This window comes from Streptopelia decaocto, assembly GCF_964273445.1.
Source record: "Streptopelia decaocto genome assembly, chromosome: 12".
Taxonomy (NCBI): Eukaryota; Metazoa; Chordata; class Aves; order Columbiformes; family Columbidae; genus Streptopelia; species Streptopelia decaocto.
Genome location: NC_138667.1, coordinates 17,404,795 through 17,475,402, shown reverse-complemented (window position 1 = coordinate 17,475,402; position 70,608 = coordinate 17,404,795). Strand labels below are relative to the sequence as shown.

At 53.0% G+C, this 70,608-nt stretch overlaps 6 protein-coding genes across 6 annotated transcripts in view; all 6 read right to left on the bottom strand.

Moving 5' to 3' along the window:
* Positions 1–6,828, bottom strand: part of LOC309445302 (uncharacterized protein) — a gene marked incomplete at its 3' end in the record, with an annotated part of 11,469 nt that extends 4,641 nt beyond the window's left edge. The window contains exon 1 of the mRNA XM_082063932.1: positions 2,582–6,828. Coding sequence (XP_081920058.1) covers positions 2,582–5,078 — 2,497 coding nt within the window. The 5' untranslated portion in view covers positions 5,079–6,828. The remainder of the gene's footprint in view (positions 1–2,581) is intronic.
* A 4,927-nt stretch (positions 6,829–11,755) lies between these two features.
* On the bottom strand, positions 11,756–24,366 carry LOC309445301 (uncharacterized protein; the record flags this gene model as incomplete). The annotated part of the gene is made up of 3 exons (XM_082063931.1): positions 11,756–14,665; positions 16,372–16,409; positions 21,906–24,366. The coding sequence occupies 3 exons, from the start codon at positions 24,364–24,366 to the stop codon at positions 11,756–11,758; spliced, it is 5,409 nt and encodes a 1,802-aa protein (XP_081920057.1).
* Positions 24,367–29,406: 5,040 nt separating this feature from the next.
* LOC309445300 (protocadherin alpha-6-like) lies at positions 29,407–32,358 on the bottom strand (the record flags this gene model as incomplete). Its single annotated transcript, XM_082063930.1, has 1 exon — positions 29,407–32,358. The coding sequence occupies exon 1, from the start codon at positions 32,038–32,040 to the stop codon at positions 29,407–29,409; it is 2,634 nt and encodes an 877-aa protein (XP_081920056.1). The 5' UTR covers positions 32,041–32,358.
* Positions 32,359–37,130: 4,772 nt separating this feature from the next.
* Positions 37,131–42,142, bottom strand: LOC309445299 (protocadherin alpha-8-like; the record flags this gene model as incomplete). The annotated part of the gene is made up of 1 exon (XM_082063929.1): positions 37,131–42,142. The coding sequence occupies exon 1, from the start codon at positions 39,834–39,836 to the stop codon at positions 37,131–37,133; it is 2,706 nt and encodes a 901-aa protein (XP_081920055.1). The 5' UTR covers positions 39,837–42,142.
* A 3,234-nt stretch (positions 42,143–45,376) lies between these two features.
* On the bottom strand, positions 45,377–48,082 carry LOC309445298 (protocadherin alpha-6-like; the record flags this gene model as incomplete). Its single annotated transcript, XM_082063928.1, has 2 exons — positions 45,377–45,409; positions 45,602–48,082. 2 exons carry the CDS (start codon positions 48,080–48,082, stop codon positions 45,377–45,379), a joined length of 2,514 nt encoding a protein of 837 aa, XP_081920054.1.
* A 17,587-nt stretch (positions 48,083–65,669) lies between these two features.
* LOC309445053 (protocadherin-10-like) lies at positions 65,670–70,012 on the bottom strand (the record flags this gene model as incomplete). The annotated part of the gene is made up of 4 exons (XM_082063497.1): positions 65,670–65,989; positions 66,217–66,305; positions 66,402–66,460; positions 67,526–70,012. 4 exons carry the CDS (start codon positions 70,010–70,012, stop codon positions 65,730–65,732), a joined length of 2,895 nt encoding a protein of 964 aa, XP_081919623.1. The 3' UTR covers positions 65,670–65,729.
* Between the last annotated feature and the right edge of the window lie 596 nt (positions 70,013–70,608).

The following is a 70,608-nucleotide window of genomic DNA, read 5'->3' as shown; positions in this document are numbered from 1 at the left end:
GCATGCAATGCAGGAACAACACACCAAGAGCCTCAGTATCCAGGAGCAGTAGTCCCCACGGAATACCTCTCCATCAGCATGAGCCATCTGTCACACAGCCAAATGCCACCAAGGTAACACGTTTTCACTGAGAACCCCTTGACACCCAACACATCCACTCTGAAAACTCACTGGGGTCCCTCCTCTATCCATAATTGCTGCCACCAGCTCACACTGCGCCTGTAAGCAACAGGAAGGGAACGAGAGCAGGCAGTGGTGCTTTGCTGCTCCAAAGCTACAGGTATTACCATCCAGGCAACATTCCAATGATAAAAAATAACGATTCCATGACTGAATAAGAGCAAAACACATCTGTTTCTCAAACACACCTTCCTTAAATACCATAGTCTTACCTGTAGCAGCACTGGTTGCTTCTTCAGAAAAAGAAACATTTTCAGGACAGAAGAATTGCTTCTAAGGGACATTTTCGCTTAACATTTATGTAGAACCTCAACAGAAAGAACTCAAACACCCTGCAAAAGCCTCAAAATTACTGGACAGTGTGCAGTGCTCTCTTATGCGCTTATATCACAGGGCAAGCAGAAGGGAGACCTGAAAGCTAAGGATATTCTCTCAACTTCAACCTCAGTTCAGGAGAGTGGAAAAGCCATCCCCCACACTGATGCCAGTTGGTCCAAAACTCTGCAACCAGACAGCTGTGAAAATTCTGACATCTGCATCTCACACACTGTTGCAAACACAATGCCACTGTGAGATAAGAAAAACCATAAGGGTGGGAGATTTTGCTGAGAGAAGAAAACTGAAAGAACCCATTCCATGCATATCAAAGTGCAAGGTTTGCCAACCTCTTAAATGTGGAGAGCACTTCTTCCCTTGCCTAGCAGGGGAAATGAGAAGAGACGTGACCAAGTTTAGAGAAGTCAAAGTGATCCGCATTACAAGAAACTTCTGTTTGACCAACAGCATACCATGTTCAGGAGAAAATTATGAAAGGAGCCTATGGCAGATGAATTCACATCACAGAGGAACACTGTGGAAGATAAAAGGATGCAAGGATTTGCAGAACTTGTGGAAGTCTGAGTGGTGTGTCGGAAAGCAGCACCGTGTGCTGGGAATCTTCTCAAGGTTCTCTACTAGCATCCTCTAACTGACGCAATGGGAAATATTTCCATCTAAGCAGAAATTATCCAGTACTTCTGCAGTGACGCAGACTGTGTTCTACCCAGCATCTCCATTTCCCGCAGGCAACACCCTTCCCCACTCAGGCAACACTCTTCCCCACTCTTCCCCATTCATAGTGACACATGCCCAGGCCCTACCTGGTGTCACTCAGAGCATCACTGCCACAATACCCAGACCTTGCTCTACCACAAGAACATGTCCCAACCCCAATCCCCACTCTGAGCATGACCTAGGCCTCTGCTCATCCTCACCTTCCCTCGTGATCAGCACAAAGAACATACAAATGGATGCAAAGATATTCACTGTCTGGCAGACTCTTCCCAGGTGACTGAGCTTCACCCTGAGAATACTTTGTGTCTTCTCAACAGTCTCAGATGGAAACACCATAGCACTGCATGTTAGAGTTCTTCTTACAGATTCTGTGAGTAAAGTTGTGACAGCTCAAATCCCAGTCTGCACAGATTTTATTATTTAAAAAGAACACACCAAATGTCAAGATGCAAGTGCATACACAGTATCAACTGGGTGGGGAAATTTGTACTACAGAGAACCAGAGCCAGGCTGCTCTGCAGGGCTTGGCACGTACATGCACACATCAGAACAAGCCATGTGTAACAGGACACAGTATTTCTACTGAGGACAGCTGTACAAGTGCACAAGTAGGGGAAGTCAGGAGCACAAAGATCACACCTTAAAAATCCCTTAAATGCCCTTAAAAATCCTGCCTGAAGAGGAGGAAGAAACCATCATGGCGCGATAAATGGCTCTGGAACCTCCTGTACATGATCACCATTATGCAAGGACAGCAGACTGAAGCACTATCCTCCCACGATGCCTCTCCCAAAACCAGATGGAAAAGGTCCATCAGACAGTATTCATCTCTCTGCATCTCATCCCCCTTAATAACACATTGGCTACGGCAAGCAGGCAGCAGCACAAGGGACTGTCTCTGGTAGGAGATATTCATAACTTCAAAGAAAATTGAAAGCATTTCAATAGCACACACTATCTCATGATCAGAAAGACCTTCAACACTAGATCCATAGAGTCTAGTAATGGATCCTGGGCAAGAAGACCTTGTACAAACTTGCCTCATGCTTTCCTCCATTCACCACGCAGAAATTTGTGTTCTTAAGACAAGCAGATTATCTCCTCTTCTCATCGTATGACACGGCCTATGGTGTTCCCAAGGATTTCCAGCTACCTTAAACAAGTATCCCGTTCACATCCTTAAGCACCTGCCGACCACCCACTACCCACGAGCAACGGGGCTCACCCCGGCTCCCATCACCGCTTGCCCAGGGAATGAGAGAGAAGGGACACGGAGGGAAGAAGAACGAGAGAGTCGAGAAAGGCTAGAGAGGAAACAGGGAGTCAAGGAAGGGGCGAGAGGCGAGACAGGGAGGGCCACTGACCGTGTCCAGGAGAGCGGGCGGCTCCGGCTGCGTCTCCTTCGCCGCGGGGCCGGGCGGCGGCGGGAAGTTGGGGCTGAAAACCATCAGGTCGCTCTTGCCCGCGCCGTCCGCCACGCACAGGCTCCGGCTCTGGCGCTGCGAGTACGACCAGCTCCCCACTTCGCTGGCGCACACCAGCGTCGCCGGCCCGGGCCCCGCCAGCACGCCCGCCCGCGGCGCCCAGCGCGACGCCCCGTACAGCACCACCGCCAGCAGGAACAGGCTCGACACCGCGCAGATGGCCACCACCAGCCACACGTTCGTCGTCGCCGCCGCTCCTGGCGCTGCCGCGCCGCCCTCCGCGCCCGCCCCCGCACGCAGCCCCGACCCCGCCCCGGATGACAACGACGAGCCCGCGGCCGCCAGCGCCGCCTCGGTGCCCTCCACCAGCGACACGCTGAGCGTGGCCGTGGCCGAGCGCGCCGGCTCCCCGTGGTCCCGCACCACGATCACCAGCCTCTGCCGCGGACCGTCCGCCTCCTCCAGCGCCCGCGCCGTGCTCACCTCGCCGCTGTACAGCCCCACGCGGAACGGGCCCTTCCCCCGCGGCTCCCACAGTTCGTAGCGCAGCCACGCGTTGTAGCCCGAGTCCGCGTCCACCGCGCGGATCTTCGCCACCACCTGCCCCGCCGGCGCCCCCCACGCCGCCCACGCCCACAGCGCCCCCGAGACCGAACCCGGCCCCGACGCCGCCTCGCCCGACACCCCGGGCCCTGGCCCGCCGCTTCCAGCCGGCAGCAGCGTCGGCGCGTTGTCGTTCTCGTCCACCACGAACAGCTGCACCGTGGCGTTGCCGCACAGCGGCGGCTCCCCCGCGTCCACCGCCCGCACCTCGAACTGCAGCACCTGCACCTCCTCGTAGTCCAACGGCTGCAGCGCCCACACACGCCCGCTCTCCGCGTCCACCGACACGTAGCTCGACGCCGGACGCCACCCCCCGCCCGCCGACGCGCCCCCGCCCACGCCGCCCTCCCACACCGAGTACCGCACGCGCCCGTTGGCCGCCTCGTCCGGGTCCCGCGCCCACACACGCGCCAGCTCCGCGCCCGCCGCGTTGTTCTCCCGCGCCAGCACCGTGTACACGGCCTGCGCGAACGCCGGCGCGTTGTCGTTCACGTCCGACACCGGCACCCGCAGCCCGCGACGCCCGCGCAGCGACGGCGACCCGCCGTCCTCCGCCCGCACCTCCACCTCGTACTCCGACACCCGCTCCCGGTCCAGCGCCTCCCGCAGCACCAGCGAGTACGACCCCGCGAACGTCGACACCAGCCCGAACGGCGCCGCCGGCCACACCGCGCAGCGCACACGACCGTTCGCCCCCGAGTCCCGGTCCGACACGCTCAGCAGCGCCACCACCGTCCCCACCGACGCGTCCTCCGGCACCGGCACCGACAGCGACGTCACCCACACCTCCGGCGCATTGTCGTTCACGTCCAGCACTTCCACCAACACCTTGCAGTGACCAGACAGCGGGAGCGTCCCCTTATCTGTCGCCTTAAGTTGTAGGTCGTAGAAAGCGACCGTTTCAAAATCCAGGGCGCCCGTTAGTCTGATCTCCCCGCTTTCTGGATCAATGCTGAATATATCTGAGGCAGAAGAAGGTACAACAGTAACGACTTCATAAGTAATTTCTCCATTTGCTCCTTCGTCCAGATCGGTTGCATTTACCTGGATCACCAGTTTCCCCTTTAAGGCATCTTCGGGTAAGAGCACGTTGTACACGGTCTGGTTGAACTCGGGCGCGTTGTCGTTCGCATCCAGCACCGAGATCACCAGCTCCATCATGCCCGTCAGAGACGGCCGGCCCCCGTCACTCGCCGTCAGCACCAACCGGTGCACAGGCAGCATCTCACGGTCCAGCGCTTTCGTGAGCACAAGAAAGAGGGATTTACTACGTGAGTTAGTGTTTTCTTCCTCTACTTTGAAATGTTCGCTGGGGCTGAGTGTATAGAAGAGCTGCGCGTTGGCTCCGATATCTGCATCCGATGCGCCCTCAAGCGGGAACCGAGACCCCGGCAGTGTCGTGAATTCCGCGATGCTAAGGTTTCTCCGGGCGGCTGGGAAGAGCGGGGCGTTGTCGTTGATGTCGGTGACCTCCAGCTCCACGTGGAACACGCGCAGCGGCCGCTCCACCAGCACCTCCAGGCGCAGGGCGCACGGCGCGCTCTTCCCGCACAGCTCCTCCCGGTCCAGCCGCGAGCTCACCACCAGCGCCCCGCTCGCCCCGCTCACCTCCACGCTCGCCCGCCGGCCCTGCGACACCAGCCGCAGCCGCCGCGCCTCCGCCTCGCCCGCCTCCAGGCCCAGGTCCTGCGCCAGACGCCCCACCACCGTCCCGGCCTTGGCTTCCTCCGGCACCGAGTACCGCACCTGCCCGCCGACCAGCGCCCAGGCCGCCTGCAGCACCAGCACCCGCACCACGGGCCCCCACCACACGCACATCGCTGCTGCCGCCGCCACTGCCCGGGCCCCGCACGGCTCCCCGCCGCCGCCCGAATGCACCGGCTCTCCTGCCCGCCCCGCGCCGCCCCCCCGCGCTCACAGCCGGGCTCTCCGCCGCACCGGGGCGGAGCCGCCGAGCCGCTCGGCCGCCGTTTCTGAGCCTGCAGCGACACCGTGTGTTACGCCGCTGCCCCCGCACACTCTCCCATCGACGCTTATCTCTTTTTTCGTTTCTCTCGTTTTCCTTTTCTTATGACTTTTTCTCCTGTTCGCTCTTTGTTGTCTTCCTTTTTTCTCTTTCTTCCTTTTCTCTCTTCATTCTTCTGAGCCTTCTCTTTCTTCTTGTCCTTCTTTTTCGTTGTCCGTTTCCCTCCTTTGCTCTTTACCCCCGCCTCCGGCGCCGGGGCGCAGACCGTTAAAGAACGACCCATCAGCGCTAATTACGGGACATTAGCTCCGGATGGCGGTACTCTAACCGAGGCGGAGGCTGTCAGTGACCAGCTTCCTTCGGCACCTAGAGGTAAGGTCGCTGCGTTCTGATAATCTCGTGTATTTTTCTTTCCCTCCTGCCTTCTCTGCTTTCTCCTCTCTTCCTTATCCTCCCCTCCTTTTCTTTTCTTCCTTCTTTGCCTCTTTTCTCCTTTACCAAGATGTTTTATATATGACTACATCACTCTCGCTGGGAAGAACAGACATGCCCTCGTTACTCTTCCTCAACATGCCTCATGAAGCCTTGCACAATGTCTCTGAGTACCAAGGGTGCCGAGGTCCTCAAATCTATTCAGCATGGAGAGATATTGTCCGTGCATGCTGGTAATCGCCTGTATCATTCGTTTCTTCATTCGTTTGTTGGTCCTTTCTTTCTTTGATTACCCTTTCTCATTTCTTGTTTCATTTTTCCTTACATAGATTCCTTCCTTTCCTGCTTCATTTCTCCTCCGTTCCATCTTTTTTTCGCTTTGGTTCTCCCTTCATTTTATCTTTCCTCTTTCCTCCTTCTGTTCCTTTTCTTCCTTTTTCTTTCCTGGTCTGGCCTTCCATATCCTCTCTCTCTTTCTCTTCTGCTTATATGCTTGTTTCTTCTTTCCCGTATTTACCAAAGGATTTTCCACATGTCTAATACCATACTTACCATAAAGCATGAACACGCCCTTCAGCAAGAGCTCTCATTCCCATTCCCTTACTCCTCCCATGCCTCCAGCTGGGCGACAACCTTCTTCCATTCATCCAGTCCAATCAAGACAGACAGACTGCCCCTCCACCTTGCCTACTGGAAGAAGACCACCTCCACCCACCCGAGGACCCAGCAAATAACAGAGAAAGGCAATCATGTGGCAGAGGACAGCTCTGCTACATCAGAACAGGATCCACCACCCTCAGAAACACAAGCCCAGGACCCAGGTACTTGGACATCTGTGCAAAAAGTCTCCAATTAGTCCAAACAATGCAGGGGAGTCTCTCATTCAAGAAATCAAACCCATCACAATGCAGCCAAACAACACTCCATGAAGGATGCAAATGCACAGGGCAACCACAGCTCCCAAGCACCGTTCACGTGTCTCGATGGATGGCTGTTCTTCTGGTCTCATATTCCACATGCACAATGAAAAGCCAAGTTCTTCCTTTCATTTTAAGGCAAACATGCATTGCATAAACACAGCAAGAACCTCGGCATCAAAATAACACCACATTTTCACTAAGAACATCCCCTCGACACCAAAGACATGTACTCCACAAACACACTGGGGTCCCTTCACCATCCGTGCTTGCTGCCACCAGCTCATGCTGTGCCTGGAAGTAGCAGGAAAGGAAGAAGAGCAGGCAGTGGTGCTTTGCTGCTCCAAACCTACAGGCATCACAATTCAGGCAACATTCTGTCGATCCATCATGAAGATACCAGAACTGAATGGGAACAAAAATACACCTGTCTCTCAAACACACCTTTTTAAATTATCATTGACTTACCTGTAGCATCACTGGTTGCTTTTTCAGAATTAGAAACATTCTCAGGACAGAAGAATTGTTTGTAAGAGACTTTTTCCCTTAACAATTTTGAGGAACCTCAATGGAAAAAAATTACTCATGTTCTGCAAATGTCTCAGGATCACCGGACAGTGCGCAGTGCTCCCTTCTGCACTTCCACCACAGGGGAAGGAGAAGGGAGACCTGAATGCCAAGGATATCCTCTCGGTGTCAACCTCACCTCAGGAGAGCCAAAAAGCCATCCCCCACACTAATGTCAAATGGCTCAAAGCTCTGCAAGCAGACAGCTGTGAAAATTCTGCCATCCACAACTCATACACTGTTACCAAGGCATTGCCAATGTGAGGGAAAAAACAAAAGGGTGGGAGTTTTTGCCAAGAAAAGAAAACTAAAGAACCCCGTTCCACTGTACTGAAACAAAAGGCTTGCCACCATCTTCAATGTGGAGAGCACTTCTTCCCCTGCCTCGCATGAAAGATGAGGGTCAAGACCACTGACAAGGAGGGCTTTAGAGAACTCAAAGTGATCCACATTTCAAAAACCTTCTGTTTCACCAAAAACATACCAGATTAAGGAGCAAATTATGAATAGAGCCTGTGGCAGATGTCTTCACATCACACAGGAATACCATGGAGGACAAAAGGGTGCAAGGATGTGCAGAACTTCTGGAGGTCCTGAAAGGACCCCAAGCAAGAAGCTCTGCATCAGGCCTCTTCTCAGTGTTTTCTACTGGCATCCTCTATGACATGCCATGGGAAATGAGATCTCCAGCTAAGCAGACACTATTCAGTGCCTTCCCAGTGAGAAAGACTATCTTCTACCCAGAATCTCCATTTCCTTTGAGCAACACTCTTCCCCACTCACAGTGACACATGACCAGACCCTTCTTGTTGCCACTCGGAGCATCACGGCCATACTACCCAGACCTTGCTCCACCACAGGAACATGCCCCAGCTCTAAACCCCACTCTGACCATGGCCCAGGCCTTTGCATATCCTCACCTTCCCTTGTGATCGGCACAAAGAACATATGGATGGATGAAAAAACACTCATGGTCTGACAGACTCATCCAAGATGCCTGAACTTTGCCCTAAATACTTTGTGCCTTCTCATCAATTTCAGCACATTAAAGTTTTTAAAGGTTCTGTGATTTGAGCTCTGAGAGGTCTGATACCAGACCACATGGATTTATTATTTAAAAGAACCACACCAAATAACGAAATGCAAGTGCACTCACAATTCCAACTGTGTGGGAAAATGTGTGCCATAGAAAACCAGAGCTGGGCTGCTCTGCAGGGTTTGGCATATGCCTGTGCATATCAGAGTGAGTTAATACTGACAAATGGACACACCATCTCTCCAGAGCCACCTGCACAAGTGTATTAGTAAGGGAAGTTGAGTGCACAAAGGTCACACACTCCTCCTTACTTATCCTTACAAAATCTACCTTTAAAGGATGAAGGAACCATCATGGCAACATCAACGCCTGCAGAAGCTTCTCTAGATGCCAACCATGACACAAGTACAACAAGTTGAAGCACTACCTGTGCACAACACCTTTCCCAAAACAGCACTGAAAATGTTCATCACACAGAATCCACCAGCGTCTCAAAAACCAAAGCCCCAGGTACTTGGGCTTTTGTGCAAACAGGCTCCCAAGAGTTCAAACAATGCAGGGCAGTCTTTCATTCTTGGACTCAAACTCATCACAGTCCAGCACAATAATCCTCCAGGAAAGTTGAAAAGGCATGGGGCAGTCCCAGCCCCCCAGCACTCCTATACCTTGATGAAGAGCTGTTCTCCCTGCATCATTTTCCACCCTTACATGGAATGTCAAGCTATTGCTTTTCCTTCCATGCAGGCATGTACTGCCAGAACAACACAGCAAGAACCTTAGTAATCAGGGGCACTAGTCCTCAAGGAATAGGTCTCCTCTTCAGCATGGGCCATGTATCACACAACCTAAAAGAAAGCCACGAAGGAAACAACACAGCATTTTCACTGAGAACATTCCCTGGAGGCCCAACACATGCAATCTGAGAAAACCATCAAGGTCCCTGCTCCACCCGTGCACGCTGTCACACATTCACTCTGTGCGTGGAAGCAGCAGGAAAGGAACATGAGCAGGCAGTGCTGATTTGCAGGCCCCAACCTACAGGATGGAAGATTTGGTTTTAAGGGACGTTTACTACTACAATTTTGGGAAAGCTGCACAAAAGAAAATGACTCATATTCTGCAAAAGCTTTGAAATCATTATTAGAGTGCCCTGTGCTCCCTTCTGCACTTCTATCACAGGGGAAGCAGGAGGGACACCTGCAAGCAAATGACACTCTCTCAACATGAACCTCAGCTTGGTACAGTGGAAAAGCCATCCCTCAGACTGATGTCCAAACACACAAAATTCTGCCACCTGAGAGCTGCCAAAATTCTGCAGTCTGCATCTCATCCAGTATTACCAAGACATTGCCAACGTGACGGAAGAAAATACAAAAGGTGGCCAGTTTTGGTAAGAGGAGAGAAGAAAATGAAAGGATCCCATCACACTCTATTGAAATTCATCCCAGTGCAATCCCATCACCTTGAACATGGAGAGAACTTCTTCCCCTCCTTAGGAAGACTAAGAACAGAAGGTGACCAAGGAGAGGTTCAGAGAAGACTAGCAGCATGATCCACATTGGGAAAGTGTTAGGCATTAGATGACAAGGTGCCATCTCTACTGAGGTTACCTGTGCAAGTGCACAAGTAGGGGAAGTCGAATGTACAGAGGTCACAAACACCACCATATGTCTCCTTAAAAATCCCTTCTGAGGAGGAGGGATAATCCGTCAAGGCAACATCAACAGCTGTGGAAGCTGCTATACATGCCCACCACTGCACAAGGACAGCAGATTGGACATATATGCTCTCACAATACCTTCCTCAAAACAGGAGTGAAAATGATCATCAGACACTATTCAGCAGTCTGCATCTCACCCCCTCTTACAAACACAGTTCCTACAGCAGGCAGCAGCACAAAGGACTGTCTCTGCTAGGAGATATTCATAGCCTCTAAGAACATTGTGGGCATTTGAACAGCAAATACTATCTCATGATCAGAAAGGCCTTCAACACCAGATCCATAGAGTCTGGTAGTGGATCTTGGGCAAGAAGACCCTGTGCCTATCCTGCCTAAATGCTTTCTTTTAGGCATCCTCCATTCCCCACTCTGGAACTTGTGTTCTCAAGACAAGCAGTTCATCTCCCATTCTTGTCATCTTATGATACAGCCCATGGTCTTCCCAAGGACTTGCTGTTCCCACACACAAGTTCTTCCCACTGCTCAGGGCCACCATTCACATTAGCATGATCACACCCTACAGAGCCATTCCCACATTAATCTGTGTGACATGCCACAGCTTCATTTTCCATCTCCGTCTTTAGCAGACCCTTCCCATCTACAGCAGCATTATAAACACCCATAGAGATGCTATCATACACACAATGTCTGGCAGACACTCTGTAGCTAATCCTCCATATTTAGCAATGCTTTTATCTCACATAGAACTGTTTCAGACCTGGGACCAGTACTCCTTTAAAGGTGATATTGGGACAGCTCTAAGAGCAAGGAGTTTGAATTCATAATGTGAAAGAACAACCCAAGTGCTGCTGAGCACACCAATGCAGCAAATGGTATCTACTGTGTAGGAGAATTTGGTTGGGTTGGGGTTTTTTTGTTGCTGAAATCAGAACTTTCAGTGGTCTATAAAAGTATGACTGCCAATACAAATATTGGAAGAAGATCATAATAGACCAGTGTCCACCACACCACCATCAGGCCAGAAATGCAAAGCTCACAACGAAGGAATGAAAAAATACAGAAGAAGAAAATGCTAGTTTTTAACACCTACCTTGAGTTCTATTTCTTATACACGAGCAGTTCAAGCTACTAACTACTTTCACAACGAACTACGAGAAGAAAATAGGAAGAGTCCTTCTTGCCTACCTAATAAGCAACACTAAAAGAGCAGTTACTAGTGCCTGGAAGATTGTCACCATCACAGTCAGGAATGCAAGGTCTCAACATGGGGAGAGGAATGGAAGAAGAAAAAGAAAATTCCCGTTTCTCACACCTACTTTGGGTCACAATTCTCGCCCTGAACGTGTTTTATTACTGACCATAGCAACAACATACTTGGAAAAAGAATACAAAAAAATGTCCTCAATACTTTCTCAACTTCCACGATTATTCCATTGGGCCAAACAAAATGAAGAAATTACCCATGGGGAGAGAAAATCCCCGAGAAGTTCCAATTATCATTACAATCTCTTACAGAGAAAAATGGAAGAAGAGCAGAACATGGAAGAAACAACATTTGATAACAACACGGCCAGCACTCAGCAAAGGTGATAACTACTGAATAACGTCTGGCACTTAGCAAGCTGGGGTGTAATGCTGCACACCGGCAAGCAAGAGCATCTCGAAAGCCCATGGCATAGCACCTCATCACAATCCGCAGTAATTTTATTCGACAGGAGAACAACTCACACCTTCGACAACGTGCAGCTGACAACCGCAACTGTTTTAGGTGCGGCAAAACCTTTCTTTAGTTCTCTCCCACGGCAAGAACCGAGAAGCCTCCAACAAGGACGCCAAGGAAGATGCAAAGGTCTCGTTTACATCCTTAAGCACCCAGCGCACACGGGCCGCGGGGGCTCAGTCCGCCACCCCAAACCGCATGCCCACGGAGTGAGAGAGAAGGACGAGAGAAGGAATAAGGGTGACAGGGGGGAGAAGGGGGAAAGGGGAGCCGGGGAAGTGGCGAGAGGCGAGGCAGGGAGGGCCACTGACCGTGTCCAGGAGAGCGGGCGGCTCCGGCTGCGTCTCCTTCGCCGCGGGGCCGGGCGGCGGCGGGAAGTTGGGGCTGAAAACCATCAGGTCGCTCTTGCCTGCGCCGTCCGCCACGCACAGGCTCCGGCTCTGGCGCTGCGAGTACGACCAGCTCCCCACTTCGCTGGCGCACACCAGCGTCGCCGGCCCGGGCCCCGCCAGCACGCCCGCCCGCGGCGCCCAGCGCGACGCCCCGTACAGCACCACCGCCAGCAGGAACAGGCTCGACACCGCGCAGATGGCCACCACCAGCCACACGTTCGTCGTCGCCGCCGCTCCTGTCGCGGCCGCACCGCCCTCCGCACCCGCCCCCGCTTTCGACGACGATGAACCCGCGGCCGCCAGCGCCGCCTCGGTGCCCTCCACCAGCGACACGCTCAGCGTGGCCGTGGCCGAGCACGCCGGCTCCCCGTGGTCCCGCACCACGATCACCAGCCTCTGCCGCGGGCCGTCCGCCTCGTCCAGCGCCCGCACCGTGCTCACCTCGCCGCTGTACAGCCCCACGCGGAACGGGCCCTTCCCCCGCGGCTCCCACAGCTCGTAGCGCAGCCACGCGTTGTAGCCCGAGTCCGCGTCCACCGCGCGGATCTTCGCCACCACCTGCCCCGCCGGCGCCCCCCACGCCGCCCACGCCCACAGCGCCCCCGAGACCGAACCCGGCCCCGACGCCGCCTCGCCCACCACCCCGGGCCCCGGCCCGCCGCTTCCAGCCGGCAGCAGCGCCGGCGCGTTGTCGTTCTCGTCCACCACGAACAGCTGCACCGTGGCGTTGCCGCACAGCGGCGGCTCCCCCGCGTCCACCGCCCGCACCTCGAACTGCAGCACCTGCACCTCCTCGTAGTCCAACGGCTGCAGCGCCCACACACGCCCGCTCTCCGCGTCCACCGACACGTAGCTCGACGCCGGACGCCACCCCCCGCCCGCCGACGCGCCCCCGCCCACGCCGCCCTCCCACACCGAGTACCGCACGCGCCCGTTGGCCGCCTCGTCCGGGTCCCGCGCCCACACACGCGCCAGCTCCGCGCCCGCCGCGTTGTTCTCCCGCGCCAGCACCGTGTACACGGCCTGCGCGAACGCCGGCGCGTTGTCGTTCACGTCCGACACCGGCACCCGCAGCCCGCGACGCCCGCGCAGCGACGGCGACCCGCCGTCCTCCGCCCGCACCTCCACCTCGTACTCCGACACCCGCTCCCGGTCCAGCGCCTCCCGCAGCACCAGCGAGTACGACCCCGCGAACGTCGACACCAGCCCGAACGGCGCCGCCGGCCACACCGCGCAGCGCACACGACCGTTCGCCCCCGAGTCCCGGTCCGACACGCTCAGCAGCGCCACCACCGTCCCCACCGACGCGTCCTCCGGCACCGGCACCGACAGCGACGTCACCCACACCTCGGGCGCGTTGTCGTTCACGTCCAGCACCTCCAGCTCCACGCTGCAGTGTCCCGACAGCGGAGGCGTCCCCTCATCTGTCGCTTCGATTTGTATCTCGTGTAAACGGACATCTTCAAAGTCCAGACCGCCCGTCAGTCTGATCTCGCCCCTCTTGGGATCAATTCTGAATAGATCGCTGTTACTAGCAGGAACTGAATTGACGATGCTGTAAGAAAACTCTTTATTGAGACCTTCATCCGGATCCGTGGCATTCAGTCGCGCCACCACCGTCCCCTCTGCAGCGCTCTCCGGTAGCTGCACTTTATAGACCGACTGATTGAACTGGGGCGCGTTGTCGTTCGCGTCCAGAACCGAGATCACCAGCTCCATGGTGCCCGTCAGAGACGGCCGGCCCCCGTCACTCGCCGTCAGCACCAACCGGTGCACAGGCAGCGTCTCGCGGTCGAGTGATTTCTCAAGCACCAGGAACAGGGACTTTCTATTATCATCAGAAGATTTAACATCGAGAGTGAAGTGTTCGCTGGGGCTAAGTGTATAAGAGAGTTGCGCGTTATCTCCGATATCTGGATCCGATGCACCATCCAGACGGAACCGAGACCGGGAAGGAATATTTTCCGATAAACTGAGGTTTTTCTGGGCGGCGGGGAAGAGCGGGGCGTTGTCGTTGATGTCGGTGACCTCCAGCTCCACATGAAACACGCGCAGCGGCCGCTCCACCAGCACCTCCAGGCGCAGGGCGCACGGCGCGCTCTTCCCGCACAGCTCCTCCCGGTCCAGCCGCGAGCTCACCACCAGCGCCCCGCTCGCCCCGCTCACCTCCACGCTCGCCCGCCGGCCCTGCGACACCAGCCGCAGCCGCCGCGCCTCCGCCTCGCCCGCCTCCAGGCCCAGGTCCTGCGCCAGACGCCCCACCACCGTCCCGGCCTTGGCTTCCTCCGGCACCGAGTACCGCACCTGCCCGCCGACCAGCGCCCAGGCCGCCTGCAGCACCAGCACCCGCACCACGGGCCCCCACCACACGCCCATCGCTGTTGCTGCCGCCGCCGCCACCCGCCCGGGCCCTGCACGGCTCCCCGCCGCCGCCCGGACGCACCGGCTCTCCTGCCCGCCCCGCGCCGCGCCCCCGCGCTCACAGCCGGGCTCTCCGCCGCACCGGGGCGGAGCCGCCGAGCCGCTCGGCCGCCGTTTCTGAGCCTGCAGCGACACCGTGTGCTGCTCCGCCGCCGCACACGCTCTCACCATCGCCTCTGCGCTGCTCAGCTCCTCTCTCACCCCTTCCTTCCCTTCTTCAATTTTTTCTTTCGTCTTTATTATTTCCCTCTTTTCTTCCTCCTCATTATTTTCTTTCTTGTTTTCTGGCTCTTTTTTTTCTCATACAGTTCTTTCTTTCTTTCTTTCTTTCTTTCTTTCTTTCTTTCTTTCTCTCTTTCTCTCTTTCTCTCTTTCTCTCTTTCTCTCTTTCTCTCTTTCTCTCTTTCTCTCTTTCTCTCTTTCTTCCTTTATCTTGCCCCCCTTTTTTTTTTTTTTTTTTTTTTTACTATCTTCTCTTTCCTCCTTTTCTTTCTTGTTTCATTTATTCTCCTTCTTATCTTCCTTCTCCTTTTGTTTTCTTGGTCTGCATTGCCTGATGCTTTACTCCCTTCTCTTTCCATCTTTCTCTCTTCTTTACCTCTCCTCATAGCTCATCAATTACCTCTGGAGCCTCGGCAGAGACCACTGAAGAACTGATACCAAAACATCAACTCCCTAGCATGGTACTCCAACCAAAAGTGAGACTGGTACAGCCCAGCTTCATTCCACTACTAGAGGTAATGTCGGCTTGTCCTGATCATCTCCTTCATTGTCTTTTCTTTTTCTTTCTCCTTCTCTCTCCCTTTCTTATTCCTTCCTTCCCATTCTCTTTTCTTTTCCTTTTATTTTTTTTTATTTTCTTCTTTTATTTCTTCTTCTTGTCTTGCTTTTCACTTGAGTACTTCATTTCATTTTCTTTTCCTTCTTCATTTCCTTCTGCTATTCTCTTTCTCTCTCTTTCTTTTCTCTTTCCTTGTTCCATTTCCTTCTGTCTTCTTTATTCTTCTCTTCCATATCCTCTGTTTGCCTCCCTTCTTCTTCTGTTTCCACCTCTGTTTATTCTGTTGTTTTTTTTTTTTTCTTTCACAAAACGTTTTCCATTTTTATAGGCTATGCTCACAACGAAAGACAGACATGTCCTTTGACAAGAGCTCTCATTCCCCTTCCCTTCCACCAATCATGCCTCTGGACAGGGAACATACTTCCCCATTTCCCGCAGTCCATACACCTCCAGTCCTCTCAGGCATCCAGCAATCAACAAAGCAAAGACATTATATGACAAAGAACAGCTGTAAGGAAACTGCCCAAAACTATGTAAGGCAGTATTTCATTCAGGAAACTCAAGCCCATCACAACCCAGCACAACAACCCTCCAGGAAGGCTGAAACAGCACAGGGCAACCACAGCTCCCAAGCGCTCTGCAGATACCTTGATGAAGAGCTGTCCTTATTTTCCACCTGCACTATGAAAGTCAAGTTCTTCTGTCTCCTTTCCGGCAGGCATGCACCGCCAGCACAACACAGGAAGAACCTTGGTATTGAGGGGCAGTAGTCCCCATGGAATAGCTCTCCTTCATCAGCATGAAGCATGTGTCGCACTGCCAAACAATAGCCACCAAGGGAATACTATAGCATTTTCACTGAGAACATCCTCTGGACACTCAACACATGTACTTTAGGAAAAGCATTCAGGTCCCTCCTCCATCTCTCCTTGCTTCCACCAGCTCACACTGTGCCTGGAAGCAGCAGGAAAGGAACAAGAGCAGGCAGTGGTGCTTTACTGCTCCAGACCTATAGGCATTTCAATCCAGGCAACATTCCGTCAATCCAGCACAAAGATACCAGGGCTGAACAGGAACAAAAGTACATCTGTCTCTCAAACTCATCTGCTTTAGCTATGAGCAACTTACCTGTAGCACCACTGGTTGCTTCTTCAGAAAAGGAAACATTTTCACAACAGGAGAATTGGTTTTAGCTTACCTGTAGCAGCACCGGTTGCTTCTTCAGAAAAAGGAACACTTTCACAACAGGAGAATTGGTTTTAAGCTACATTACCACTTAATGTTATCAGCAACTTCAGGGCATACTGGACAGAAAAAAATTACTCATTTTCTCCAAACACTTTGAAAAACACTGATCAGTGCTCCCTTATGCACTTGGATCACAGGGGAAGCCAGTGGGACACCTGAGGGCTACACATATTTTGCCCAATGTCAGCTTCAGCTTGGTATAGTGGAAAAAACATCCCTCATACTCACAGAATACTGCCCCTCAAAAAATCTACAACCTGACAGCTACCGAAATTCCACCATCTGCATGTCATCTACTGTTACCAACACTTTGCCAGTATAAGAGAAGAAACAAATGTGTGGGTGTTTTTGCTAAGACAAAAGATGAAAACCAAAGGAACCCATTCCACTGTACTGAAACTCCAGGTTTGCCACTGTCTTGCATACAGAGACCACTTTGTCATCTCCCTAGCAAGACTAAGACCAGAGACATGACTGAGGAGACGTTCAGAGAAGGTTGGCAGAATGATACAAATATCAAAAAGCTTCTGTTTGGCCAACAACATTCCACATCAAAAAGAAGTCATTTAAAGCACATCTGGCAGTTACCTTCAAAAGCAGTAGTACATGGGAGAACATCAGGAAAGGAGAATATATCAAATGTCTGGACATCCTGAGAGGATCCCAGGAATACAGCCCTTTGTGCTGCAACTCTATCAGCTAAGGAGACATTCTCCAGTTCTTCCCCAATGGCACAGACCATGTTCTACCCAGCGTCTCCATTTCCCTCAGGCAACACTCTTTGCCACTCAACATCACTCTCCCCATGACACAGGGCCAGGCCCAACATGGTGCCACTCACAGGATCACTGACAAAATACTCAGAAATTTCTCAAGCCCAACATGCCCAGCGCTAAAACCCTCTCCATGTGTGCTCCAGGCCTTCGCACATCCTCACCTGCCCTCACAGTTGGTACGAAGAGCGTATGGAAAGCTGAAAAGCCACATAGAATCTGGCAGGTTCTTCCCAGCTGTGTGAACTTCACCATGTATGCTTTGCCCGTTTTCAGCAATGTCAGGTGGAAACACCACAGAGCTGCACATTAGAGTTCTATAAGATTCTGTGATTACAGCTGTGACAGCTTTGATCCCAGTCCACACAGCTTTTTTTCTTCAAGAGAACCACACCCAATGCCAAAGTGCAAGCACACTCACAATATTAACTGGGTTGGGGACTTTCTACCACAGAAACCAGAGCTGTGCTGCTGTGTAGGGTTTGGCAGGTAAGTGCATATAGCAGAATGAGCTACATGTGACAACAGGACACACCATCTCTACTGAGGCCATCTGTGCAAGTGCACAAGTAGAGGAAGTTAAGAGTACAAAGATCACAACGCACTTAATTACATCTTTTACAAATCCTGCATGAGGAGGAGCAAGGAATCATCATGGCAACATCAATAGATGTAGAAGACACTATGGATGCCCACCACTACCCAAGTACAGCAAGGTAAAGCACTACCTTCCCACAACACTTTTCCCAAAACAAGTGGTTCATCAGACAACATTCATCAGTCTGCATTCCATCTCCTCTTACCAACACACTTTCTACATCAGGCAGGCAGCAGCACAAGGGACTGTCTCTGGTGGGAGACATTCATAACCTCAAAGGAAATTGTGGGCATTTAAATAACATGCAGTATCTCAAGATCCAGAAGGACTCCAACTCCAGATCCTTGGAGCCTGGGAAAGGATCCTGGGCAAGAACACTCCATGCCCATCCTGCCTCATGCTTTCCTCTAGGCATCCTCCATTGCCCACTCTGAAACATGCATTCTTAAGAATTCTTGTCTTATGACATAGCCTGTGATCTTCCCAAGGATTTTCAGTTCCCGCAGACAAGTCTTCCCACTGCTCAAGGTCATCATTCACATTAGGAGAGGACCAGGTGCAACCCAGTGCCACTGCCACATTCATCTCCATGACATAACACAGTTTCCTTTCTCAACTCAACACTCACACTGGCTTTTGTAGACCCTTCCCATCGCTAAGAGCACTATAGAAAAACGCAGATAGTATCATAGAGACAGTGTCCTCCAGACTCTGCAAAGAGACCCTTCATGGTTTGCAATGCTTCAGCTATCTCAGAGGGAAATTTTATGCACCGGAGAGCGATACTCTTTCTACAGGTGAAGTCAGGACAGCTATAAATGGCAAGGGTACCAATTTAATTGTGTAGGATAACAGCTGAAACGTTATGAGCACAGCACTGGAATGGATTATATGAACTGTGAAGGACAATTTGTTTTGTGGTTGGTTTTCTTCAGGTGTTTAGGATTTTTTTTCTCCATCTGAACATTTCTGTGTCTTCCTATACTTCGAAGAAGAGCCTTTCTTTCTGCCTCATTTTCCACCTGCACACTGAATGGTGAGCTCTTGCTTTTCCTTTCAGGCAAGCATGCACTGCCACAACAACATGGCAAGAACTGCTGTACCCAGGAGCATTAATTCCCATGGAATATCTCTCCTTCTTTAACATGAGCCACCCATCACACAGCCAAACAAATGCCACAAAGGTAACACTACAGCATTTTCACTAAGAATACTCCCATTGTCCTGATGTCCTGGCTGATGTAGGTGCCAAACCCCTCTCCATGCTTTTTCAAGAGTCATGTCTGTCAGGTGAAGTCCATGGTGACTGGAAAAAGGGAAACATTTCACCCATTTTTAAAAAGGGTAGAAAGGAAGATCCTGGAAACTACCAACCTCTCAGCCTCACCTCTGTGCCTGGGAGGACCGTGCAACAGATCCTCCTAGAAGCTGTGCTGAGGCACATGGAAGACAGGGAGGTGATTAAAGGCAGCCAGCAGGGCTTCAAAAGGGCAAGTCCTGCCTGGCCAAACTAGTGGATTTCTATGAAAGAGTGACTACATCAGTGGACAAGGGAAGAGCTATGGATGTCATCAGTCTGGGCTTCTGTAAGGCCTTTGAAACGGTCCCCCTACAACATCCTTCCCTCCCACATCTTTCTACATTGGAGAGATACGGATTTGATGGGTGGAGAAATGGCTGGATCATCGCATCCAGAGGGTAGTGGTCAATGGCTCAACATTCAAATGGAGATCAGTGATGAGTGCTGTCCCTCAGAAGTCCGTCTGGGGACCACTATTGTTTAATGTCTTCATTAATGACATAGACAGTGGGATTGAGTGCACCTTCAGCAAATTCGCAGATAGCACCAAGCTGAGTGGTGCAGGTGACATGCCTGAGGGACAGAATGCCATTCAGAGGGACCTGGACAAGCTCCAGAAGTGGGCCTATGCAGAATTCCTGAGGTTCAACAGGGCCAAGTGCAAGGTCCTGCACCTGGGCTGGGACAAGGGGTGATGGTTCTAAATTAAAAGGAAAGTAAACTAGATATAAGGAAGACATTCCTTATCATGAGGGCGGTGGGACAGTTACCCATGTTGCCCAGAGAGATGGTGGATACCCCATCCCTGGAGACATTCAGGGCCAGGCTGGACAGGGCTCTGAGCAACCTGATCTGATTGAAGACGTCCCTGCTCATGGCAGGGGCTGGACTAGATGGCCTTTAAAGGTCCCTTCCAACCCAAACTGTCCAGTAATTCTATGCTTCCCTGGACACCGAACACGTCCACTCCAGGAAAACCATTAGAGTGCTTTCTCTATGTTTGCTGCCCCATTGCTGTGCCTGGAAGTGGCAGGACAGGAACAGGAGCAGGTAGTGGTGCTTTCCTGGTCCCATATAGTCAACATTTGGTCAATCCAAAATAACAACAACTCAACTAAACAGGAACAAAAGTACACCTGCCTCTCAAACACAGCCTCTTCAGATCTGAGTGACTTACCTGTTGCATTACTGGTTGTTTGTTAAGAAAAGAAACCTTTCAGAACAAGAGTGGCTTCAAGGCACACTTTCCATTAATGTTACCAGCATCTTCTGGGGAAGTCGGACAGAAAAAAAGTACTCATGTTCTCCAAAAGCTTTGAAATGATCCTACAGTGCATCATGCTCTCTTATGTGTTCTGTGACAGGGGAAGCAAGTGGAAAATCTGAGGGTTAATGATATTTTTGCAATGTCAACCTCCACTCAGCATACTGGAAAAAAATCATCCCCCATACTGATGGCCAAACATCCAATTCTCTGCAACCTCAGAGCTGCCAAAATTCTGCTCTCTGCATTTCATCCACTGTTACCAAAGCATTGCCAATTTGAGAGAAGAAAAAACAAGAGAGTGGGAGTTTTTGGTAAGAGGAGAAAATAAAACCAAAGGATCCCATCCCACTATATTGAAACACAAGGTTTGCCACCATATGGAGAGTATGTCTTCCCCTCTCTAACAAGACACGTGAGCAGAGAGATGACCAAGGTGAGCTTCAGAGATTGCTGGCAGCATGATCCAAATATGGAAAGTCCGACCAACACAATTCCAGATTAAAAAAAAGAAAGCAAGCTGATTAGAGGCAAGTGGCAGATGCCGTGACATCTAGTAGGACTGTGACAGAGATGGGGGTGTGAGGATATGTGGAACTTCTGGAGGTCCTCAGAGAATCTCAGGGAAGCTGCATGTGCATGGGGGCACTTCTCGAGGTTTCCTACTGGCATATTTTGTGCCACGGTAAATGAGATCAGCAACACCGATGTTCTCAGCTTCTTCCCCAATGACGCAAACTCTGTTCTACCCAGCATCTTCATTTCCTTCAGGCAACATTCTTCCCTGCTCAAGGTCACACTACCCATGACACATACTCAGGCCCTACTCAGTGCCATGCAGAGCCACCACTGCCAAAATGCCCAGACACTCTTCCAGCACAAGAACATGCCCCAGTTCTAAACACCTCGCTCCATACAGGGGATTGTCACTGGTGGGAGACATTCATAAAGTCAAGAAACATGGAAAAAGAAAATCCATTAGAAGTTCAAACTGCTGTTACAGTCTCTTGCCGAGAACAATGAAAGAAGAAGAGAACAGAGAAAAAACTACATCTGATAACAACACGGTCAGCACTCCGCAAAGGTAAAAAACAGTAAATAGTGCCTGAGAGATTGTCACCACCGCAGCATGTGTGACTTGCAGTCCTTCAGCAAGCTCGACTGGAAATGCTACACACAAGCAAGCGAGTCTTGAAAGCCCATGTCGTGGTACCTCCCACCACATCCTGCAGTGATTTTGACAGGAGAACAACCCGCAACCAGAACAGCTGTGCAGCTGTGAACCGCAACTGATTTGGGTGCGGCAATACTTTTATTTAGTTCTCCCAAGAAAGCAAGAGCCGAGAGGCTCCGGTATGAACGCCAAGGCAGATGAAAACGTCCCATTCACATCCTGCCAAGTGCCCACTGCCCACGAGGCCCAGAGGCTCAGGACGCCCACACCACCGTCTGCCCATGGAGGGGGAGAGAAGGATATGGGTGAGAGAGGGAAAAAGGGATAAAAGGCTAATAAGGAGTCAAGGAAGGGGCGAGAGGCAGGGAGAGCCACTGACCGTGTCCAGGAGAGCGGGCGGCTCCGGCTGCGTCTCCTTCGCCGCGGGGCCGGGCGGCGGCGGGAAGTTGGGGCTGAAAACCATCAGGTCGCTCTTGCCCGCGCCGTCCGCCACGCACAGGCTCCGGCTCTGGCGCTGCGAGTACGACCAGCTCCCCACTTCGCTGGCGCACACCAGCGTCGCCGGCCCGGGCCCCGCCAGCACGCCCGCCCGCGGCGCCCAGCGCGACGCCCCGTACAGCACCACCGCCAGCAGGAACAGGCTCGACACCGCGCAGATGGCCACCACCAGCCACACGTTCGTCGTCGCCGCCGCTCCTGCCGCGGCCGCACCGCCCTCCGCACCCGCCCCCGCTTTCGACGACGATGAACCCGCGGCCGCCAGCGCCGCCTCGGTGCCCTCCACCAGCGACACGCTGAGCGTGGCCGTGGCCGAGCGCGCCGGCTCCCCGTGGTCCCGCACCACGATCACCAGCCTCTGCCGCGGGCCGTCCGCCTCGTCCAGCGCCCGCACCGTGCTCACCTCGCCGCTGTACAGCCCCACGCGGAACGGGCCCTTCCCCCGCGGCTCCCACAGCTCGTAGCGCAGCCACGCGTTGTAGCCCGAGTCCGCGTCCACCGCGCGGATCTTCGCCACCACCTGCCCCGCCGGCGCCCCCCACGCCGCCCACGCCCACAGCGCCCCCGAGACCGAACCCGGCCCCGACGCCGCCTCGCCCACCACCCCGGGCCCCGGCCCGCCGCTTCCAGCCGGCAGCAGCGCCGGCGCGTTGTCGTTCTCGTCCACCACGAACAGCTGCACCGTGGCGTTGCCGCACAGCGGCGGCTCCCCCGCGTCCACCGCCCGCACCTCGAACTGCAGCACCTGCACCTCCTCGTAGTCCAACGGCTGCAGCGCCCACACACGCCCGCTCTCCGCGTCCACCGACACGTAGCTCGACGCCGGACGCCACCCCCCGCCCGCCGACGCGCCCCCGCCCACGCCGCCCTCCCACACCGAGTACCGCACGCGCCCGTTGGCCGCCTCGTCCGGGTCCCGCGCCCACACACGCGCCAGCTCCGCGCCCGCCGCGTTGTTCTCCCGCGCCAGCACCGTGTACACGGCCTGCGCGAACGCCGGCGCGTTGTCGTTCACGTCCGACACCGGCACCCGCAGCCCGCGACGCCCGCGCAGCGACGGCGACCCGCCGTCCTCCGCCCGCACCTCCACCTCGTACTCCGACACCCGCTCCCGGTCCAGCGCCTCCCGCAGCACCAGCGAGTACGACCCCGCGAACGTCGACACCAGCCCGAACGGCGCCGCCGGCCACACCGCGCAGCGCACACGACCGTTCGCCCCCGAGTCCCGGTCCGACACGCTCAGCAGCGCCACCACCGTCCCCACCGACGCGTCCTCCGGCACCGGCACCGACAGCGACGTCACCCACACCTCCGGCGCGTTGTCGTTCACGTCCAGCACCTTCAGCTCCACGCTACAGTGACCCGATAGTGGCGGCGTCCCTTTGTCTCTCGCTTCTATACGAAAATTAAATACAGTGACTTCTTCGAAGTCCAAGGCTGCCGTGAGACCGATCTCGCCCGTCTTTGGATTTACGGCAATTGTATCTCTTCCACTCAGGGGAACGAAGTTCGTTGCCGTGTAGGTCACCTCACTGTTAATTCCCTCGTCCGGATCCGTGGCGTTCACTAGCGCCACAAGTGTCCCCTCTGCAGCGTTCTCTGACAGCTGCACTTTATAGACGGTCTGGTTGAACTGGGGCGCGTTGTCGTTCGCATCCAGTACCGAGATCACCAGCTCCATGGTGCCCGTCAGAGACGGCCGGCCCCCGTCACTCGCCGTCAGCACCAACCGGTGCACAGGCAGCGTCTCGCGGTCCAACGCTTTCGTTAAAACAAGATCGAGCACAGTATTTTGCTCATTCTGTTTTTGTAAATCCAAAGCGAAATGCTCAGTGGGACTGAGTACATAGGAGAGCTGCGCGTTTGCTCCGACATCTGCATCCGACGCGCCCTCCAATGGGAACCGAGACCCCGGCACCGACAATTCCGCGATGCTCAGGTTTCTCCGGGCTGCGGGGAAGAGCGGGGCGTTGTCGTTGATGTCGGTGACCTCCAGCTCCACATGAAACACGCGCAACGGCCGCTCCACCAGCACCTCCAGGCGCAGGGCGCACGGCGCGCTCTTCCCGCACAGCTCCTCCCGGTCCAGCCGCGAGCTCACCACCAGCGCCCCGCTCGCCCCGCTCACCTCCACGCTCGCCCGCCGGCCCTGTGACACCAGCCGCAGCCGCCGCGCCTCCGCCTCGCCCGCCTCCAGGCCCAGGTCCTGCGCCAGACGCCCCACCACCGTCCCGGCCTTGGCTTCCTCCGGCACCGAGTACCGCGCCTGCCCGCCGACCAGCGCCCAGGCCGCCTGCAGCACCAGCACCCGCACCACGGGCCCCCAGCATTCGCCCATCGCTGCTGCCGCCGCCGCCGCCACCCGCCCGGGCCCCGCACGGCTCCCCGCCGCCGCCCGGACGCACCGGCTCTCTTGCCCGCCCCGCACCGCCCCCCGCGCTCACAGCCGGGCTCTCCGCCGCACCGGGGCGGAGCCGCCGAGCCGCTCGGCCGCCGTTTCTGAGCCTGCAGCGACACCGTGTGCTGCTCCGCCGCCGCACACGCTCCCAGCTTCGGTTCTCACTTTTTTCCGTTTTTTCTTTCCTTCGTATTTTTCTTCTCTCTCTTCTTTCATGACTTCCTTTTTTCTCTTTCTTCATTTTCTCTCTTCATTCTTCTGAGCCTTCTCTTGCTTTTTTCTACTTATTTTTCGTATTATTTACACCCCTTTCCCGTCCATTTTCTTCCTGTCCTCTCTACCTACCCTCGCAGCTTGCCAGTCGCCGCCGGCGTCGCGGCAGAGTCCGTGAAAAACGCAGCCATCGGCTCTAATTAAGGGACATCAATTCCGGATAGCTGTACTCTATCCGAGGCGGAGGCTGTTAGGGACCAGCTCCCTTGGGCATCTAGAGGTAAGGACGCTGCATTTTTACAGTGTCGTATATCCTTCCTCCCTTCCTTCCCACCTTTCTCCTCTTTCTCCTTCTCCTTTCTTCCATGTCCTTCCCTCCCCTTCTTCCTTCTTTGCCTCTTCCTTGTCTTGTTTACCAACATGTTTTCTATATATGACTACATCACTCTCACAGTGGAGAACAGACCTGCCCTCATTCCTCTTCCTTAACACTCCTCATCAAAGCTTGCACAGAGTCCCTTGAGTACCAAGGGTGCCGAGGTCGTCAAATCCATTCAGCATTAAGAGATAACATCGGTGCATGCTGGTAATCTCCTTCCTTCCTTCCTTAGGTTACCCTTTTTCCTTTCTTTCTTCCTTGATTTCTTTTTCCCTGCATGGATTCCTTCTTCTCCTGCTTCCTTTCTCCTTCTTTCCATCTTTTTTTTTTTTTTTGCTTTCATCCTCTCTTCCTTTTATCTTTTCTCTTTGCTCCTTCTGTTCTTTCTCCTTTCTCTTACTTTGTCTGGCCTTCCATATCCTTCCCTCCCATTCTCTTCTGCTTCCATCCTTGTGTCTTCTTTTCTTTCCCACATTTACCGGAAGAGTTTCCACATGACTATACCATACTTACCATGAAGCATGAAAACGCCCTTTGGCAAGAACTCTCATTCTCATTCCCTTATGCCTTCCTCGCCTCCAGATGGAAAATAACCTGCTTGCTTTCCTCCAGTTTATGCAAGACAGACAGACTGCCCCTTCTCCTCCCCTTACCTTCTCTTCTGAAAGAAAACCACTCTCTTCCACCTCCAGTTCACTCAAGGACCCAGCAAATAACAGAACAAGGCAATTGTGTGGGAGAGGACAGCTCTGCCACATCAGAGCAGGATCCACCAGCCTCAGAAACACAAGCCCAGGACCCAGGTACTTGGACATCTGTGCAAACGGTCTCCATTGAGTCCAAACACTGCAAGGGTGTCTCTCATTCGAGAAATCAAACCCACCACAGTTCAGCAGAACAACATTCCATGAAGGATGGAAAAGCACAGGGCAAACACAGCTCCCAAGCACCGTTCATGTGTCTTGATGGATGGCTGTTCTTTTGGCCTCATTTTCCACATGCACAATGAAAAGTTAAGGTCTCCCTTTTAAGGCAAACATGCATTGCATACACACAGCAAGAACCTCGGCATCAAGATAACATCACAACATTTTCACTAAGAACATCCCCTTGACACCCAACACATCTACTCCGCAAACACATTGGGGTCCCTCCTCCAAACGCTCTTGCTGCCACCAGCTCACGCTGTGCCTGGAAGCATCAGAAAATGAATGAGAGCAGGCAGTGGTGCTTTGCTGCTCCAAACCTACAGGCATTACAATCTTGGCTACATTCTGTTGACTCAACATGAAGGTACCACAACTGAACAGGAACAAAAGTACATATGTCTCTCAAACACAACCTGTTTAAATATCACTGGCTTACCTCCAGCGTCACTGGTTGCTTCTTGAAAATAAGAATAATTTTCAGGACAGAAGAACTGCTTGTAAGGGTCTTTTTTCCCTTAACAGTTCTGAGGAACCTCAGTGAAAAAAAATTACCTTCTGCAAAAGTCTCAGAATCGCTAGAGAGTGCACAGTGGTCCCTTCTGCACTTCCATCACAGAGGAAAGAGAAGGGAGACCTGAATGCCAAGGACATTCTCTCAATGTCAACCTCATCTCAGGAGAGCGGAAAGGCCATCCCCCACATTGATCGCAAATGGCTCAAAGCTCTGCAACCAGACAGCTGCTGAAAATTCTGCCATCCACAACTCATACACTGTTGCCAACACATTGCCAATATGAGAGAAGTAAAAGCAAAACAACGGGAGTTTTTGCCAAGAGAAATAAAAGAACTCGTTCCACCATATTGAAACCAAACGCTTGCCAACATTTTAAATGCACAGAGCACTTCTTCCCCTGCCTCACAGAGAAGATGAGCTGCAAGATCACTGATCAAGGAGGACTTTAGAGAAGTTGACGTGATTCACATTTCAAAAACCTTCTGTTTCACCAATAACATACCAAATTACGGAACAGATTTTGAATAGAGTTTATGGCAGATGTCTTCACATCACACAGGAATACCACGGAGGACAAAAGGGTGTGAGGATGTGCAGAACTTCTGCAGGTCCTAAGAGGATCCCGAGCAAGCAGCTCTGCATGACGCTGCTTCTCGGTGTTTTCTACTGGCATCCTCGATCCCACACCACAGGAATGAGATCTCCAGCTAAGCTGGCATTATCCAGTACTTCCCCAATGACACAGACCATGTCCTACCCAGCATCGCCATTTCCCTCAGGCAACACTCTTTCCCACTCACAGTGACCCCCCAAGCAACACATGCCCAGGCCGTACCTGGTGCCACTCAGAGCTTCAATGCCACAATACCCAGACCTTGCTCTACCACAGGAACATGCCCCAGCACTAAACCCCAACCTTAGCATGGCCCAGGCCTTTGCACATCATCACCTTCCCTCATGATCAGCACAAAGAAAATATGGATGGATGCAAAGGTATTCACTGTCTGGCAGACTCTTCCCAGATGCCTGAACTTCACCCTGAATACTTTGTTACTTCTCAGCAATCTCAGATGGAAACACCACAGAGCTGTAAGTTACAGTTCTTCTTGAAGATTCTATAATTAGAGTTGTGACAACTCTGATCCCAGTCTGAACAGATTTTATTATTTCAAAAGAACACTAGATGTCAAGGTCCAAGTGCATTCACAGTATCAACTGGGTGGGAAAATCTACACCACACAGAACCAGAGCTGGGCTGCTCTGCAAGGCTTGGCACGTGCATGCACATATCAGAATAAGCCATGTGTAATAGGAAACACCATCTCTACCGAGGACAACTGTGCAAGTGCACAAGTAGGGTAAGTCAGGAGGACAAAGATCACACCCACCTCCTCATATCCCCTTAAAATTCCTGCCTGAGGAGGAGAAAGGAACCATCATAGCAAGGGAAATGGCTGCGGAACCTCCTGTACACGATCACCACTGCACAAGGACAGCAGATTGAAGCACTACCCTCCCACAATGCCTTTCTCAAAAATAGATGGAAAAGGTCCAGCAGACACTATTCAGCAGTCTGCATCTTACCCCTCTGCCCTAAGTCAGGCCAGCAGCACAAGGGACTGTCTCTGGTGGGAGATATTCCTAACTTCAAAGAAGATCGCAGGCATTTCTACAGCACAACCTATTTCATGATCAGAAGAGTTTCCAACACCAGATCCTTAGAGTCTGGAAGTGAATCTCAGGCAAGAAGACCTTTTGCCAAAACTGCCTCATGCTTTCCTCTAGGCATCCTCCGTTCACCACTCTGGAACTTGTGTTCTCAAGACAAGCAGATTATCTCTCATTCTTCTCATCCTATGACATAGTCTATGGTCTTCCTGATGATTTCCAGTTACTTTAAACAAGTCTTCCCTCTGCTCTTGTTCACCATTCATATGAGGACATGACCAGGCCCTACTCAGTTCCTGCTGCCATATTCACCTCTGTGACATGCCACAGTTTCATTTCCCAGCTCACTCTGGCATTTGTAGAGCATTCCCATCAATGACAGCACCATAAAAAACATACAGATGTTATCATGTACACAGTGTCTGGCAGATGCTCTGCAACTGACACTTGGTATTTGGGATACACTTCAGCTATCTCAGATGGAAATGTTTTAGACCTGGGATCGATACTCTTTCTAAAGGTGATATTGGGACAGCTCTAATGGCAACGAGATTTGAATTCACAATGTGAGAGAACAACTCAAATGCTGATGAGCACACCAATATACTGAATGATATCTACTGTGTAGAAGAGTTGATCTGGGTTTTGTGGCTGAAATGAGAAATTTCAGGGATTTATAATAGTGTAGCTGCTGATACAAGTATTCAAACAGCATCAAAAATGCCACTGCCCCTCACACCACCTGTCCAGCCAGGCTCGCAAAGCTCACAAGATGGGCAGAGAAGAATGAAAGAAAAACAAACATACAATAAAACCAACCAACCAAACAAACAAACAACAAAAAAAAAAAAAAAAAGGAAGAAAAAGCAAATGCTACTTTCTAACATGTACGTTGGTTTCCACTCTCCTGGCTGAGCACTTTTTGATTCTAACTACTGTAATAACATAGTGGCAAAAAGGAAACAAGAAAAGTCCCTCTTGCTTGCCTAATCAGTATGAATAGTGCCTGGGGGACTGTAACCTTCACAGCCTGCATGATTGCAGTCTTTCAGCAAGCTCAGACAGAAATGCCACACATCGGCAAGCAAGAGCCCCTCGAAAGCCTATAGGATGGTAACCCTCATCACAATCCGCAGTGATTTTGTCTGGCGGGAGAACCCTGCCGACGGTAACTGCTGCCGGGCGTGGCAATACCTTTCTTTAGTTCTCCCCCACAGTAGGAGCCGAGGGGCCCCAGCAAGGATGCCAAGGCTGATGCCAAGGTCCCGCTCACATCCTTAAGCACCCATCAAGCACACGCTGTCCGCGGGCTCAGCTCGGCTCCCACCAAAGGCTGCCCGGTGACCCTGAGAGAAGGACCAGAGCAGGGAGAAGGGCGAGACGGGGGAGAAAGAGGAAGGGGCGTCGGAGAAGGGGCGACAGGCGAGGCAGGAATAGCCACTGACCGTGTCCGGGAGAGCGGGCGCCTCCGGCTGCGTCTCCTTCGCCGCGGGGCCGGGCGGCGGCGGGAAGTTGGGGCTGAAAACCATCAGGTCGCTCTTGCCCGCGCCGTCCGCCACGCACAGGCTCCGGCTCTGGCGCTGCGAGTACGACCAGCTCCCCACTTCGCTGGCGCACACCAGCGTCGCCGGCCCGGGCCCCGCCAGCACGCCCGCCCGCGGCGCCCAGCGCGACGCCCCGTACAGCACCACCGCCAGCAGGAACAGGCTCGACACCGCGCAGATGGCCACCACCAGCCACACGTTCGTCGTCGTCGCCGCCGCTCCTGTCGCTGCCGCGCCGCCCTCCGCCGGACGCAGCCCCGCCCCTGATGACGACGATGAGCCCGCGGCCGCCAGCGCCGCCTCGGCGCCCTCCACCAGCGACACGCTGAGCGTGGCCGTGGCCGAGCGCGCCGGCTCCCCGTGGTCCCGCACCACGATCACCAGCCTCTGCCGCGGGCCGTCCGCCTCCTCCAGCGCCCGCGCCGTGCTCACCTCGCCGCTGTACAGCCCCACGCGGAACGGGCCCTTCCCCCGCGGCTCCCACAGCTCGTAGCGCAGCCACGCGTTGTAGCCCGAGTCCGCGTCCACCGCGCGGATCTTCGCCACCACCTGCCCCGCCGGCGCCCCCCACGCCGCCCACGCCCACAGCGCCCCCGAGACCGAGTCCGGCCCCGACGCCGCCTCGCCCACCACCCCGGGCCCCGGCCCGCCGCTTCCAGACGGCAGCAGCACCGGCGCGTTGTCGTTCTCGTCCACCACGAACAGCTGCACCGTGGCGTTGCCGCACAGCGGCGGCTCCCCCGCGTCCACCGCCCGCACCTCGAACTGCAGCACCTGCACCTCCTCGTAGTCCAACGGCTGCAGCGCCCACACACGCCCGCTCTCCGCGTCCACCGACACGTAGCTCGACGCCGGACGCCACCCCCCGCCCGCAGACGCGACACCGCCCACGCCGCCCTCCCACACCGAGTACCGCACGCGCCCGTTGGCCGCCTCGTCCGGGTCCCGCGCCCACACACGCGCCAGCTCCGCGCCCGCCGCGTTGTTCTCCCGCGCCAGCACCGTGTACACGGCCTGCGCGAACGCCGGCGCGTTGTCGTTCACGTCCGACACCGGCACCCGCAGCCCGCGACGCCCGCGCAGCGACGGCGACCCGCCGTCCTCCGCCCGCACCTCCACCTCGTACTCCGACACCCGCTCCCGGTCCAGCGCCTCCCGCAGCACCAGCGAGTACGACCCCGCGAACGTCGACACCAGCCCGAACGGCGCCGCCGGCCACACCGCGCAGCGCACACGACCGTTCGCCCCCGAGTCCCGGTCCGACACGCTCAGCAGCGCCACCACCGTCCCCACCGACGCGTCCTCCGGCACCGGCACCGACAGCGACGTCACCCACACCTCGGGCGCGTTGTCGTTCACGTCCAGCACCTCCAGCTCCACGCTGCAGTGACCCGACAGCGGGGGCCACCCTTTGTCTCTCGCTTCGATCTCCAGATCATACGACTGAACGTCCTCAAAATCCAGTTTACCAGCAGTCCGTATTTCCCCGGATTTTCTGTCAATTATGAAAAGATCCTGAATTTTGGCAGAAATCGTGTCACTAAACGAATAAGATATCTCCCGATTAATTCCCTCATCATTGTCTGTTGCTGTTAGCTGGAAAAACACTGTTCCAGGGGCAGTGCTCTCTGGCAGTTGCACTTTATACACCGACTGATTGAACTCCGGCGCGTTGTCGTTCGCATCCAGTACCGAGATCACCAGCTCCATTGTGCCCGTCAGAGCCGGCCGGCCCCCATCACTCGCCGTCAGCACCAACCGGTGCACAGGCAGCGTCTCGCGGTCCAGCGGTTTGGTTAATACAAGGACTACGGAGATTTTGTTTTCGTCTTTGGATTTCACTTCTAATCCGAAATTCTCAGAGGGGCTGAGTATGTAAGAGAGCTGTGCATTAGCTCCTATATCTGCATCCGACGCGCCCTCCAAAGGGAACCGAGACCCAGGAGGTGAGTTCTCCGGTAAAGTGAGGTTTTTCCGAGCTGCGGGGAAGAGCGGGACGTTGTCGTTGATGTCGGTGACCTCCAGCTCCACGTGGAACACGCGCAGCGGCCGCTCCACCAGCACCTCCAGGCGCAGGGCGCACGGCGCGCTCTTCCCGCACAGCTCCTCCCGGTCCAGCCGCGAGCTCACCACCAGCGCCCCGCTCGCCCCGCTCACCTCCACGCTCGCCCGCCGGCCCTGCGACACCAGCCGCAGCCGCCGCGCCTCCGCCTCGCCCGCCTCCAGGCCCAGGTCCTGCGCCAGACGCCCCACCACCGTCCCGGCCTTGGCTTCCTCCGGCACCGAGTACCGCACCTGCCCGCCGACCAGCGCCCATGCCGCCTGCAGCACCAGCACCCGCACCACGGCCCCCCACCACACGCACATCGCTGCTGCCGCCGCCGCTACCAGCCGGGGCCCCGCACGGCTCCCCGCCGCCGCCCGGACGCACCGGCTCTCCTGCCCACCCCGCGCCGCCCCCCCGCGCTCACAGCCGGGCTCTCCGCCGCACCGGGGCGGAGCCGCCGAGCCGCTCGGCCGCCGTTTCTGAGCCTGCAGCGACACCGTGTGCTGCTCCGCCGCCGCACATGCTCCCACCTACACTTATCCCTTTTTTGTTTCCTCTCGTTTTCCTTTTCCTCTTACTTTTTCTTCTCTTTGTTCTTTCATGTCTTCTTTTTTTCCCTTTCAATCTCCACTATTCGGTGCCTTCCTTTTCTTCGCGTTCTTCTTTTTCGTTGTGTCATGTGCCATGTGCCATGCCGTATTCTTTACATCTCTTTCCCGTTCATTTCTCTCCTGTCCTCTTTACCCCTGCTAGCAGCCCACCAGTCGCCTCCGGCGCCGCGGTGGAGACCCTCAAAGACAGAGCTATCAGCGCTAATTACGGGACATCAGCTCCGGAAGGCGGTACTCTAACCGAGGCGGAGGCTGTTAGGGACCAGCTCCCTTCGGTACCTAGAGAGAAAGTCGGTGCTTCCTGATAATCTCGTATATTCTTCCTTCCCTCCTGCCTTCCTGCCTTCTCTGCTTTCTCCTCTTTCTCCTTCTACTCTCTTCCCTGTCCTTCCCTCCCCTTCTATTCTTCCTTCTTTGCCTACTCCTTTTCTCTTTTACCAACGTGATTTCTATATGACTACATCACTCTCGCTGTGAAGAACAGAGATGTCCTCATTCCTCTTCGTCAACACTCCTCATCAAGCCTTGCACAGAGTCCCTTGAGTACCAAGGGTGTTGAGGTCCTCAAATCCATTCAGCATAGAGAGATAACATCAGTGCATGCTGGTAATCTGCTCTATTATTCCCTTCCTTCCTTCCTCCCTTCCTTCCTCCCTTCCTTCCTCCCTTCCTTCCTCCCTTCCTTTCTCCCTTTCTTCCTTCCTTTCTTCCTTCCTTTCTTTCTTTCCTTCTTTCCTTCCTTAATTACCCTTCCTTTCCTTCTTCCCTACTTCCTTTTTTCTTGCATAAATTCCTTCTTTTCCTGCTTTCTTTCTCCTTTCAGCCTTCCATTGCCTTTGGCCCTCTCTTCCTTTTCTTTTTCCTCTTTCCTCCTTCTGTTATTTCTCTTCTGCTTTCTTTCCTTATCTGGCATTCCATATTCTTCCCTCCCATTCTCTTCCGCTTCTGTCTGGGTCTCTTGTTTCCTGCATCTACCTAAAGATATTCGACATGACTATACCATACTTACTAAAAAGCAGGAAAAGGCCCATTGGTTAGAGCTCTTATTCCCATTCCTTTACACCTTCCATGCCTCCGGCTGGGGAACGTTTCTGCTTTCTTCAAGTCTATGCAAGACAGACAGACTGCCCCTTCACCTCCCCTTACCTTCTCTTCTGAAAGAAAACCACTCTCTTTCACCTCCAGTCCATTCAATGGCACAGCAAATAACAGAGCAAGTCAATCGTGTGGCAGAGGACAGCTCTGCTACATCAGAGCAGGATCAACCAGCCTCAGAAACACAAGCCCAAGACCCAGGTACTTGGACATCTGTGCAAAAAGTCTCCAATGAGTCCAAACACTACAAGGGTGTCTTTCATTCGAGAAATCAAACCCATCACAGTTCAGCAGAACACCACTCCATGAAGGATGGAAATGTACAGGGCAACCACAGCTCCCAAGCACTGTTCATGTGTCTCGATGGATGGCTGTTCTTCTGGTCTCATATTCCACATGCAAAATGAAAAGTCAAGCTCTTCCTTTCCTTTTAAGGCAAACATCCATTGCATAAACACAGCAAGCACCTCAGCATCAAGATAATACCATTACATTTTCCCTAAGAACACCCCCTTGACACCCAACATATCTACTCCACAAACACATAGGGGTCCCTCCACCATCTCTGCTTGCTGCCACCAGCTCATGCTGTGCCTGGAAGCAGCAGAAATAGAAACAGAGTGAGCAGTGGTGCTTTGCTGCTCCAAACCCACCAGCATTACAATCCTGGCTATATTCTGTTGATCCAACATGAAGATACCACAACTAAACAGGAACAAAAGTCCATCTGTCTCTCTCAAACACACCTTTACTGCTACTTACCTGTAGCATCACTGGTTGCTACTTCAGAATAAGAAACATTTTCAGGACAGGGGAATTGCTTTTAAGTGACTTTTCCCCTTAACTTTTCTGAGGAACCTCCATGGAAAGACGTTAGTCATGTTCTGCAAAAACCTCCAAATCACTGTACAGTGTGCAATCCTCCCTTCTGCACTTCCGTCACAGAGGAAAGAGAAGGGAGACCTGAATGCCAAGTACATTCTCTCAATGTCAACCTCATCTCAGGAGAGTGGAGAACCCATCCCCCAGATTGATCCCAAATGGCTCAAAGCTCTGCGACCAGACAGTTGTGAAAATTCTGACATCTCTATCTCACCCACTGTTACAAACACATTGCCAATGTAAGAGAAGGAAAAAACAAAATTGGTGGGAATTTTTGCTGAGAGAATAAAACTAAAGGAACCCATTCTACTGTATTGAAAGGCAAGGTGTGCTAACATGTTGAATACAGAGAGGACTTCTTCCCCTGCCTAAAAAGGAAGATGAGCAGAGAGATGACAAGGAGCGATTTAGGGAAGGCAGACAAAGTGATCCAAATTTCAAAAGCATTGTTTGACCAACAACATACCATATCCAGGAACAAATTATTACAGGAGTCTCTGGCAGATGTCTTCACATCACGCAAGACCACCACAGAGGACAAAAGAGTGCAAGGATGTGCGGAACTTCTGAAAGTCCTGAGATGATCCCAAGCAAGCAGGGCTGCATCTCTTCTCAATGTTTTCTTCTGGAATCGTCTGTCCCACGCCATGTGAAATCAGATCTCCAGCCAGTGGACATTACCCAGTGACACAGAACATGTCTTACCCAGCATCTCCATTTCCCTCAGGCAACACTCCCCACACACCGTCACCCTCCTCACACATACCCAGGCCCTAGTTGGTGCCACTTGGAGAATCACTGCCACAATACCCAGATCTTGCTGTACCACAAGAATGTGCCCCAGCACTAAAGCCCAATGTCATCATGACTCAGGCCTTTGCACATCACACTTTCCCTTGTGATCAGCACAAACAAAATACGGATGGATGCAAAGGTATTCACTGTCCGGCAGACTCTTCCCAGATGCGTAAACTTCACCCTAAATACTTTGTTACTTCTCAGCAATCTCAGATGGAAACACCATAGACCTGCATGTTAGACTTCTTCTTACAGATTCTGTGATGAGAGTTGTGACAGCTCTGATCCCAGTCTGCACAGATTTTATTATTTCAAAAAAAACACACTAAATGTCAAAGTGCAAGTGCACTAACAATATCAACTGGGTGGGAAAATTTGCAGCACAGAAAATCAGAATTGGTCTGCTCTGCAGGGTTTGTAATGTACATGCACATATCAGAACAAGCCATGTGTAATAGGAAACACCATCTCTACCAAGGACAACTGTACAAGTGCACAAGTAGGGCAAGTCAGGAGCACAAAGACCACACTCACCTCCTCATATCCCCTTAAAATTCCTGCCTGAGGAGAAGAAAGGAAACATCATAGCAAGGGAAATGGCTGTGGAACCTCCCGCAGATTCGCAGCACTGTGCAAGGATAGCAGACTGAAGCGCTACCCTCCCACAATGCCTTTTCAAAGCTAGATGGAAAAGGTCCAGCACACATTATTCAGCAGTCTGCATCTCACCCCTCTTACCAACATATGCCCTAAGTCAGGCCAGCAGCACAAGGGACTGTCTCTGGTGGGAGACATTCCTAACTTCAAAGAAGATTGCAGGCATTTCTATAGCACACCCTATTTCATGTTCAGAAGAGTTTCCAACACCAGATCCATAGAGTCTGGAAGTGAATCTCGGGCAAGAAGACCTTTTGCCAAAACTGCCTCATGTTTTCCTCTAGGCATCCTCCATTCACCACTATGGAACTTGTGTTCTCAAGACAAGCAGATTATCTCCCATTCTTCTCATCCTATGACATGGTCTATGGTCTTCCTGGGGATTTCCAGTTACTTTAAACAAGTCTTCCCTCTGCTCTTGTTCACCATTCATATGAGGACATGATCAGGCCCTACTCAGTTCCCGCTGCCATATTCACCTCTGTGACATGCCACAGTTTCATTTCCCAGCTCACTCTGGCATTTGTAGAGCATTCCCATCAATGACAGCACCATAAAAAACATACAGATGTTATCATGTACACAGTGTCTGGCAGATGCTCTGCAACTGACACTTGGTATTTGGGATACACTTCAGCTATCTCAGATGGAAATGTTTTAGACCTGGGATCGATACTCTTTCTAAAGGTGATATTGGGACAGCTCTAATGGCAACGAGATTTGAATTCACAATGTGAGAGAACAACTCAAATGCTGATGAGCACACCAATACAGTGAATGATATCTACTGTGTAGAAGAGTTGATCTGGGTTTTGTGGCTGAAATGAGAAATTTCAGGGATTTATAATAGTGTAGCTGCTGATACAAGTATTCAAACAGCATCAAAAATGCCACTGCCCCTCACACCACCTGTCCAGCCAGGCACACAAAGCTCACAAGATGGGCAGAGAAGAGGGAAAGAAAAACAAAAAACAAACATTAAAAAAATGAAGAAAGAAAAGAAAAAAAAAAAAGCAAATGCTACTTTCTAACATGTACGTTGGTTTCCATTCTCCCGGCTTAGCACTTTTTGATTCTAACTACTATAATAACATAGTGGCAAAAAGGAAACAAGAAAAGTCCCTCTTGCTTGCCTAATCAGTATGAATAGTGCCTGGGGGACTGTAACCTTCACAGCCTGCATGATTGCAGTCCTTCAGCAAGCTCAGACAGAAATGCTACACACAAGCAAGCGAGTCTTGAAAGCCCATGTCGTGGTACCTCCCACCACATCCTGCAGTGATTTTCTTTGACAGGAGAACAACTTGCAACCAGAACAGCTGTGCAGCTGTGAACCGCAACTGATTTGGGTGTGGCAATACTTTTATTTAGTTCCCCCAAGAAAGCAAGAACTGAGAGGCTCCGGTATGAACACCAAGGCAGATGAAAACATCCCATTCACATCCCGCCAAGTGCCCACTGTCCACGAGGCCCGGAGGCTCAGGACGGCTCACACCAAAGGCTGCCCATGGACTGGGACAGAGAGATATGGGGGAGAGAGAGAAAAAGGGATACAAGTCTAATAGGAAGTCAAGGAAGGGGTGAGAGGAGAGGAAGGGAGGGCCACTAACCGTGTCCAGGAGAGCGGGCGGCTCCGGCTGCGTCTCCTTCGCCGCGGGGCCGGGCGGCGGCGGGAAGTTGGGGCTGAAAACCATCAGGTCGCTCTTGCCCGCGCCGTCCGCCACGCACAGACTCCGGCTCTGGCGCTGCGAGTACGACCAGCTCCCCACTTCGCTGGCGCACACCAGCGTCGCCGGCCCGGGCCCCGCCAGCACGCCCGCCCGCGGCGCCCAGCGCGACGCCCCGTACAGCACCACCGCCAGCAGGAACAGGCTCGACACCGCGCAGATGGCCACCACCAGCCACACGTTCGTCGCCGCCGCCGCTCCTGTCGCTGCCGCGCCACCCTCCGCCGGACGCAGCCCCGCCCCTGATGACGACGATGAGCCCGCGGCCGCCAGCGCCGCCTCGGCGCCCTCCACCAGCGACACGCTGAGCGTGGCCGTGGCCGAGCGCGCCGGCTCCCCGTGGTCCCGCACCACGATCACCAGCCTGTGCCGCGGGCCGTCCGCCTCCTCCAGCGCCCGCGCCGTGCTCACCTCGCCGCTGTACAGCCCCACGCGGAACGGGCCCTTCCCCCGCGGCTCCCACAGCTCGTAGCGCAGCCACGCGTTGTAGCCCGAGTCCGCGTCCACCGCGCGGATCTTCGCCACAACCTGCCCCGCCGGCGCCCCCCACGCCGCCCACGCCCACAGCGCCCCCGAGACCGAGTCCGGCCCCGACGCCGCCTCGCCCACCACCCCGGGCCCCGGCCCGCCGCTTCCAGACGGCAGCAGCACCGGCGCGTTGTCGTTCTCGTCCACCACGAACAGCTGCACCGTGGCGTTGCCGCACAGCGGCGGCTCCCCCGCGTCCACCGCCCGCACCTCGAACTGCAGCACCTGCACCTCCTCGTAGTCCAACGGCTGCAGCGCCCACACACGCCCGCTCTCCGCGTCCACCGACACGTAGCTCGACGCCGGACGCCACCCCCCGCCCGCCGACGCGACACCGCCCACGCCGCCCTCCCACACCGAGTACCGCACGCGCCCGTTGTCCGCCTCGTCCGGGTCCCGTGCCCACAGACGCGCCAGCTCCGCGCCCGCCGCGTTGTTCTCCCGCGCCAGCACCGTGTACACGGCCTGCGCGAACGCCGGCGCGTTGTCGTTCACGTCCGACACCGGCACCCGCAGCCCGCGACGCCCGCGCAGCGACGGCGACCCGCCGTCCTCCGCCCGCACCTCCACCTCGTACTCCGACACCCGCTCCCGGTCCAGCGCCTCCCGCAGCACCAGCGAGTACGACCCCGCGAACGTCGACACCAGCCCGAACGGCGCCGCCGGCCACACCGCGCAGCGCACACGACCGTTCGCCCCCGAGTCCCGGTCCGACACGCTCAGCAGCGCCACCACCGTCCCCACCGACGCGTCCTCCGGCACCGGCACCGACAGCGACGTCACCCACACTTCGGGCGCGTTGTCATTCACGTCCAGCACCTCCAGCTCCACGCTGCAGTGTCCCGACAAAGGTGCCCACCCTTTGTCTCTCGCTTCAATACGAAAATCATATATACTGACTTCTTCAAAGTCCAAAGAGCCCGTGAGACGGATTTCTCCCGTCTTCGGATTTACGGCGATCACATCTCTTCCACTCCGGGGAATGAAGTTGGTTGCCGTGTAAGTCACCTCACTGTTAATTCCCTCGTCCGGATCCGTGGCATTCAGCAGTGCCACAAGTGTCCCCTCTGCAGCGTTCTCCGGCAACTGCACTTTATAGACGGTCTGGTTGAACTGGGGCGCGTTGTCGTTCGCGTCCAGCACCGAGATCACCAGCTCCATCTTGCCCGTCAGAGACGGCCGGCCCCCGTCACTCGCTGTCAGCACCAGCAGGTGCATAGGCAGCGTCTCGCGGTCCAACGCTTTCGTTAAAACAAGATCTGGTACAATATTTCGTTCATTCGATTTTTGTAAATCCAGACGGAAATGTTCGGTGGGACTGAGTGTGTAAGAGAGCTGCGCGTTGGCACCGACATCTGCATCTGACGCGCCCTCCAGAGGGAACCGAGACCCTGGCAGCGACGATTCCGCGATGCTGAGGTTTTTCCGGGCGGCGGGGAAGAGCGGGGCGTTGTCGTTGATGTCGGTGACCTCCAGCTCCACGTGGAACACGCGCAGCGGCCGCTCCACCAGCACCTCCAGGCGCAGGGCGCACGGCGCGCTCTTCCCGCACAGCTCCTCCCGGTCCAGCCGCGAGCTCACCACCAGCGCCCCGCTCGCCCCGCTCACCTCCACGCTCGCCCGCCGGCCCTGCGACACCAGCCGCAGCCGCCGCGCCTCCGCCTCGCCCGCCTCCAGGCCCAGGTCCTGCGCCAGACGCCCCACCACCGTCCCGGCCTTGGCTTCCTCCGGCACCGAGTACCGCACCTGCCCGCCGACCAGCGCCCAGGCCGCCTGCAGCACCAGCACCCGCACCACGGGCCCCCAGCATTCGCCCATCGCTGCTGCCGCCGCCGCCGCCACCCGCCCGGGCCCCGCACGGCTTCCCGCCGCCGCCCGGACGCACCGGCTCTCCTGCCCGCCCCGCACCGCCCCCCGCGCTCACAGCCGGGCTCTCCGCCGCACCGGGGCGGAGCTGCCGAGCCGCTCGGCCGCCGTTTCTGAGCCTGCAGCGACACCGTGTGCTGCTCCGCCGCCGCGCACGCTCCCACCATCGCCTCTGCGCTGCTCAGCTCCTTTCTCGCCTCCTCCTTCCTTTCTCCTTTCCTTTATTTCTTTATTATTTTCCTCTGTATTTCTTTCTACCTCTCTTGATCGTTCTTCGATTCCATACACTTTCTTGTATTTTTCTCCTTCTTTCTTTCCTTCTTTCTTTCCTTCTTTCTTTCCTTCTTTCTTTCCTTCTTTCTTTCCTTCTTTCTTTCCTTCTTTCTTTCCTTCTTTCTTTCCTTCTTCATTTATCTTGCCGCTTTTTTCTTTTTCATCCGTCTGTTCTTTATTTTGTTCCTTCTCTTTCTTCTTATTTTCGTTGTTGGTCTGCCGTGACCGGTGCTTTACTCCTCTTTCGCTTATCTTTCCTTTCTTCTCTTATCTTTTTTTTCCCAGCCAGGCAGCTCCCCACCCCACTCCGGCGCCGCTGTGGAAACCGTCAAAGACGGAGCCATCAGCTAAGGATTGCGGCACCTTAACCAACGCGCAGGCCGTTAGGGACCAGCTCCGTCCAGCGTGTAGAAGTAAGATTGTTGCATTCTTGTAATCTTCTGGTCTTTCTTTCTTCCTTTCTTCTTGTTATCATCTTCCTTCCTTAATTACTTCCTTGAACTTTCTGTCCCTTCTTTCCTTCCTGCTTGCTTTCTCCTTGCATACTATCCTTCCTTTGTGTCCTGAGTTCACCTGGGATATAGATAATTTTCATTGGAACCTGGGAAGGGACACGGCCAGGACAGCTGACCCAAACTATCCAAAGGGAGATTCGTACCATAGAACGTCATGACCCATATATAACTTGGGGAGCTGCATGGTGGAGAAAATCGCTGCTTCGGTGATTACTGCTCAAGAATGGGCTGGACATTGGTTTTCTAGAGGGTAAGCAATTGCAGTGTGTATCCCTCGTCGTCTGTATTTTTTATTGTTATTATTTATATCTTCCTTTGCCGTTCTGTTAAAATGTTTGTTTGTTTGTTTGTTTTTTCCCAAACCACAAGTTTTCCATTTTGTGCCCTGATTCTGCTCTGCATCCCACTGGGGAGGCAGGAGAGGAGTGAGCGTGCAGCCATGTGCTCCCAGTTGCTGGCCAGGGCTAAACCACAACACTTCTTCTTCCTTTCTTTTACTTTCTCACCTCATTTATTTTTCTTTCTTCCCATTTTCTATCGCTTCCTTATGTGTTTTGTTTTTTCCTTTTTCACTCTTAGCGATATATTTTTACATGTCTACAACGCCCTTGGCATCAAGAACAGACATGTCCTTTGAAAAGAGCTCCCATTCCTCTTCCTGAAAGCATTCAATCCCTCCATACAGCGAACAAACTTCCTCCAGTCCTCTGGTCTATATTAGACAGACAGACTGGCTCTGCACCTCCTGTTCCTCCTCTTCTGGTAGAAGACCACACCCTTCAGCCTCCAGTCCTCTCAAGGACCCAGCAAATAACACAGCAAGGCAATCATGTCACAAAGAACGGCTTTGCTACATCAGAACAGAAACCACCACCCTCAGAAACACAAGTCCAAGCCCCACGTACTTGGATCTCCATGTAACAGGCCATAATGCATCTAAACAACACAGGGAGTCTTTCATTTGGGAAATGATACCTCCCACAGCTCAGGACTCCAAACCTCCAAGGCAGCTGAAAAAGCACAGGGCGACCACAGCTCCCAAGCACTCTTCATATACCTCGATGAAGAGCTATTCTTTCCACCTGCAAACTGAATGTCAAGCTCTTGCTTCCTCTTGCACACAGGCATGCGTGGTTGGAAGTGCACAGAAACAACCCCAGTAGGCAGGGGCACTAGACCTTAGAGAATACTTCTCCTTCATTAGCATGAAACACACATCACAAAGCCAAACAAAAGCCACTAAGGGAAGACCGAGGCATTTTGGATGAAAATATGCCATGGATGCTCAACACATCCACTCTGAGAAATGCATTGGGTTTCCTTCCCCATCTGATTTTCTGCCACCAGCTCACATTATTTCTTGAAGTACCAGGAAAGGAGGCAGTTGTGCTTTGCTGCTGCAGACCTACAGGTATTATGATCCAGGAAACATTCCATCAATCCAACATGAAAATACCACACCAAAACAGGCATAAAAGTACATCTGTCTATCAAACACAGCCTCTTTAGTTATGAGTGACTTACCTGTAGCATCACCGTTTCCCTCTTCAGAATAAGAAACATTGTCAGGAGAGGAGAACTGGTTCTAATGGACCTTTTTCCCTTGCCATTACCAGCAATTTCTGGTGAAAATGGACAAAAAAACCCCACCACCACTCTTATTCTCCAAAAGCTGTTAAATCACTGAACATAGCATCCCCTTATCCCTTCTATCACCAGGGAAGCAGGAGGGACACCTGAAACCCAAGTACATTCTGCCAAAGTCAATCTCAGCTCAACAGAGTGGAAACACCATCTCCTGCACTGATGGCCAACTGCCCAAATGTCTCCAACCTGGCAGCTGCTAAAATTCTGCAGTCTCCATCTCATCCCATTTTACCAACACATTGCCACCGAGCAGGAAGAAAGAAAAATAACAAGAGGGTAGGGAGTTTTGGTAAGAGAAGAGAACCAGTGGATCCCATCCCATTGTATTGAAACATAAAGTCTGCTGACATTTTGAATATGGAGAGCACTTATTCCCCTGCCTAGCAAGACTAAGAGCACAAACAAGGAGAGATCCAGTGAAGGCTGGCAGTATGATCTAAATTTGTACAAGCTTCTCTTTGAGCAACAGTGTTCCACTTCAAACATGAGTGATTACAGGCATGTCGGATGACTTAACAAGCAGTAATACCATGAAGAACAACAGCATGCGAACATATGCAGAACTTCTGGACGTCTTACAAGGACCATGGGAACATAGCAGTGTGTGCTGGCACTCTTCTCAAGGTTTTCTATGGGCATCCTCTATCCTGTGCCCTGGGAAATGGGATCCCCAGCTAAGCAGACATCCAGTCTTTACCTAATAACACAGACTGTGTTCTACTCAGCTTCTTCATTTCCCTCAGGGAACACTCTTCCCCACTCAGAGTCACCCTTCCAGTGACACATGCCCATGCCCATCTCATAGCGCCACTGCCACAATACCCAGACCTTGCTGCACCACAAGAACCTCCTCCAGCTCTAATCCCTGCGCTGCATGTGACCCAGGTCTCTGCACATCCCCACCTCTCATGACTGGCACAAAGAACATATGGATGGATGCAAAGGCACTCACTGCCTGGCAGGCGCTTCTCAGGTGCTTGAACTTCACCCTAAATACTTTGTGCTTTCTCAGCAATTGCAGGTGGAAACACCACAGAGATGCATGTTAGAGCTCCTCTTAAAGATTCTGTGATTAGAGCTGTGACAGCTCTGATCACAGTCCACGTGGATTTTACACTTTGAGAGAATGACACCAAATGTGCAAGTGCAAGCACACTCACAGTGTCATCCACATGGGAGAATTTTCACAATAGAAAACCAGAGCTGGGCTGTTGTGCAGGGTTGGGCATATACGTGCATGTATCTGAACGAGTTACTAGTGACAAGAAGACACACCATCTCTGCTAAGGCCAACTGTGGAATCACACAAGTAGGGGAAGTTGAGTGCCCAAAGGTCTCATCCTCCTCCTTACAAATCCTGCCTGAGGAGGATCAAGGAACCATCATGGCAACATCAACAGCTGTGGAAGATGCTCTAGATGCCCACCTTTACAAAAGCAGAACAGCTTTAAGCTGCTTGGATGCTTTGTGCCTTTTCAGCATTTTCATATAGGAATCAAGTTCTTAAAGCTTATGTGACTAGAGCTGTGACAGCTCAGATCCCAGTCCACACAGATCTTATTCTGTGATGAAACCAAACCAATTGCTGAAGTGCAAGTGATTTCACAATTTCATCTAGATGAGAGAATTCGTACTATAGAAAACCAGATCTGAGCTGTCCAGGATTTGTCCTGTACATGCACATGTCAGAAGGAGCCATGTGTGACAACAGGACACATGATCTCTACCAATGCTGACTGTATTAGTGCACAAGTAAGGGAAGTCAAACACACAAAGGCTCCTCATATAGCCTTAAAAATCCTGCCTGAGGCAACATCAGCTGCTGTGGAAACTGCTCTAGATGCCCACTGCTACACAAGGACAGCAGATCAAAGCATTACCTTCCCACAATGCCTTTCCTGAAACAGCAGTGAAAATGTTCCTCAGACAGTATTCAGCAGTTTGCATCTCACCAAGTCCTTGCCAACATGTTGCCTACACCAGGCAGGCAGCAGCACAAGGGACTGTCTCTGGTGTAGGAAATTCCTAACCTCAAATAGATTGTGGGCATTTCAATACCATGTAACTGTCTCAAGATCCAGAAGGCCTCATACTTCACTCTCTTGGGATCCTGAGAAGCTTTTCAAATGGTGTGGCCATTGATACAAATATTGAACAAACGCCAAAACAGGCCAATGTACTTCACGCTACTTCCCTGGTCAGGAACACAAATCCACAACTTAGGGGACAGGGTGAGCAGAAGACAAAAATTCCCTTTTTCTAACACTTACCATGGGCCACACTCTTCTACCTGAACACTTCATGTTAATAAGAAGAGTAACAGCCTAGTTGGAAAAAACACCACAGAACAAAGCTTCTTCCCTACTTCCTTCATGACTTTGCTGAGAGAACCAAAATGGAGATTTTTTTTCTCTTTACACCTCTAATAGCAATGAGCTTTGAATTCATGATGTGAGAGAACAACTCAAATGCTGATGAGAACATCAATGCAGCAACTGATATCTACTGTGTAGGGTGAATTTGATTGGGTTGCTTTTTTTTTGCTGAAATGAGAAACTCCCGGGCTTTGTAAGAGTATGGCTGCTGATACAAATATTCAAATGGCATCAAAAAAAGCCACTGCCCGTCACACCATCCGTCCAGCCAGGAACACAAAGCTCACAAAATGGGCAGGGAAGAGGGAAGGAAAAACGAAGAAGAAAGAAAAAGCAAATGCCACTTTCTAACATCTACCTTGGGTTTCGTTCCTCTGCCTCAGCACTTTATCCTTCTAACTACTGTAACAATAGTGGCTAACGGAAAATAAGAAAAGTCTCTCTTGTCTGCCTAGTCAGCAAGAGTGATAAAGCTGTAAATAGTGCCTGAAGGACTGTCACCACGACAGCCTGCGTGACTTGCACTCTGTCAACAGCTCCGGTGCAGATGCTACACACCAGCAAGCAAAGAGCCCCTCGAAAGCTCATAGCTTGGAACCTCTAATCGCAATCCGCAGTAATCTTTTTTCGACGACAGAACGTTGCGGACTGTAACTGCTGCTGGATGCGGCAACACCTTTCTTTAGTTCTCCTCCACAGCAAGAGCCAAGAGGTCCTGGCAAGGACGCCAAGAATGAAGCAAAGGTCCCGTTTACATTCTTAAGCACCCGCCAAGCGCCAACGGATACCAGGGGCTCAGCCCGACTCCCACCAATGCCCAGGGACCGGGAGAGATAATACATAGGTGGGGACAGCGGGGAAGAGGTGTCGGGGAAGGGGCAAGAGTTGAAAAGAGAGAGACACTGACCGTGTCCAGGAGAGCGGGCGGCTCCGGCTGCGTCTCCTTCGCCGCGGGGCCGGGCGGCGGCGGGAAGTTGGGGCTGAAAACCATCAGGTCGCTCTTGCCCGCGCCGTCCGCCACGCACAGGCTCCGGCTCTGGCGCTGCGAGTACGACCAGCTCCCCACTTCGCTGGCGCACACCAGCGTCGCCGGCCCGGGCCCCGCCAGCACGCCCGCCCGCGGCGCCCAGCGCGACGCCCCGTACAGCACCACCGCCAGCAGGAACAGGCTCGACACCGCGCAGATGGCCACCACCAGCCACACGTTCGTCGTCGCCGCCGCTCCTGGAGCGGCCGCACCGCCCTCCGCTGGACGCAGCCCCGCCCCTGATGACAACGACGAGCCCGCGGCCGCCAGCGCCGCCTCGGCGCCCTCCACCAGCGACACGCTGAGCGTGGCCGTGGCCGAGCGCGCCGGCTCCCCGTGGTCCCGCACCACGATCACCAGCCTGTGCCGCGGGCCGTCCGCCTCGTCCAGCGCCCGCGCCGTGCTCACCTCGCCGCTGTACAGCCCCACGCGGAACGGGCCCTTCCCCCGCGGCTCCCACAGCTCGTAGCGCAGCCACGCGTTGTAGCCCGAGTCCGCGTCCACCGCGCGGATCTTCGCCACCACCTGCCCCGCCGGCGCCCCCCACGCCGCCCACGCCCACAGCGCCCCCGAGACCGAGTCCGGCCCCGACGCCTCCTCGCCCGACACCCCGGGACCTGGCCCGCCGCTTCCAGACGGCAGCAGCACCGGCGCGTTGTCGTTCTCGTCCACCACGAACAGCTGCACCGTGGCGTTGCCGCACAGCGGCGGCTCCCCCGCGTCCACCGCCCGCACCTCGAACTGCAGCACCTGCACCTCCTCGTAGTCCAACGGCTGCAGCGCCCACACACGCCCGCTCTCCGCGTCCACCGACACGTAGCTCGACGCCGGACGCCACCCCCCGCCCGCCGACGCGCCCCCGCCCACGCCGCCCTCCCACACCGAGTACCGCACGCGCCCGTTGGCCGCCTCGTCCGGGTCCCGCGCCCACACACGCGCCAGCTCCGCACCCGCCGCGTTGTTCTCCCGCGCCAGCACCGTGTACACGGCCTGCGCGAACGCCGGCGCGTTGTCGTTCACGTCCGACACCGGCACCCGCAGCCCGCGACGCCCGCGCAGCGACGGCGACCCGCCGTCCTCCGCCCGCACCTCCACCTCGTACTCCGACACCCGCTCCCGGTCCAGCGCCTCCCGCAGCACCAGCGAGTACGACCCCGCGAACGTCGACACCAGCCCGAACGGCGCCGCCGGCCACACCGCGCAGCGCACACGACCGTTCGCCCCCGAGTCCCGGTCCGACACGCTCAGCAGCGCCACCACCGTCCCCACCGACGCGTCCTCCGGCACCGGCACCGACAGCGACGTCACCCACACTTCGGGCGCGTTGTCGTTCACGTCCAGCACCTCCACCAACACCTTGCAGTGTCCCGACAGTGGTGGATTTCCCTGATCTGTCGCATCCACTTGAAGCCGATAGAGACCAACATCCTCAAAGTCCAGTTCACCCCTAAGACGGATCTCCCCGCTCTTTCTGTCCATCCCGAAAACATCTCTTCCATCCTGAGGGAACAATTGCTGGAGAGAATACGATATATTCTTGTTCGTTCCCTCATCCAAATCCGTGGCATTTAGTCTGATCACTAAAATACCGCGCTCTGTATTTTCCAGCAGCTGCACTTTATACACTGACTGGTTGAACTGCGGCGCGTTGTCGTTCGCATCCAGCACCGAAATCACCAGCTCCATCGTGCCCGTCAGAGACGGCCGGCCCCCGTCACTTGCCGTCAGCACCAACCGGTGCGCAGGCAGCGTCTCGCGGTCCAGCGGTTTCCTGAGCACCAGAAATATGGACTCGCTGTCCTCCTCCGTTTTCTGCAAATCCAGGGAGAAGTGTTCAGTGGGGCTGAGTGTGTAAGAGAGCTGCGCGTTGGCACCGACATCTGCGTCGGACGCGCCCTCCAGAGGGAACCGAGACCCTGGCAGCGACGATTCCGCGATGCTGAGGTTTTTCCGGGCGGCGGGGAAGAGCGGGGCGTTGTCGTTGATGTCGGTGACCTCCAGCTCCACGTGGAACACGCGCAGCGGCCGCTCCACCAGCACCTCCAGGCGCAGGGCGCACGGCGCGCTCTTCCCGCACAGCTCCTCCCGGTCCAGCCGCGAGCTCACCACCAGCGCCCCGCTCGCCCCGCTCACCTCCACGCTCGCCCGCCGGCCCTGCGACACCAGCCGCAGCCGCCGCGCCTCCGCCTCGCCCGCCTCCAGGCCCAGGTCCTGCGCCAGACGCCCCACCACCGTCCCGGCCTTGGCTTCCTCCGGCACCGAGTACCGCACCTGCCCGCCGACCAGCGCCCAGGCCGCCTGCAGCACCAGCACCCGCACCACTGGCTCCCAGCGCTGCCGCGCTGGTCCACAAACGCCCATCGCAGTCACCGATTCCTTTTTCTCCCCACCGCGTTGTTATGTATCGTTCTATCGAAACGATTTTAGCTGTCCACTGTTCAGCAATCCTTTCTCAGTGGCTTCACATCCTCTGCTGCTCGTTTTCTCATCTGCGTTCTTTTTTTCTGCGCCCCGGAAGGTCTTTTCCCGCCCTCCCCCTTCTTTTATCACACGTTTTTTAGGTCAGAGCGACATCATGTGGCAGTCTGTACGAACTGCCTGTCACGGTTCTCTCTCTAAATATATCACCGTGCTTTACTTCATCTTTGCCGTTTTCCATTCCGTGCACTTCAAGTCTTTCTTACTTTGTTGCCTGATACTTGTGCCAAACATTTTCGTTGCATTGATTTAGGAGACGTTCATATCATTGTCCCCAGCTTCTTCGTAGAGTACCCTTCTGCCATTTTTTTCTGAAACAATACTTTTCTCTAATTACAAGTGATTTTGAGGCCTGAATTTTGTTATTCGGTTAAAGCAAGTAGAAAAATCCCATTGAAATTTTAATTCTTCTCCGATTTGGTTTATTTCCTTTTGGACTGGTGTTTGTTGCCCCCTCTACTCATAGATTTCTAGCACCTGTCATCAGTTCAAGTGGCCGAAAGCTAATCAGTAAAACTTGTTCTCTTAGTGATATGGTCTTGCCATAAATTAATCGAAAAATATGTTCAATATAATGGGACAGGTGACAAGATGACCTTGATCGGAGTTCCTGTATTAGAAACCCTGCGGTTTAATTGAAGTGTCTCCTAAAATATGTCTGTTTCACACGCAGTTATATACACTTCTTAAAATAAATAAATAAATAAAAATCTGGACGTGTTTTGTAACCAAGTGTTCCCCTGCCCCTATTCCCAGCATCCCTGAGAAAACAGCGGGATCAAACGGTTCGGCAATAACTCCTTCACAGGAGATACTCCCCGCTACCCATTAGCTTTTCCGACAGCCCAAGCGATTACGCTGCTCAGTGGAAAGCGGATGCAGAAGGAGAACAGAGTCTGAGACGCAGGTTACTTCACATTTCCCTCTACTCGGAGCCGAGGCGGACACGGGAGGGTTGAGCTGAAAGGAGCCGCAGCCAACACGCGTGGTGGCTCCCGTCCGTTGGGAGGAAACAGAAAAGCAGTGTCTTGGACGAGATCCTTCCTTTAAATGAAACACTGCTCAGATTTTCTGCTCTCTGTGCTCTTCATTCCTGCCCGCCTTCTGCCGGAGGCTCGCCTGTGTCTTAAGGCACCGCCATAAATGTTACCACGCCGGATGCGTGGCTGTGGAAGGATTTACGACCACTATTTGAAGCTTTAGGGCAAAAATCCACCTCCTGCCCACACAGATCTCGTCCGCCCCCGCTCGCATTCACCACCAACCTGTCCCGGTCCCGCCCCGAGCAGCCCGGTTGCAACACCCCGACCACCGCACTTCCCGCAGCCGGACTGAGGATGAGAGCAGCTTCTGCCGGTACCTCCGCAACTCACGTACACAGACAGTTCAAAACATCATTGAACACGATTGTGTCTACTGACCTTTTTGTATTCCTGCGTGACTGGTCTCCGCAGCGCCGCCGGTTCATACAGAAATCTGCCACTGAAGGTAGTCAGGTTTTTCCTGGACAGCAATGATGTCTTGATTCCAAATTCGTCCCTAATGCCATTAATGTATGGCCTATGCCATCAAAATGCAAAGACGAGCTCTTCTTCCTACTGCGACTTTGTAACTTACCTGCATTTCCTCACCCCGACCAGGTTTTTCTTCCCGACAGGGTTTTCTTCACGATTAAGGCATTCAGACATCGCTTTTCAGATCACATATCCTTGTGGAAGTTTAGCCTCTGAAGACTGGTCTTTTCCCTCCAGCGCTGAACCCCCGGCAGACACGCTGCTGGGGACTCTGACTTATCAATCCCATTAGCGCGTGCCTGTCGCATTCATAACGCCCACACAGGTTTTGTCCTTCTCTCCAATTGTTTAGGTCTACATACTGTTTTCCTGCATTCTCGCTGTCATTACCATAAGACCACAGGTAAACAGACAGATACAACTCTATCCTATCAAGCAGAACAGCACTTGTTAACTTTTCCAGGTGCAAGGGACAGAATTGATCTTTTTTGGTAACAGATGACCGACGAAGATGATTCTACAGGGCAAGATTTTTGCCAAGTTAATGTGGAGACACATTCCCGATCTCTGAGTTTACTGGAGTTTTCTGACAGTTTGTTTTAATTTGTGTGGCAAAATGAAATAAAGATTTGGGTAGAGATAACTGTCTTGACTCGTGGATCAGAAGAGATGCTGGGACAGATCTTCTGTCAACAATTCATCATGCTCTCTCCAGGTGACTCCAGGACAAGAGGTGTTCAAGCAGGATAGGTTGTGGGGTTTTGTGTGGTTTTGTGGTGGTTTTTGTTTGTTTGTTTGGTTGGTTGGTTGGTTGCTATTTTTGTTTGTTTGTTCCCCTACTTATCTGCTTGTTAAGTTAAACGACTTACCTGGAATAAGTAGCTCTTCTCTGGAGAAATATTTCATGCCACTTTCATAGAAACAAAATATAATGCCTATGTCAGCAAAAAGAGCACCATTGTATTTTCAAGTATCTTAGAGCCGTTTTATGGTCTAAGTTAAGCTAGCTGTAAAATGTACTAGGATGTTTTAAATCAGTGGTACAGCTGTTAATGAGATGACAGCCACTGCCGTCAAGATACGGCGTCCCTTTGTGGTCTGAACACTTGGCTGCATCGATTCCCTATTCACCAAGCAGCAGCTGGAATAAATGGTTCCACAATGCCAGAGATTTGAGCTTTGCTAGGGATAAAAGTGTTTCTTTATGCAAAGAACCAGATAAAGTATCCATGATACCCACGTTGGAAGAGTTGTTTCTTGCTTAATTAAATCCAGACTATATGAGATTCTCACATGCTGCTGAAATCCAGCTACTGCCCGAGTAGCGGTAGGGTATAGGGTGCCATTGCACTACTACCACAGATGTACAGCTAATTTGCCTTTTATACCTCCCATATCTATAATGAGAAGTCACAAAGGTCATAAGAAATAGCTGAGATGATCCTGCAAAAAGCACCCGAGCTAGTCAGTCTCAGAGTATGCCCTATGCCTCTAAGCAACAACTCGTGAGGAGCGGTGATCCACATCAACTACGAATCTGTATGGAAAAATATCAGTAAAAGCTACTCACCTTTACAGCCCGACAGCCCAGCAAATGCCCGGGCGTTCTTCTGAGTCTCCTTCATTCGACAGGAAGGGGTGAAAGCCTAGTTAAACTGTTGAAAAAAAACCCCACAAATTTCGACATTCCGCGTTAATTTCACCCACTGGAGCTACGGAGCAAATGCTGAATTATTAGAAAATCAAGTACGGCCCAATGGCCAACACCAGCCGAAAGGTTCATGTCCTGTCGTTCTTTAGACAGTGGAGAGACAGAAAGACTTTTCCAGGGATATTTGGAAAGCTCTAGTTCGACCCCTGCTGAACTCAAAGCATTACTTCAGTTACACTTTGAGACAATAAATGGAGAATCGGCAAGAGGGAAAAAGGCGGCAGCTCCCACAGAATGGCTGCCGTGACACAGGACACTTCCAGCTTCACCATCCCTGAGATGGGAAGTGCCGCACCGCAGCTCCAGATCAGCCGGCTCAGGGCAACTGTCCCCGTCCACGGAGATCCGGAAAGAAGAGCCCGTCCCCTCCTGAAGGGCAGGCGAGCCCCAAGCTCACATCGTCGGATTTATCTTCCTGCGAAGAGGGTCCTTCACGCCTCTTTAACGCAGTTTAGTGGTTAGAGCACGGCACAGAGAAGCCGAAAGCTGTTTTCAAAGCCTGAGATCAAAAGCTTTTAAAACAGCCTCTCCCACCACTCAAGAGTTCCCTAATTCACCGAGAAAGGGACCGCCCGTATGGGGTCCCCCCGCTCCTTCAGCTGGGCGTTCCGCCCTCGGCAATCCCGGCGGAGGGGCCGGGGGTGACCTGGTCGCTCAGCGGCTGGAGCACACACCGCCGCGGAGTTCAGTCCTCGCTTCTGCACATCACCTTCCCCAACCACCGAATGTAACCGGGGCAGGCTCGGCGAGCAAGGAACAGTCACCGAAGCCGTCCCTTCCCACCTCTGCTTTCAGGACGCTGACATAGCTGGAGCCCCCACCCCCGGCGTTTCTTGGGAAGCTGCCACCGACACCCATCGCTGGGCACCAGCTGCCACTGCCGCTTGGCCTGACACGCGGACGGTGACAGGACCTGTCGCGGGGTCAGGCAGGAGCCTTCCAGCAGCCGCCCAGCTCTCCCCGACAAGCCCAGCGCCTGCCCTGCGAGCCCGGTTCCCTCAGCACGGAGCCGCCCAGCTCCCGGCTCGGCTTCCCCGCCGCCATCCGTGGGAAGCGAAGAGCGCTCCCGGCCGGAAAGTGCAGTAAAAAACAAACAAACAAATAAGCAAAAAAACCCAAACAAAACCCCAGCCACTTCCAACGCGCCCCCAAGCCAGCGCGTCCGTCCTCGGAAGGGCACGGAGCCGCCTCTCGGTCCGAACGGGATCCCGCATCGCCCCGCACCGCTCCCGTTAGTCTCTGCCGAGCAGCCTGCGCCCGGCCGCCCCTTCCTCCCCTCTGCGGAAGTTCCCGGCAGCCTCTGCTCCCGCCGTTGCGTTCCTGCGGGCGACAGCGAAGCAGCGAGTGCGCCGCGGCCACCGGCGCTTCGGCGACAGCTCCGGGTTCCCCCCCGGGGGCCGGCGGTAGCTGCTGACGTCCCGAGCGGGTCTGGGCTCTCACTGATCCCCCTTGAAGGGGCGGGCTTGCCCGCGCTCAGCCGCCGGTGGGGCAGGGCTGTACAGACCCAGCAGCCCCGCTGGAGCAGCGGCTGCACTTGTTCTCTTTCTGCCTCCCTGTCCCGTCACTGGAGGTTTAATCCTCAACTGGCCTTTATTTAGGCTGGAGTTCCTCCGAGTGGGGTTTTCTCACGTGTTAAGTGTTTTCTCACGTGTTAAGTGTTTTCTCACGTGTTAAGTGTTTTAGGCGCACGGTGCCCTCTAGCTTCTTTAAGGGAAGGCGTGTTTGCTGACACAGACCCCACCCGATCGCTGTCAGGTGGAGATATCCTCCATTATTAAACATTTTAGCTATTCACCCCGCGATGAGAGCGCCCCCAGCCTCCCCCAGTTAATATCCCTGTCATCTGCGCGTTCGCAGCACCCCACACGTCCCCGTTTTCCCGGGGGATGGCAGGCACCCAGAGCGGGCGGTGGGATGGAGCTCGGCCGCTCCGGCTGCCCGTTCGGCTGCCCGCGCTGGAAGGAGCTGAGCTGGGAATCCTCGCCAGCTGCTCCGAGAAAACACAGTAGGCACCTTTAGAGATAGAGGATAAAACGTGGAGAATAATATTTATGGGCGGCAATTAGCACTGACCGAGAGGAAAGGCGGGTGAGATCTGCTTCCTCGCTCGGGTGTGGGGACACAAGGCAGCCCCCGGCAGCGGGGCTCGCCCTGGCACAGGACCCTTTGATTTGCGGAAAGGATCTCGAAAGAGAGGGTGAGTTCCCCGAGAGCTGGTGGAGCCTGCGAGGCTGTCTCTCTCTCTGGAGACATTCAAAACCCGCCTGGACACATTCCTTCCTGTGCAACCTCATCTAGGTGTTCCTGCTCTGGCAGGGGGATTGGACTAAATGATCACTCGAGGTCACTTCCAATCCCTGACAGTCTGTGATTCTGTGAAGAGATGCTCATGCTTGATCTGACTCCTAGTTCTCTGTGAATCCGTGCGGGATCCTGTCCCGGGGGTGGGGAAGCCCCCTTGTTGTCCCACCCTCGAAAGGCTGTGCAGAGACCAGGCCTCCCGGAGCCCTGCTGGCCGATCCCATTGCCTTTTATTTGTTAAGTTTATTCCCCAGACACCATTAGAGCTACCAGTCGGGAGCAGATGGCTCCCCTTCGTCCCGAGGTTCATCCCGGACAGATTGCATACAATTTATTAATAACCCAACAGATGCTCGGGCACTTTCCAGCTCAGATTATATTTCCTGATTGCTCAAATCCCAGTGTGGGGGAGCTGCTCATTTATCTCCCACTGCTCATCTTTGTACTTTAGCAGCATCAACGTGACAAGGAGGGAAGGGGTGAAATTCATGTCCCTCCTCCCGATCCTGCGTATAAGTGTCCGGGAACTGAACGGGGTCTGATACCAGTTTGGGTTTGTCCCTCCCAGCGCCTGTGTCTCGGGAAGAACCACCGCTGCGTGCTGCCGGCACCGCCCGCTCCCGACGGGCACAGCACGGACCAGCCGTCGGGTCGCTCCGGTGCTGCTCGACGCGGCGGGGCTGGAAGCCCAGGAACTCGTTAGCCGCCCGCTTCATGGCTGCCTGGCAGGGAGCGACATGTCGTGACTCCTAGTAAACAGCAGGAGTCGGGATTTATGCCTGTTACTTCCCAGGGTTATGCTAATTGAGTCACGGAGAACCAGGTTTCCCCTCCCCGAGCTGCTCTCCGAACCGTGGGGATCCCAGTATCGAGGCTGAAATGAAAGCAACCCCATTAAAAAAGCGATACTGCCCACGGCACGAACTCCCCCAGCCTTGGGCAGTGCGGGCGGCGAGGCAGGCAGAGCTGAGGGCCGGCGAGCCCATCTCCCTCCCGGACGCAGGGTCCTAAGAGGGGAGGGGGATGTACGGGCAGAAACTGCTTATGCTCTGCGATACCCCTCCCAGAACTAGGTAAGATGCTCCGTGCTCCAGAAAAAGCCATCACAGACCTTTCAGCAACACTACGTTCAATTTTAATGTATAAAATGGGCTTTTCTTTGCTCTGTAGGGAGAAGCACAAAAGCAGCAGGTTGTTTATACTACTGAATAAAATAAATGCAGGTCTCTGAGGGATCTTATGCAAACCACTTACCTTGAAACACAACCCCGTGGGAAAGCGAGCTATGAAGAGATGTGTGGTTAATGTTTCACATCTTCAGAGCAGCATCCAAGTGGCTGGCTCAGCACCAGTTATCATTAGGTATCACGGAAGGTAGGGGCTGTGGTTATAATTTGGAATGTAGAAGCCAGAAGTAAGGTATAAACAGCAGGACATTTGGGGTTGAGGTTTAGTGGAGCGTGATGTAGGAGTTAACCCTAAAGGCTTAAATTAAGTCTTGAAGCTGAAGTCTAATTGTTAAAATGAGAGTTTGGAGGCAAAATGCATTTATGACCAGGATGCATGCCATAGTGTAGTTTTAAAATAAAACTAGGAAGCATGGTAATCTTTTCTGCTCCATGGCAGCTGGGTTCAGTGAAAGGCACTTTCTGTGAATGCAGGTGAGAGAAACTCCCAGGAATAACAGCAGAAGAATATTGAAGTCTGTTACATTTTTCATAGCTCCTGACATTTGCAATATAATTCCACTTCCTTGCCTTCACCATGCTCCCCATGCCCAACAGATTTAGTGCAGGGGTGAGTTTTCTTCATTTCAGCCTCTGTAATTACAGTGAGAGAATAATGCAGTTGCATGAAAAGTAATTCTTTCTTCCTGGCTCTACAGCAATAGGGAAGAACTTCATGAAATGATGCCAGCCAGGCTTGCTGTGGAAAGGAGAATCAGGGTGGAAAAGCTGGGGATGTTGTGTTAAGATGACCAGTGAACACGATGTGAAGGGGGGTTGTGGGCTACCAGAGACTGAGCTTTTTGCAGTTTCAAGTGGAACCCATGTAATACCTTAGACCCTACTTAGGTAGCAGTTTTCTTTCCTATCCAGAGGTTCCCTGAATACCACAGATTCCCTGAAATGTCCCCCAGAACAGGAATGGAGGGAAATTGCAACACTGGTACAGGGTTCCCGATCAGATAGAGGGTATTTTACCAATTTTTTTATGTTCTGCCCATCTTTCCTCCTTCTTTCTGTAACAACAACTACAAATATTATTCCATGGCAGAAATTCTCACAGGCTGTTAAATTAGACAAATCTCCCACCATAAGTTCTTTCTTTCACTGTTCTGCACACCAGCTGTGTGGGTCCTGACAGCCGCCTCCTTTCTTCTTTCACAGACTTCCCGAATACACACATCCTCAAAGAGTTTCCTAGGCCAGGCCACAGAACAAGGCAGAGAACGAGCAAAACCAGCAACAAAAATGTGTTCTGGTTTGATAAATGTTTTCCCATCTCTCACTGCATTGTACTCCTGATAAACTGCCAGTACAATGAGTAAATATTTTTAAATAGCATACACATTTTAAAGGAACATACAATTATGTGATCTGTTGATATTTTGCTATGTTTTCAGTCCCAACTTCCTCATCGCTGAACTCGAAAAAGGAGAAATATGAGGCATATCCAAAGTAACAAGGGTTGCAAAGTAGAATCTTGTGAAATAAAAAGACAAAAAAAAGGTAGAAGGATTCACTTCCCACATTTCTGCATTTCTCTTCTCTTTTTTTTCCCCTCACAATTTCCTTGAGAGTGAAAGGATCAGCCATACTCTTTATCACGTGGAGGATGGACATCCCAATAAAGATAAAATGGAAGTGTGCTGTGATGATCAGCCAGCATGTATCTTCTACAAAAGAGAACTCATTGGGGAACTTCAGCTCTCCCCAGAGCAAGAGCATATGGAAATGTTAGGGAAGAAAGAGATGGGGAATCAGGACTCAGGGGATTCCCATTCAAAGCAGGAAAAAATGCATCAGATTCTGTGTCTGTCAGTACAGATTTCTAAACAGGTACCAGCAGTGGTGAGGGTGCAGGGTCAGGCCCTGGGGATTGTCCTGATCCAGTTTGACAGTAAGGCACAGGGCTCCTATCACACAAGTTTTCTCTAAGGTACAAATCTGGTACAAATCTCTGCCCACATTGCAGGCAGAAAGGGTTTGAATTATCATCAGTGATTCCAGAGGCTTGGGCAGTTTGGAAAACTGCAGGGACCAGCTGGTCCTCTTCCACCTCTCCTAGGTCACACCACAGTTTTGGCTAAAACCTCTTCTCAATGCCTTATATCCCCAAACTTCCATTCTTTAAGCTTAGTTGAATTATTCTGGGCATTGTCATGGAAAAGCACAAGCAGTACCAAAATTACAGGATTGCGTGATGGTTGAGGTGTGAGACCAAAAAGCTGGGGCAGACAGCAGAGCCCGGCTGGTGTGCAACTGGTAGCAAGGCATGGTTAGAGCAGGGTATGTCCAGGCTTTGTGAGGCTCAGAGTCACAGACTCACAGAATGGTTGGAGTTGAAAGGTCCTCTGGAGATCACCCAGTCCAACCCACCTGCTCACGCAGGGTCACAGAGCAGATCACACAGGTGGGTCCAGGCGGCTTTGAATGTCTCAGAGAAGGAGACTCCACACCCGCTCTGGGCAGCCTGGGCCAGGCTCTGGCACCTCCCAGCAAACAAGTTTCTCCTCATATTCAGATGGAACCTCCCGTGTTTCCGTCTGTGCCCATTGCCCCTCACCCTGTCACTGGGCACCACTAACAGAGTCTGGTCCATCTTCTTGACACCCACCCCCAAGATATTTATAAGCATAACTAAGATCTCCTCTTAGCCTTCTCTTGGAGAGCTTGACTCCAAAAAAGGGAAACAAACCAGTTTTCTTGACAGCTATGCAGAATATTATGTTGGGCAATAATGTGTAAGCAAATGTGATACAAATATGGAAATGTCATAATTGTATCTTTTCTTGCTGTGGCAATAGCAACATCTATCTATTTTGGGTTAAGGAAAAGGCTGTGATCACAGAATCACAGAATGGTTGTGTTTGGAAGAGATCTCTGGACAACATCTAGACCGCTCCCCTCTGCTCAAAGTGGGTCGCCCAGGACTGAGTCTAATCAGTCATTTTACTCTGTGTGTTGGTTTCCTCGGTTTCAGCTTTCAGCATTTGGACGCAGAAAAAGTGGATTTGTTTGAAGAGTTTTGCTTGGTTTGTTTTGTTAGAGATATGTCCGCATCATTCTTGTTTTGGAGGTCTTTCTGTGTACATGAGCTTAAAAATGTTCTCTGTCTTTGTCAAGCCTGCTGTTCTCTACTAATCTTTAACAGCCAGCTGTATGTGTGCCAAAAGATTTTACTGAACAAAACCCATAAAGCAGCAAGCAATCCAGTTAAGCCAATGAATGACAGCCCCGCAACCCCAACCTAGAAAACACTGCAAGCTGCGTCTAGATTGATACTTGATTTGCCACCAAAATAAATAAAAAAATCAAGCCTAAAGCACCATGACGTTCATCAGGAAAACAAAAGCTGGGGCAGAACAGCAGCTTCCTCTCTAGGAACTGGAGAAAAATAAAAATAACTCTCAGTCTCAGCCTTTGTAACAATTCCAGATAACAAGGTCCACTATATTTTGTGACCTGCAGGATACCAGGGGCCGCAGATTTCCATCAGCCACCCTGGTGAGACTTGCCACATGGGCACCTGTCCCTGGTCACTAATCTTCTTTTGCCTTCTTCAACATTTCGATCTCTTTTGGGCCGAAGCACACCCAGGCCCGTCCCCCATGGAAACACATTTATGAGAAGATCTGCTGTCTCTGGTTCCTGCCCAAGGCCCTGGTTTGGCCAAAGGGCTCAGTAGAAAGCTGTAGCTGGAGGGGTTCTTCGGCTCCTTTCTCTCTTCCCAAGGACATCGGGCAATGATTTTTTGCTAATACAAACTCCTTGTCAGGCTTAACCCACTGCCTTGTTCACCACTTCTTGACTTTTCCACTGAACCCCAGAAAGAAACCAGGCACTCAATCCTAATGAAAAGCTCGGCATGTAAGGAGGGAATTTATATTTCACTTCTTGCCTTTGCTATTGGCTTTACAAGTGATTGCTCATCAGAAACCAATTACCCCAGAAAGGCTTGGGTTTGGGTCCCTACTGATGTTAGCAGGATGAATAGCCTCATTTACAATCTCTCAACTGGAAAACAAAAAGTAATGATAATAAAAAAAAAAGGTCTTTTCTAATTCTCTCTGCCCCTGTTGTAATTCACAAGAAAATTAAACTAATAACTCTCTCTGTGAGCATGTTATGCAGATGCCAGGAGTCAGGGATAAATGGATGAAACTATCCCAGGCAAAGGCTCTGGGGAAGGCACCTCTGAGCAGACAACTGTTCTGCCTTGCAAGATTCAAAGCTTCTCCAGCAGTGCAATCTATGCAGAGAAAAGGCTGTTTCATTTTTCTTCCTTCTTTTTGTACCCTCTATTTTCACTTGAATTGCACCTGAAGGCAGTAAAAAACTTCTGTGATTTTTCGCTAGGTTCATTTCCCACTCCATCCCCTGTTCCCACTCCATCTCCACAGAGGTCATTTGCAAAGAAAATTCTCCATGCCAACAGAATCAATCTTCCCACAAGTGGCTCCCGGAGTGGTCTTCCCTCCTCATCCCTTCAGCAAACAGACAGTGCTTTACTAGACAGAAGGGCTTGGGGGAAGACATCGTGTTCCCAGCTTTGTGCTGTGATTTGTCCCTGCAGTTCAGATCCAAGTTTTTAATTTTGTATCTTTTAAAGAAGATAAAACATGAAAACAAAGTCTGTAACTGCATCTGCTGGTCTTCAAGATGGGAGGAACAAAGATTATCTTCTAACTCCTTCCTTGCAAGACTGGAAGTGTCTTGCTGGTCCGACATGATACCCCACGTAGAACCACCCTGGTTTTCAGACACCACAACACTGCACACGAGACAGCTCAGTAGACACGAACACAAGATCTCCTTACATACTGGGGCAACCATCAGACTATTTTGCAGAGGGAAACTAAGAGGAAGAAAAGATGGTCTAGGGAAGCACACTGACTATAACATTGCATTTCCCCAGGAAAGAAAAAATAAGCTTTACTTTTAGGACCTGATTTCAGGATTACATTCCCGAAGTTTGGTGTTCTAGGGGAGACTCAAAGCAAACAGTAATTCTGTTCCTCTGGTGTCTGATAAAATGCCACTGACAGACAGGTGCTGAGTATGTGAGGCTTTATCTCCACTTCTGGTATATTATATTTAAAGAAGATCAAGGAGGAGACTGGGGACAAATGGGATCCTGCAGGTAGGATTCAGCCCCAGCTCAAATTCCTTACATTTGGATACCTGACCTGGTATGTTCTATCTGTACTCGGGGGAGCTTTGGAGATTTAATCAGTATAGATGGAAAAACTGCAGAGCAAGAGCTGTGATAAACTTGGTGAAAAAGAGTTGCAACTCTTTGACAGAAAAATTAAACCCAGAGCCCTCAGCCCTCAGCCTAGGCTATAGGAAAATAACATTCTATTAGTTAAAACACCAAGAAGTATGGACATGGACTTGAGAGGAGACTCATGAAACAAGCCAGGCTTCCCTGTGATCCTGGAGTCTAAACTAACCTCTGAATTTCAGATAGACTTGGGCTGAAAAAATCCCTGTGTAGAGATCTGCACTATTGTTTGCACCACGATGGCCTCCAGTGCTTTTTAGGGAAAGATTTGGATATAGAAATTCAGTGACTCATTGCAATAGAACTAAATAAATTCAGACAGCTCATCTTTTCTCTGGGTTCACTTAGCGATTTAACCCCAATTTTTCTATTTCACATGCAGCCTGTTATCACAGAGTCTCTGCCTCTTTGCCTATCAGAAATCCTACTAATGCTCATAATGATTTGTTTGACTGATAGTTGTTTTTTCTGCTTCTCTTTCCTTTGTATGATTTATTTTCTGTGCAGGCAAAATGCATGATAAGACATTTCTGGAGCTATTTAATAATACTTTCTGTTGTAAATATTATTGAAATGAGTGGATTTGATGTGAAGACTTTAGTGACCCTTCTGGGAATCTTTGCGCTCTCTCAATTTCTTCTGCTGCATTTTTTCACCTGTTGTTGCAGATATTTCCAGCAATGAATTAAAATAAATATCTCATCACAAATGCCTGCAGATCCTCTGGATGTATTTCTGATGGCTGACTGCACAAATGTTTTATTTTTCGATCCGTTTAACATGAACTTGTTTGCCCTGCATTCTTGGCATTGGAGAAACACTTTGAATTCTGAATGCTGAAATAAAAATCTCTGCTATTTTTTAAAACATGCAAAAGTGTATCATTTATTCAAATGTAAGATTTGTAAATCATTGAATTTCATGGGAGATGAATCATTAGTCAAAGTGCAGACTGCACTAGAGATCATATTTAATTTATTTTCAAAGCCTTCATTTGTGCTTTTTTGGTCCAGTGTGTCATAAGTTATTCAATACACAAAGGTGTCTACTTACGTCTCCCAATAATTTAGCTGATTAAGTCATATTATCACTAACAAGAAGCATTAATTCCACTTGAGTGAATGCTACAAACAGAGTCAGTGACATTTCCGCCACTTAGATTGAAAGCACATTATAGGCAAACTGGGGAGGCAAAAGCCTCGCTTAGCCCAGGCCTTTTTCTTCATCTGATCTCTGCGGAGGAGTCGGCAGCTGATGTTTTCAGAGCAGTACAAAAGACAAAAGGTGCAAAGGGACAGAGAGGATCAGCATGTGACAGTCATGCAGACCATCTTCCAGTGTGGCAGAGGCAAAAGTATTATGACAAAAGCTAAAGGAAATTTATTCCTGCAAAACATCTGAGGTCAAAAAGGAAACAGGAGGAGGGGATCCAGCCAAGAACAACAGGCTTTTCTGTAGGGTGCGTCCAGGGGGATGTTTAAGACGCTGAGGCAATTTGAAAAGAAATCAGGATGGACCTTGACCCTGTCCCAGCTCTATTAAGGTGCGTTCATTCCACCATCATCTTCAAGTGAGAAGAGAAGAAAATAAAGTCCTAGCAACTCTGAAGACTCTAATTAGCCACTGGGTGCCACAGACTTCGGGCTGAATCCAGAACCCTGCAAAGTCAATATGCAGATTCTCACTGGTCCCCATGGACTGTAGCTCTGTCTGGCTGATCCAGATCCCTCTGGGGAGCCAAGACCACCTGTGTTCATGGCTGTATCCAGCCCAGCCTGGCTGCTTGCAGGCTGCCATGTCCCCGCTGAAGGTTCCTGTGTTTCTCCAGCCATTGCTTGACTCCACACACAGCAGACCTGAGCAGAGCTGAGCACCAGCCCCTGCGGGTCCTTTCTCTCTGCCCTCTTTTCTCTCTACCTCTGGATTCATTTTGTTTCTCTGATATATGCTTTCAAGTCATTACAGAGATATAAGTAATGTTTCCATCCAAAGAGTCTATTCAGCAATAGCGAGAGCACAAAAAACCTTCCCTATTTGCACTGGTGCCCAGAAGCGCTGTGTGCCTGCCTAGCATGGCCTGCGGCATTTTGCAGCCAACTGCACCACATGGCAGCTTTCCTGCTGTTGTAGAAGCAAATCTCAAGCTGGCTGGCAGGTCCCTGAAAGCCAGATTTGCCTCTGGATCTCTGAACGTATGAGAGGGGCATATAGAGAGCGTTCTGCCGAGTATGTCTCCAAAGTGGCTCTCATGCCCAGTGCATTACCAGAATACAGAAACCAGCTAATGCTCATGAACTGTGCAGGAGCGTAAGCACAGGAAGCGTTGTAAAAATAACCAGCTGTAGGGCAAAGACCTTGAATTTTTAATGGCACTTTGTCCCCGTGGGAGATCTTCAAAGGAGAACTCATCTATTAGAGGGACTATTCCGACCAGGCATGCTCTTTGAAGGAGGGACAGTAGTGTGGTTGAGTGGGTTTGAGTAAGTGTCATCTCACCTAAAACAAGCCCCTTTTTATTGTCCTTTTAATTGACACATTGATTGAGAAGAGAGATTGAAACTGAGCTCCTGCCAGTGAAGGACTTCCTTCAAACTAAGCAAAAGGATCCTCAGGGCACATGGGATGCTGGGGCCTGGGCTGGGTGCTGTGTTCACCCCCAAATCCCTTTTGGATGAAGCCTGACCTGAACATGCAGATCTGGGGATCAGCAGGAGGCGCAAGGGGGATGTATGTATTTGTCTCATCTCCTGGGCTGAGCATAGCCAGGAGTAATGGAGAGGAGAGGGAGGCAATTTACTGAGGGTTGGTCGAGCCTTAATTGTAGGGGTTTTAAAATGCCAACCGAGTACACTGGAGAGTGACAGACTCAGAGGTGGCAATAGCTGGCCACTTGCTTGCTCAACCCCATGAATTTCCAAAGGCAGGGATGTCAATTATTAATTTCAAATGCCCATGGTTTGGGGTTCAATTTTGAGACCTCTCTTTGGGAAGCAACACCTGGGAATCTGAAACAAAGCATCAGCTCCACACGTTCATTTAGATCCTGGATACTGTGAAGTACGTGCGCTGGGTACTTTGCTGTGTGAGCTAACACAAAACTAATGGCTTGGTCTTGCTGCAGGGGGCTGGGGCTGAGCCCCTCTGGGCTCACTGGTGGGGGCTGCAGTCCTCTCCTAATGCCTGGCCAGCATCACCTGAAAATAGCAGGGAAGATATTGGCAGAGCTAACCCAGGAGAGGGAGATGCTTGCTGCCCCCACGGGGAGTCAGGTACATTTGATGCTTTTATTACTTCTTGAAGCTGATATTAATTTTATCATATCACTTTACATAATTCACTTCTTGTTTTGAAGCAGTGAAACAGGCTAATGCTGTACAAGGGTCTCGGGCACTCACTGTTTGGGGTTCTTTTTTTACCCTTAACACTCTGCAGAGACCACTGAAGAATGCACTCTCAGGATAAAATCCTTCATCCTACCATCTAATTGGGACACGGAATATTTCATCTACTGACAGCTAGGCGGGTGTGAGCTGGGACTGAAGTCACCAGAAGCATCCAGGTCCCTTTCATGTCCAAAGCACAGTCCTCCTGGGTCCCTGAGTCCCCTGGGCCCCTTTGATTGTTCCCTGCCCCTCGCTTCCGCTGGAAAGCCTGTTACCCACTTGTAGACAAGGACTTTTCTGGGTTAATCCCAAAAGCCGCATTGCAGCCTCCCCAGGCCAGTCACTGAGTAATCAGGGGGTAAAAGAAGGACAACCACAGCGTGATCATCTCAGGACTTCATCCAAAGCTGAACTGCTTCCCACATCGAGACTCATCCCACCAGTAGATACAGGTTGGTCTCTGGCACACATCCAGGTTATTTCTGCTACTCCCGAGTCAAGCTCTTGGGTGGTGAACGTCTAGGGGAAAGCTTAAATGACTCACAGAAAGCAATGCACAGTAACAACAACAATCCATTACTGCCAGATCCAGTCCTCCTCCCCAGCAGCTCAAAGCCCTTTGTGCCCACACCCCGGTGTAAATGTGTGCGGAGTCTCTGCCTGAGCTGTAGCGTGAAGCAAGGAGCTGTGTGACATCTCCAGCACACGAGGCCTCCTGGCCATGACCCCAAAGTGCTCCTGAGTCCAGGGTTGGGGGAAGGCAATCTTGAGTCCCCAGCATCCAGGCGAATTGAACAAAATGAGCTCTCCTGGACTGCTCCAGCAACTAAGGAGGCCGGAAGGACACGGGTGTCTGTTGGAGCTGAGAGCCCTGTACGGAGAGACAAGCAGTGATTCCTGCTGTCGTGTGGAGCTCAGGGACAGCCAGGAGCCAGGGTGAGCTATTAAAATACAATTTATTGGTACAAATCAGACACTGTGAAACAAACTTGGTTTAGAGAGAGCTGTCATGTTCTGCACAGATGGATTGGAAATGAGCTGTCCCGTGACAGGAGTGATTGGCAATACTGGCAGCCAGACTGGGTGGACAGGTGTAGGGTGAGCAGGGCGGGGGGAGACTGTTTTGGGGCTGGAGTTCTGCCCTTGAGAGCTCCTGCCAGTCAGGTAAAAGTCCTCCAAGAGAAGCAGAGTGCAGTGGGAGATGTCTGTCCTCTGCTGGTGGGACCCTGGTGCAGGGGTTCCCACAGGCAGTCAGGACTTGGCAAAAACAGAAATCAGGAGAGGACAAGGTGGGAGGGAAGAGCACTATCACCTGTGTTGGGGTTCTCCTGATGGCTGGAAACTATTTCAGGTGATGTTGGCTTGGGCTAGAGAATTACCCAGCAGGGCCTCGCCTTGTGCATCTCAGTTGCTTGAGCTATTGGCACTTCTGACCATTCAGTCTGTTTGCTCCAGCTCAGGCTGCTCCCAGAGCAAAGCTGGGCTGTGTCCTGGACCTTTGGTCTCCAGTTCTGCTTGTGTCAGGTCAGAGTCTGAAGAGAAGAACCCATAATGGCTGGGTTTTTCACTTATGTCCCAGAGAAGCCAGAACACAAATGGCTGCTCTGAATATGCAACACATCCTGCTGGGTTTCAGGGACAGAGCAACGGTCACTGCCCCAGTATGTAAGGTCAGGTTGACTGAACTGGGCTTGGTCTGTGTACATTTTCCGTGCCTATGGGACAGAAATACAGGCATGCAGCTCAGTACATTCACACAGCTAGACGACAAAAAAGTGACAATGTTTACAGAGACGGACAGTCCCTAAGAGGACATGAGAATGGGTAAACTCAAGGCAGATTTGCTTAAATCTGGTTACATGGACCCCCAACAGCACCTGATGCCAACACAGGTTTGCAGGATGAGATGGGAGAAATGCCCTGCCCCACCTCCTCCTGCCCACCCCTATCGCTTCTAGTTCTCTTGCCCCTTCAATCCTTTCCCCATGCCCTGGTGAGCCACTATCTCAGCAGCCTCGCAAAATCCGGAGTGGTCCATACATGGGGCAGCTGAAACCATGCAAGTGATTCCCAGGGCCTTGGGCAGAACCACTCAGGTCCAGCACTGGTCACTATTTCAGGTCGTTGTTGATAACCACACTGTCATGCATGTCACAGTAAGTTGTCATCTTCTTCCTCTTGCCAAAGGTGGAGAAGCTGTTCTTGTTCTCCCGGCCCACAAAGAGGGGCCCGTCTTTGCTGGAAAGCAGCGTGGGGGTGCCGGGGATGTAGACGTTGTGCTGATAATCGAGAGCTGGGATGTGCCCTGGGTACAAGGAGCTGTACTGGGGTGTCCAGATGCTGTTGGTGCCTGCTGAAGCCTTCTGGAACTCTAGAGGAAAGATGAGCGTGAGACCAGCTCAGAGGAGGTCACATCCATAGCTCAGTGGGATAGTGACATCCATGTGTCACCATCCTTCCCTCTGGATCCTTCCCTTCTGTCACCATCCCTTCCATGCCACAAATCCCCACCACTTCTGGAAGCATGGATGTGTCCAACCACCGCATCTCTACCAAGTGACAGCCACGTCTTCCCAGCCCCAGTGCCCCAATACAAACCAGAGACAGGGGTCACCAGTGTGCACAGCCTCTCGTGCTCCTTCTGGAGGGCTCTGTGGATTTCCCCCACATCCTCCAGGCTCTGGGAGCTAAAGAGAGGAAACCAATTCAAAGCTGCATTGGAGCTAACCTCCACATCCCCCTTCCACCCGCTCCCTCTGGTCCCACAGTGCCGGATTTGGTACCTCTTCAGGGCAGGTCGCTTTGAGCTGGGGGGCAGCCAGTCCATGTTGGGCTGCTTGATCTGCAAAACAGAGGGAAGGGCAATGGTTATTGGGACTCTCTGGTAATCAATCAGCCCTGGGACCCTCTGTTAATCAGCTCAGCTATGCCAGCAACAGTTTCAGTAGCCAGGAATGCAGAACTCTATCTCTTCCTTTGTGAAGAAGCAAGCAGCACATTCCCATTTTAGGGAAACTGAGGCAGTGCTGAACCAGCCTGTTCCCTTCTGGACTTGCCTTTTTTGGAGGTGCTGTGGTAACTTAGACCAAGTCTCAGGCACCAAAGGGTGAGACGTGTGGAAATTGGCTGCATACCCAATGTCCTGGGGGGGGGTTGCAAACAACTAGGGGAAAATCCCATTAACATATTAGGGAAGCGAGTCCAGTGGTGCAAGGAGACGTGCGGGGAGAGCCTCTTGGCAGCGAGTCCTGGGCTCTCCTTGGAAGGGCTATTTTATTAAAAGTCAAGTGTAAGTGGATTAGACGCCTCATCACTCTCCATCCTTGTAATCGTGTTTCGGAAAGAGTCTTTCATCGGGAAAATTAGACATTCCTCATTTCAACACCTAACAAATGTTGACATCAAAATCCCACCCCGGAGACCCCACTCCCTCCCTGCCAGCACAGCCCGGTGCGGTACAGTAGCCAGGCCTGGGTGCCAGGACTGGGGACATGAGAGGTGCCGGTGGGGCCGGGATCAGCCCCGCTGCAGCAGCAGGACACTGCAGAGACAGCAGCAACTCTCAGGTTGTCTCAGTGGTAATTGCTCACCCACATGAAGGAGATGCCACCCCCACCATCCCACTGCTCTGGGGCACCAGAGCATCTCCATCCCCTCTAATGGGTGCAAAAGGCATCAGGAAAGGATTTTGTCTCGCCTCAGACAAGCCTGATGCTCCCCTAATAATTAGACCCACTGGGAAGCTCTGTGGAGGGTTTCCCGCTGCCTGACGGCTCCTAATTCCTACACTGATCAAAAGCGATGGTTATGGGAAAAGTTGTGCCTGGATGCTCTCAGGGTAGAGGCTGAGGGAGGGGTTTGGGTAGACCCGTGGAACACCAATGAGCACCACTGGACATAGCATTACCTGCTTGGAGACCTGGAGGGGCTGGCCTGGTTGGGACCACTTCCCTGGGTCCTTCTCATTGTTCCGGGGTGGGCTGCAGGGTTTGAGGAACATGAAGTCGCTTTGGGCAGATTCAGGACCCAAGCAGACTTTGTAGCAGTAGCCTGGGGGGCCACCCCCGGGCACGTCGAGGCGGGTGGCAGCCGTGGTCCCTGCGGGGGGCTGCGCTGTCAGGTTGGACGTCTTCAGGCCATCAGGGGAGGGTCTGGACCCGGGGCAGCAGTGGCAGCAGGGCAGTGAGCAGCCATCATTTTGGAGGGACTGCCGCTCTCCACGGCACCGAATGGCCGTGAGGATGAGGATGGCAAGGAGGAAGGTGAAAGAGATGGAGCCCAAGGAGACAAGAAGGTAAAGGGTGAGTGGGGAGGATGAGGCGGCCTCTGGAGGGAAGCTGAACTCACTGAAGTCAGAGAGAGTCTGAGGCATGGTCTCCACCACCGAAAGCAGGAGGGACACAGTGGCTGAGAGCGCCGGCTGCCCCCCGTCCCGCACCTGCACCACCAACCGCTGCCGCGTTGCATCCTGCTCCAGGAAGGAGCGAAGGGTGCGCAGCTCGCCTGTGTCTGGTGCCACGCTGAAGAGGGTGAAGTCAGTGGCCTGGAGAAGCTGGTAGGAGAGGCGGGAGTTCAGCCCCGCGTCCGCATCCACCGCTGACACCGTGCCCACGAGGTAGCCAGGCCCAGCAGATCGTGGCACCAGTTCAGTGGCCACGGAGCCATTGCGCGGCAAGGGGGAAACAATAACTGGAGCGTTGTCGTTCTGGTCCAGCACGAAGATGTGGACGGTGACATTGGCGCTGAGTGGGGGGAAACCCGCATCCTGTGCTTGCACCTGGATCTGGAAGCTGCGGATCTGTTCATAATCGAGGGAGCGCAGGGCATACATGTGCCCACTGTCTGAGTTGATAGACACGTAGGTGCCCACAGGCATGCCATGGATGTGCCCATCGGCAATGGAGTAGGACAGGTAGGCATTCTGTTGGCAGTCGGGGTCCAATGCACTGACAGAGCAGATAGAGGCACCTGGCGCATTGTTCTCCATCACGTAGACACTGTAGGAGGGCTGGAGGAAGCGTGGGGCATTGTCGTTCACGTCGGACACCGGAACGGTGAGGGTACTGTGGGTCAGCAGGGCAGGGGAGCCCATGTCCCGTGCTGTGATGCTTACATTGTACTCAGGCACAACCTCCCGGTCCAGCGCCTGCGTGGTGACCAGCGTGTAGTAGTTGCGGAAGGAAGAGCGGAGCTCAAAGGGCACGTCGGGGCCAACCTCGCAGCTCACGCGCCCATTGTCCCCAGAGTCCCGGTCCAGAACGCTGATGACAGCAATGACAGTGCCTGGTGGGGCATCCTCCAGCACGGGTGTGGACACAGAGGTGAGGGTCACCTCTGGCGCGTTGTCGTTCACATCAAGGAGGTGCACGAGCACCCTGCAGTGCACAGCCACAGCCGAGGGTCCACGGTCCTTGGCTTGCACATAGAGCTCGTGGATGCTTGCTCGTTCATAATCCAGACGGCCCTTCAGCAGCACCTGCCCACTGCGGGGCTCTATGTGGAAGAGCTCCCGGACGCGTGGCGGTGCGTGCCCACTGAAGGAGTACTCGATCTCCCCGTTGGGGCCCTCATCCGGGTCAGTGGCATTGAGCTGGATGACCAGGGTGCCGGCGGGGGCATCCTCAGGAAGGCTCACACCGTATGAGGGCTGGTCGAAGGCAGGCACGTTATCATTCGCATCCAGCACCGTGACAAGGATGTGAGCTGTGCCTGAGCGCTCGGGAACGCCGCCGTCGAGAGCGGTGAGCAGCAGCCGGTGCACGCGTTGCTGCTCGCGGTCAAGAGCTTGCTCCAGCACCAGCTCTGCAAACTTGCTGGCGTCGCTGCGTGTCTGCACCTCGAGCGAAAAGAACCCGTTGGGGCTGAGCCGGTAGGTGCGCACTGAGTTGGTGCCCACGTCGGGATCCTGGGCACTCTCCAGTGGGAAGCGGGCACCGAGCACGGCGGACTCGGCCACCTCCAGCACATACTCTTGCCAGGGGAAGGTGGGTGCGTGATCATTGATGTCCAGCACCTCCACCTCGACGCGGTAGAGTTCCAGCGGGCTCTCGATGAGGAGCTGCAGGTGGAGCAGGCAGGTCCCCCCGGCCTCGCACACCTCCTCCCGGTCAATGCGCTCGTTCACAAAGAGGATCCCGTTCTCCAGGTTCACCTCCAGGTGCTGCCTGGCCCCGGCCCTGGACACGATACGGAACCGCCGCGCCGACAAGCTGGACACGTCCAGCCCCAGGTCCTCGCCCAGGTTGGCCACGAAGGCTCCGTGCTCCAGCTCCTCCGGCACCGCGTAGCGCAGCTGCCCGCCCGCCGGGCGCGGTGCCGGGGTCCCGGCCAGCAGGAGGAAGAGGAGGGAGCGGAGGAAGAGCTGCCCCCGCCTGGAGCCTGCCCCGACCCCCATGGCCCCGCAGACCCCCCGGGGACGTGGGGACCCACCCGCGCCGCCGCGTCCCCCCTCGCCTGTGCGCGTCCTTGCACTTCCAACGAGTTTCGGGCTGGCGGGGGCGGTGGGGGAGGGCCCTGCCCGGAGCTGGGGGCCGAGCCCCGGCCAGAGGCGACCGCTTAACCCTTTCCCTGCTGGCCCCGGGGAGGGGATGCGATCCGGGCCCCGGGGTCACACCAGGATCGATCTCCGACCCGGACGCACCTGGGGAGGGGCCTTGCCCTGGGCAGGTCCCGTTGACGGTGGTGGAAGCTCCAGCGAGACCGATCGCTGCCCGGGGCACCGGTATTACCCCGCAGATGCTGTGCCGGTCCCCGCGGTAGATTAAAAGGAGCCCAGATCGCGGCGGCTGCCAAATCCCCCCGCCGCGTCCCCCGCCGTGCCGGTCCTAACCTTTACCAGATGGTTAAGCCCCTCCAGACTTGATTACATTTCCCTGCACACCGTTTTCCTTGTAATGCGGAGTTTTTAATTACCGGAGCAGGGGGGATTACAGCCCTGGATAAAGCTGAGCCCATCCGTGCGGAGCCACAGAGGACCCCCCCTTCCCCGCC